The sequence below is a fragment of the Coffea arabica genome, chromosome 8c (assembly GCF_036785885.1).
Source record: "Coffea arabica cultivar ET-39 chromosome 8c, Coffea Arabica ET-39 HiFi, whole genome shotgun sequence".
Lineage (NCBI taxonomy): Eukaryota > Viridiplantae > Streptophyta > Magnoliopsida > Gentianales > Rubiaceae > Coffea > Coffea arabica.
Window position 1 is genome coordinate 21,089,508 of NC_092325.1, and position 72,089 is coordinate 21,161,596.

General features: G+C 35.1%; 1 long non-coding RNA gene and 1 pseudogene across 1 annotated transcript; one reads left to right on the forward strand and one right to left on the reverse strand.

Moving 5' to 3' along the window:
• The first annotated feature begins 13,484 nt into the window (after positions 1-13,484).
• On the forward strand, positions 13,485-25,868 carry LOC140013412 (U-box domain-containing protein 35-like; annotated as a pseudogene).
• Positions 25,869-35,260: 9,392 nt separating this feature from the next.
• Positions 35,261-37,748, reverse strand: LOC140013182 (uncharacterized). Its single transcript, XR_011820242.1, has 3 exons — positions 37,628-37,748; positions 36,206-36,266; positions 35,261-35,482 (listed from the first exon to the last, which is right to left on the reverse strand). It is a non-coding gene; the product is annotated as an uncharacterized lncRNA (long non-coding RNA).
• Between the last annotated feature and the right edge of the window lie 34,341 nt (positions 37,749-72,089).

Sequence of the window (72,089 nt, forward strand, 5' to 3'; positions counted from 1 at the left end):
CCAATAAGTAATAAAATACTTAACGCCTAACAACTACTAAACTAGACAGTCTTAAAACAACTACCAACTAAACTAACAAGTATGAGATCATTCCTTCACTTCAAACGTACAAGTGAACAAAGTAACGTCATGGTCCATCAAATCTTCAAACCTAGCTTGCTCCTTGCTTGTATGGTGAATGATCAAGGCTTGTAAAGCTTCCTTCACCTTCTTGGATCTTGATCTTGTCATCGGACCGTCAATGTTGTCCTTGACCCAAGGTTGAAGTGGTTGCGCACCCGTATCCGTATCAACAAATCTAGTGTATGCAAAGAATTTTGGGGATTGGACATACACTCATGAATTTTCGAACAAGAGGTCGAAAAATCTCAATTTAGTTTTATTTTTTAAAATTCATCATAAAATCTCCCAATGAGCAAATAAAGAATGAATATATACAAAACAATAGTTGTCTAAATAAAAACTTTATTATTCAAATGTTTGAAAATTTTTTCTCAAATATAATACATGTGAGAAAATAAAAATCTCTAAAGAATACACTTTCAAATATATACACTTTCTCTTTCTATCTTTTGAGACAAAATGTATTAGAAACAATGAATCAAGAGATTTTTGAGATGCTTTACACTAGCATTTTCAAATTGTAACAGCCCCACATTCCCCTAAGGCGAACCAAAGGGTTCGGCGGACCGCCTGCCCAGCTCTCGCCAAGTCTCAGTCGAACCGTTAAAAGAAATCGAAAACGTTCAAGAAGGTAATAGCGCGCTCAAACGATTCAAAGTCGCCAAACGGCAAAAGGAAAATCGAAACCACAATGAATAGTGATTGCCACGTCACCATCCAACCAGGAGCCCAACGAGTACAGATATGGCCATATGACTCGGAAAAACATTTCCAATCCAAATAGGATACATGAAAAGGGTGAATAGTTTTATACACATACGTTGGTAATTTACGGAACAAAAGAAGATAATTAGATCAAAATACATTTAGGGTTTTCCAACTATCGAGGAGTTTTACAAAATATAATAAAACTAGCTCGACTCGTGCGTCAAAACATCTTAGCTCCAAAAGTGGTTCCCTGTAAGGAAAACAAAGATAACGGGAAGGGGTGAGCTTACGCTCAATGAGGTATCAAGATAATAGCAAATAAGAAACATGGAACTTCATATTCAATTAATCACATAGGTGCATCAAATAAAGAAGTGAACAAACACCATGGACAGAAAGGATACGGGTGGCTCTCAGGAGCCAAATTCCCATTTGCTTCACCGAAACTTGATCGAAATAACAGTTGACACTCCGTCAACTTTACAGAAGTAACCAATACCGTAGACTCCACTTTCTTCGATTCCTTCCACCTCACATACCCCCACCGGGCCGGAAATCCAATCAGATCAGAATTGGTAATACTCGAGTATACCCGGAATCAAGGGTCTCAATACCCAAAGATCCCAAACCAGACTACCGTGGTTCGTTATCTAATCGACCAGGCCCTTGCCGGCCCGACTCGAGTAACTTGCCATAGGGGTTGAGCTCAGAGGTTACAGAAAGGTCGTTGGATACAAGTTTCCAAATGACGTCCGAACAGATACAGATACAGATACAGATTCAGATTCGCACCAAAATTGGCATATGAACAGACAAGAGAACGAGTGTGATAAAGTACACCCTCGCCTCCATTTTATCAAAACAGTATTTGGTTGCAACAGTCATAAATCAAGTATTTCCGATATTCAGATATTTCACATAACGGGTAGCAGGTAGTGGAACACTCACCGGTGTCAGTACAGATACCTCAAAAGTTTGGGCTTTAGTCACCAAGAAACTCTAAAATAGCCAAGGTGAAACAATTATGGTTCCCACTTTCACGAATCCAGTACACGAAATGTATAACTAAGACTTAACTATAAGTCGTGTGCCTAATCGCATTAGCTACCAGTGCAAAGAAATAATAATGAAATTGGAGAAAAGGTAGCGGTTGGTATCAAAAACATGAACAACCCTAAAACCCTTCGCTCAAGTCACAAGTAAATCCAACTAGCCTTCAAGTAAAATTTCGGCAGCAAGTCCCTTGTGTTTACCTATTTTTCAGCCATTAATGGCTTCATTATTCCCTCAAATCAGTCCCAATATCTCATATCAAAAATAATCTCATTTCCAAAAGCCGTTCACTAAACTTAAAGTCATTCAAGTACAAAATTTAGTTAGGAAAATGACCGGAAACAAAAGTCAAGCCCTAAAACTATTCAAATAAGCACAATAAGACTCAATTAAAATTCATAAACCAATTTCAAATACCACCAAAATAGGGCTCCATAAGCATACATAAGCATTAGATGAAACCAGAAAAATCTGGAAATGTAGTTAAGCGTTAACCCGAAAAAAACAGTTTTTGATGTCATTATGCGGTTTTGGTACCAATGGCACTACGATTATCAGATGAAGGTGCAAGACCCACCGTTTCGAAGCTAAGAAATAGGGTTACAATATTGCAGAAGGTCACTCAGCCCAGTTTGAGTGTAACCAGGTCAAAATTGCAAGATACTACACCGGAACCGGAAAAACAGATTTACAGAACGCATTCTGGTTCAAACATCATAAGTCAGCCTACCTAAGTCCAAATCCAGTAATTCCAAAGCCATCCGAAAGCTAAGAAACAGGGATACAATACATCAGAAGACCTCAACAACCAATTCCAAAGCATTCCCAACCAAAATAACCCATTACAGAAACAATTCCCAAATTCGGGTAAAACCAGGACAGCAAGGGTAATTTTGACTTTTCTCAAGCCACACTACTCTGATTGACCTGAAATTTTGTAGGCACCCCTAAAATGTCATTCCCTACAACTTTTATGTTTTAACCCAAAGCCAATTCGGCCTCTAACCATGAGCTACAAAACTGGGCAAAATGTATAACTTTGAAACCCTAGTTTTTCAATTTTCTTCCAAAACAGAAATTGCTTGCAATTAACCACTTTTCCCACCTCCTAGCTTCATTACATACCAATTCCAATTATCATACATGCCCACATAATCATATTCATATTAAATCAGAAAAATCACCAATAATTATAAAACTTCACCAATTTAACCAAAAATCAAGATTAATCCATAAACTTGCATCTCATACTATCACCAAGCATGAATTAAACATTATTAGAGGGAGGAAAGGAGTCATTCACCACTCACCTTGGTAAAACAAGAGAGAGAGCAATTAACCACCTTAGCTTTCCAAACAACTTCACCAAACACCTTACAAACACTAAGTGAAGAGGTTTTATAGAGTAATTGCAAGATTAAACGGTTGGATTGTTGAATTTGAGCAAGATTAGAGCTAGAAATTTGGAGAGATTTTCTTTCTTTCTTGCTTGAGAGAGCCGGCTTCAATAGCTTGGAAAATGAAGTGACTGTTGGTAATTTTTTGATTTATTTGGTCAATTGGTAAGACCATGAATAGTGTTCATAAAGTTCCACCAACCAAATGGTGACACTTGTCACCTCATTAAATGCATACATATCCTTTTGTTCCCTCTCACATCAATCCACATATCAACTTCTAATTATCTCTTAACACCCGGTCAATTAATTCCAGTATTCAAAACTTAACCTAATTGGCCGAATTTTTCTGAACTTTTCGCACTAGCGGGTCCCACATCCGATATACGCTCTTAATTTCTCAAAAACTATTCGATACTAGAAAAATCATTTTAAAACTATATTTACTCATAAAATTTATTTGCACAATTTTTTGAATAAAGAAAAGGTGGAAAAACGTGTAATTAAAAGAAATTAAAACCTAGAAATTAAGAAAATTACGGGTCCTCACACAAATGGATTTTTCATTCATGTTTTTTTCATTTTTTTTAACATTGTAGGATCTGCCCAAGAATCAAGTAACACTTGTAATTTTTCAAAATTTATTAGACCCAAAAATATTATTAGATATAAGAAAAATATTTTTACCTTGTTGAAATAACTTTTATAAATGCAGGGGAGGGGGAAAAATAAAAGAAAAATACTCAGAGTTAGTAAGCAAAACTGTAAAATCGATATGCATGTCCTATGGGGGACCCTTTTATGCCAAGGGTTGGCCTAGTATAAAAAATGCAATCCTCTGAGGTAGGTACCATACAATACCTGATGGATCCGATCGACTTATTGAGATTCGATTGAAGAGCATTTGAAAAAAAAAATGGACTAATTGAATTTTTTTTTCGAAAATGATAGATAACTAACAAAATGAGGACAAAGTCCGAATGGATTGATTGTTTTAATTGACACATAAAATGATATCAAAATCAATTTAGTGTAAAAAACTTATTTTTTAAGGATTGAAATGTCTCGACTAGTTTCTTCAGTGAAATGGATCGAATGAAATTGATGGTTTATTCAAAATTGACGTGATCACCCTAAAAAGGGGTAAACTGATCAAATGAATTGAATGAAATCGATGACTTATTCAGAATTGACTGGATTATCTTAAAATGGGTAAACTGGTCAAATGAATTGAATGAAATTGATGACTTATTCAAAAAATGAAATTAAAAATGAGCAAAATTGCATGGAGTGGATAGTCTATCCAAAAAATTGACTTAATCATCTTAGATGTAAAAATGAGGTGAATGGAATTGATGGTTTATTTGAAAGTTGACTAGATTGTCAACCCATTTGTAGTTTCAAAAAATTCATTGTGATGCATTAGTCTATGAGTTTTCTAAAATCAAGATTTGGCCTTGGCATACTTATCATCTCAACAATGAGAAATTTGTGAATTTCTTCAACTTAATGTCCTTTACGCAAGGAATTTTTACCAATTCTGATAAAATAACCAAAAAGTGATTATTAAAGGCTCATATTCTAATGCGTAAAAACTGTTCCAGCATTCTCAATGTCATCACACGGAAATGATCGAATCCTACCTTACCTTGTGCACTACCCCTTTGGATGGTACAAAAAATATAAACGTGCAAGTCTCATTGGATTACATATCCGAGACACAAGGAGGTTTATTCCTAATGCGGGATCCCCTATGCGGCATTCCCTCTAAAGTTGACGTATGATGCCAGTTTATTAAAGCGCATAAATATGCAATATGATAATTGAAACATGGTCTAAGGGGGCCCCATTTAGATGCCGGGGTAAGCCTAGAATGACATGAATATATATATATATATATACATAGTATTAATGCGATAAACTAAAATTTAAACGTGCTATTTACAAAGGGCGGTCTGCCTTAACAAATACCACGTCAGGACTCTTATTTCTAAGGTTTGTGAATGCAGTGGAGACAAAAATCAAGAAAAGTTAGTTCAATCAGATAAATTCACATAACACATTGTAGCAAAGTAATACACAGAGATAAAACAATAAAAGGAAAAGAGGGATTGGATCCCTCCCCTCGTGAATAGTGTCCCTAATAGGGTAAGACAGACTCTACCTTAGGTAAACTATCATGGATGCATGAGGTATCGGCTCACTAATGCATCTAGACTCGATAGGTTTTAGGTTCCTGAGACTTCAGACTTGGAAACCAAAGGTCATCAATCCCAAGATTTTTTGTCGGTGGCTCGAGCGATTCCCCAGACATTTCTACGTGCACGTCGTGCCACGGCCACATGTCCAAGTGAATCTATCAAAAATCCTCAATTTTCAACTAAAAACTAAAGGCTATCAATCCAAAGTTTAAAATGGAAGATTGAGTGACCCCTCGGATCATGCTATACACACGTCGTGTCGCGATCACACGTCCAAGTGGGTCACCTAATCCTAACAGGGAAGAGTGGCGTGACAAGGCACTAAAAGAAAAATAAATGAGGGATAAAAAATAAAACGTATGCACGCATGCCAGTACTCAGTTTGGAGGGGAAGGATTAACACTAAATGCACATGAAGGCTCTAAGGTAATATTCCCCACCCCAAATGCAAAGCGCAATACGAATAAGTAAATAAATAAGCCATTCATCACATACACGCAAGACGAGGAACGATTACGAGTGTGGAATGCAAAACATCCTAAAAAGAAAAATGCAACCTAAAACATCCAAATATGATAAATAAAAGGGCTATAAAGAGAAAATACAACTAAACCAAGTGTTTGGACTCTCTAGCGTCCCCAGTGGAGTCGCCAAGTTGTCGTGCCCCGTTTTTTCATGATGAAAAAGAAAAGGTTTATAAAAAGATGTGATTTTATTTTAAAATAAGTGGAAAAGAACCTAGAATGGGACTTTAAAAAATGCGACAATTTGGGTCCAAAAAATTTAGTATAAAAGGGCTTTTTAGAAAAAATAGGAGTCGCCACTTGGTATGGAGTTTTGGTGTACCAAGTCACCCAAAAAATATTTTTTGACAAAAAATAAAATAAATCAAAACCCTTTTTGACAACTCCAGGTCTTTGAAAATAAGAGAAAATGGATTCGGGAGTCACGGTTGAAGAAAGGGAAGACAAAGGTTCAATTGATTCAACCTAAGGCACCCTTTCAACCTAGTCTAAGCTAGTTGCGAGGTTTAGTCAAAATTTTCCTAATCTAACTCTTAATTTTATCATATTTGGATGTTTACTACATGGATGCAAATCTAAATTTATAAAATATCGAAAGGGTCAAAATATTCATTCAAGGGTTTAATTGAACCAATCGCATTAATTGCGAAGGCCAAAATGATTCCTTGAAAGTGTCACGAGCATGCAAATGATGAATTTAAAGTAAAGAAAAGAAATTAAATCATATACATAGATATAAGTGATCAAAGAAAAAGGGAATGCAACATAAAGGTTATGGGAGGCAAAAACTCGTGACGTAATTTTCTCATACAGGGATTAATGGGATATTTAAACTAAAAAGTTATAATCGCTCATTTCCCATGTTTGAAAAAATATTTATCCTAACATGAACAAGCAAATGAACTAACTTAAATGAAATGCAATTCTAAATGACATGATTAGCACCTATAGCGAGTAGGGGATAATATAGTAGGGAATATCATACAAATGCGAAAAGATCCTAAAAATGAAAATATGCATAAAAATGTAGTGAATAGCACACAAAGATGAATCTAGCGCAAGACAACCTAAAGGGTCTAGCGTTGGACTAGCCTATTTCTAAAAATCCTTACTAGCGTTGGACTAGCAAGTAAGTGGAGGGAGAAGCCACAACTAGCGTTGGACTAGTGTGGTGACGTCATGCATTAACAATTCATAGTGAAACAAATAAAGTATAAATTAAAACAAATAAACACATAAGAGCACGTAGCACATAACACGTAAACATAATATCTAGATCCCAAAATCCTAAGAAAAGCGAATAAAACACATAACACATAAGCCACATAAACAGCAACCTATCTATTACATCGAGAAATCTAACTACAATCTAAAATGGGAAAGATATGATAAAATAAAATTAGTTATCCTATCTATTACATTTTTGAGGTATTTAAATGCCTCTCGAATAATTATAAAAATTAACTAAACAAATATAATATAAGAAAATTTAAATGAACATTTAAATCCAATAAATAAAGCATATAAAAATATATAAACACATAGGAACACATAGGAGCACATAAGAGCACGTAATTGACATTGAAATAATAAAAATAGGAGTACCTCCCGTTTGAAGTGGTGACTAAATGGAGTCAAATTGTCCTATTTATACTCACAATGAACAAAAGAATCATGGCACCAATTTAATTGAAAAAAATAATAATAAAAGTACTAAATTCACACTAATATGTCAAACATAAAGAAATTTAAAACATCTAAAAATTACAAGTTGAATATGTTCAAAAGTAACATAATTAGCTATTAAAGAAAAGAAGCAATCATAATAAAGAGTGTCAAAATTCATCAGGGATTGAATTGCAAAATTGAAAAACTTGTGGGGACAAAAATTATATTTTTCCAAAGTTTAGAGGTCAAAATTAAATAAAAGATAAAATTCAGGGACCAAAATGCAATTAATTTAAAGACCTACATGAAAGAAATTTAAAATGTTCTGAGCCGCAGTAAAACTACTCTAAAGATCAACGGCTAAAGTGCAAATTTGCTAGCAGATCTTTTTAAGAAAACAGGCCACTGGGCCATTCTCTAATTCTTCTTTGGGCCACGGCTATCCAGCCCAATTGAAAGTCCAGGTGTCCAGCCCTTTTTTATCACTCAAACCCAACCAAAAGTAAAGCATGGGTTTGACCTTCTAGCCCAAACGAAACCCAAGAGAAATAAATCAAAACCCATTTCCAAAACCCAACCAAAACTAACTCTTGGCCCAACCGAAGATAAAACATTAGCCCAAACCATTTTTCTTTCTTTTCTTTCCTTTCTTTTTTTTCTTCTCTTCTTCTTCTACTTCCCATCCGTTTCTTTTTCTTCTTCTTCGGCCAGATGAAGCTTATTTCAGTTGGCGGCCATGGTGGCCGCCGGTGGCGCCACCGCCGCCATTGCCTCCGGCGGCGGTCGCCGGCGACTTCTCCGGTCGCCAAAATTTCTCAAAATGTACCTCCCCACTCCATTTTTCGTGTAGGTTCCATTTCCGGAGTTAATTTTTACAAAAGATGGCCCGAAGGTGGCCAAAAAGTCAAGAAATCAGCCCAATTTTTTATATTTTTAGACCCTCAAATCTTCACCAAAAATCATAAAAAATATGCCAAAACCCTCCTCATAGCTTTTACATTACAACTATAATCTTAGTTTGACAAATAAACAACAACAAAATGATGCATTAAGTCAAAACAGCCCCAAAAATAAAGAAAATTATTCTAGTGCTTTGAAGGCTCAAAACTCCAAAATTTTTTAGATAATGCAACCTTTTTGGACCTTGCTAACTAGGAGTCATCTAATCTTAGCAAAATTATGCACAAAGTTCACTAATTTGATTCATTTCCCGTTTTTGGCATTTCATCAAACATTTAACATGCATGCACAGGCCTATTTCTTTTCCCTTAATGTCATTCGTGAATTGCTCCAAAATTTCAACAAACACTAGCAGCAACAACAAGAAAACAGCAGGAACAACCAATAATACATGAATTCAACATGATAAAGAAAAAAAAAGGGAAATAGTTCAATGGAAGTCTTAATACCTCTTATGACCTTAGTTAAAATTTTGATGAAATTCCAATCCCCTCACGTCTGATTGCTTGCCTTCTTGTGTTTGATTCTGTGTGTGTATTTTGGGGGAAGGATGGGAGTCGAATGGAGCTTTTTTTTTGTATCTTATGAATTGAGAGAAAAGAAAGAGAGGGAGCCGAGAGAGTTTTTTTTTCTTGTTGTGGCCTGTCTTCTGTCAGAGGGAGAGCCGAGTGAAGAGTGAATTTGTAGCCAAAAGTAGAGCTTTTGTGTGTGTCTTTTCTCCTCTGGAAAATGTTGAGTGTTGAGAGAGCCAAAAACTCATGGCCGAGAGGGAGTCAAACGGGTTTGGTTTTCTTCCAAATGATGGCTTCTGCCAAATGAAAAGAAAAGTCCGTGGGAATTGAGTGTAGAATGGGTTAATAGAGGTTTTGGTAGAGAAAATGATTATGATGATTTTTTTTTTTAATTTTCTTTTTGTTGTTTGTTTGTTTTTGTTTTTGTGTGTTTGTTTTTGTTTTTTTGTTTGTTTTTCTTTATCTTTTTCTTTTTTTAAAGAAAACCTACAAAAATGAGAAAAATGCACATTAAAATGCTAGAAAATAAACAATTCATTAAATAGGAAAAACTTGAGAAAATATTAAAAATTGACAAAAATTTGGTGTCTACAGCATTTCTATTAATTTTAATGGTAAAAACTTCATTTTCTTGCAGGTTAATGATCCAATCACCAAAGGATGTCAAATGAGGTGAAAAGTAGATAATTGGTGATGAATTCAAGTGGTAAAAAAGAGAAATGAAGTGAAAAACGTTCAAAGTGAGGAAATGCAATTTAAGTCAGTTTTGACACTCTTCGGTATTTCGACTATATCTGGAGCTACACTTATCGGATTGAGGTGATCTTTATACATTTTAAAGCAAAGAAAGAGACCTACAATTGTTATGAAGACATTGTAATCCAATTCTGCTCTTTTCATGGACAAAAAGTTGGAATACAGAAGCTGCATTTTGTGGTCAAAAATCGAAACAGGGGTTTGACCAGGTGATAGTATTTTGACCATATCTCAAGCTAGAAAACTCCGATTTGGATGATTCTTGAAGCATTGTAAATCTAACTCAAAGGGATACAACTTTTGTGTTTTGCACAAAAGCTAGTTCGGCTTTCATCATAGAGAAAATCACAGTTGAAGTAAGGCCAAGTTGAAAACGCGACTCTAAGACGCGTTTTGTATCGAAATTTTGCAATTTGCTCAGCCATTTCTCTTGTGTTTAGACTACTTTCCAGCTATAAGTTGCAAGAGAATTCGGTGCACATACTTCAGAAGACAAAAGGGGAGACAATATGGCTTATTTTCAAGTCAAAAACCTTGGTTATTGACTATCTTAACAAATCTAAGATCTGGGAATCAAAAGGTGGAATTTGACTTGGAAAAATGGAGCTCTTGAGCAGTTTTTATGCAGAGACATTGGGAGATGTCTGGACATCCATACGTAGCCAGATTTTCTGATAGCAAATTCTCTCTAGCCAGCAAATATTGAAAATGGAATAGAGAGACATATGGGAGAAAGCTTGGACTGCAAAAATGTAACTCTGCCATTCTTCTTAGTGTAGGATAGTTTAGCTAGTAGTTTATCCATTTTTATATATTAGCTAGATTAGGATGAAAATGGAGATGAAGAAGGAGGAGTTGAAGCTCATGTGACAAGGGTTATCTCTTTTCCAACTCTTTATATTTTGTGTTGAATTCTAAGTTTAGTTAATATGCAAGTTTTGGATTTTGTGTTCAATATATGTCTCTAAAGTTTATGCCTTGGGTTTGGTTGAACTTTCTATAATTGTTAGTGTTTATTATTTGGTTATTTGATTGCTATGATTTAAGCAAGTTATTTAGCACTTTGGCTTCTTAAATCATGATTAATCTGGTACCATTGATTGTGATTATATAAGGTGTTGTTTCTGCAATGAAAATTGAGATTTAACACTAGTTCAAGAAGTGCTAAACATAGGGAGTACACTCATGAAAGTAGTGGTGCACCTATATGGTTTTTAGTGATTCATTTCATGTAATTTCACTGAAGAAATGAACTTGTAGCTAATTTCATAACCATGAGAATAGGTATGGATTAGTTATGAGTATAATTGATTCACTACGAAAGTAGGTTTCATATGCATGAGGAAATTACACCATAACTAGCCTAGATAGTAGTATTCAATGATCCAAATATAGCACTTGCATGAGTAGTTAGGGATACCACAACCTAAGGAGCTTTCATTTGTTATTTTCTTGCGTAAGTTCAGTAGGTTTTACTTGTTATAATTCATTGATAGTCTAAATAATAAAGAAGCTTTAGTAGTGCCGGTAATTGTAATCTTCCTTGTGGGATCGACCCTTAATACCCTATACTCGCTCACGATTCGTATACTTGCGATAAATCGCGTGTGGGGTATTTAGGAGTTTATAAATGTAAAACTTGATTATGATGAGCTTAATGTTATATGTATACCCTACGCCCATCAATTCTAATGTTGATTCAAAATGGGCAGCCACATGTGGAAAATAGATGTTACTCTTTGTGATATTACATCTTAAGTTGTTGGTAAATCTTTTCACATGTCATGACTTTAGAGTAATCAATTCTGTAGTAGATTCTTTAGCATCTAATGCTAACTCAATCCAATAATCTTTTGTATTTGACTCTTAACTTTACTAAATCTATAAAGGGTCTTCTTAGATTGGATAAAATATAAGTTTATATATTCAATTTCCATATATTTCTTAGGAGATCAGGTCTAATGTCCCATTTCTTGTATTTTTTTATTTTTCCTAGATTTAATTACTCTATAAGATTCTATATCCACTTACACCAATACAAGATGGTCTTCTATTACCTAAAAAGAATTCAAATACTAAATCACTTCAAATTTTTTGAAAGCTATTATGAATCAGATAGGAGTATATCAAATATACACCGACAGTTTATACACTATCATCATTAAATCCGTGACATATGTGCAAAAGTTGGATTTTAAATTTAAATTTTGCATAGTTATTATCCATCCAATACTAATAGTGTGTATACTGCCGGTGTAGGAAAGATTAATCCATTAGATAAGAGTAATCTACAAGAAAGAAAGTGCTATAGAGTTATTATATATTAGTTGAATATTCTTTAACATTTTATATTCTAAGTTTATAAGACTAGTTCTCTAATCCTACAAAAGTTCATAAGAGTAAATATTTTTTCTAAACTTATGAATAGTTTAGACTTAGTACTTTCAATGATTATCTATTTGAGTTTATTATGGTAATTTTTCTATAATGCCCAATTAGTGAGAAAATGTGTTAAATAAATGCCTGTTTGACCAAGTGTTATTCACTTTTCTTATTTTCTTCACTAATCATTAAGTAAACTTTTCATTTTAATATTGTTCTAATCAAATGGACGTGCTATCATGTCTATAAAACTAAACTTTCATGTGTTGATAATCCTAGTGTTATCCTAGTAAATGTTATCTTTTTTTATAAGATAATGTTATCTTTCTTACAACCATATGCATTTCAAATAATGATTTTCCAATCATACATGATATTGTGTGGGTAATTCTAGTAAATAAAATTTATTGTTGCTATTAATCGTATCTTAAAACATATTTTGTATCTTAATTTAGAATCAAATTCATTACTTTCACTCATTTCATAATTGCAATATTATATCAAATTTTTTTGGGGTTTATTGTCCCTATGTACCTTCTTTATCCTTTTTTTAGACTTGTTCCCGAGAAAACTTTTAGTATCCACATTAAAAGTGAAAAAGTTTAACATGATAAGAAATCGGGGATTCATTTTAGATTCCTAAGAGATGAACTTAAATATGGTTCCATGCTACAATCAGTATGACATTTTAATAAAATGGATGAATTTATTTTCATTTGTTTCTCTCTCATCCTAATAGCATAGCTATTGTTTTGTGGCCATGTTGTTCTTATTTGATTTATTTTATCCATTTTGGAAAGCAAAAGGCAAATTATCATTATAGCCAAATCCTACAAAAATATCCGTGTCTATCTGACCAATTCATTTGCATGACCATAGTCTCGATTTGGAATAACTGAAATGTCTTGAATCCGCTAAACATGGAACTCCCCAAACATCACGGAGTGGAGATATAGCCACAAAGACTCTACATTAAATAAATCTAAGAATAGAAATTTTTCCTTTTCATTTTTTTATTCTATTATTCCTAAAAAAAATGAAGCAAGATTATAAGTTTAGTTAAGAGAAAATAGAACAGAAATGGCAAAAATTTTGGTTGGAATTGAGTGACAAGAAAAATAACATGAACAAGAAGGATGGAAGAATGATGGGTATTGCATGTTCAGTTGATAGTTGACAAGAATTCGTCATATAGAGAAGATGCATCCTATGAATAAATTGATAGCTGTGGCAATAGACAAGGATAGAGGAAGCCAAAATGCTCTGAAATGGACTGTTGATAATCTTCTTGTGAGAGGCCAAACCATTCTTCTAGTTCATGTCAAAGCAAAGCTGCATGGGTCCTCCTTCTCTTCCTCATCTGTTGCTCTTCCAAGTAATTACTCTTTCTTCAGAATAATTGTAATATACTAATATCTCTTAGTTTTGTTTTTCTTGTTTGATATCAACTAGAACATTTTTTAGTTACATACACACCAATAAAATTATGATTTTTAATATAATCGATGCCAAAAAGGTGAATTTGAGTATTAGCGTAGCATTATGATAAAATCTTCTACATACATGTCACAAACTATTTACGAATCAAAATCAAGTTATTTTTAGGTACAAATTCATATAAAGATGTGGCTTTGTTTTGGTGAAAATCTTATGAAAATGATTCACAAAATTTTACAGGTTTCGAATTCTTTTACTTCGTATTAGAAATACTTGCTAATGAAGGTCACGTTTGGAGCCCTTCAACTTGAGAAGTATCTAACCAAAGTTATAATATTCTTAAACAAGGATGGAGTTTTCAAATTATGCTACTACCATTACACAAGTGAGAAAATATGAATTTTTTTCAAAGAGTGTGATTCGTACTAAACACTTTAGAAACTTTCTCACGCTGAATTGATTGCATTCACTTGAAACCAAATTGGGAGAGAAAAAGAAATATTGTAAGCAGATCCTATGCCACTTTAAAGCCAAATCTTGCACTAAGTAATGGTGACAATTCATCAAAAATTTGAAGCAATTTACAATATACACAAAAGTTTTCTTGAAAACACTTTGTCTAAAATTGAAGTATATATACTTGGACAAATTCAGCAAATGCTCCTATTGCATATGAATAATCATGTTTCAAAATATACTTTCCATCACCAATATCCTATCTAATGATTGCACAGCCTAATCTCTAGAATTAATCATTTTTCTTTCAAAATCATTACTTTTAATTAGTTACCAATTATTTTGCATACTAATGTTAGAGAAACAAATATTTTTTTTATTTTCATACATTTCATAAGAAGCACATTTTTTATATTTTAAAAATTTAGTCACTCATCCTAGGTAACAAAATATGTTTTTTAATCAATTGGACCATCAACCTACCATTTATAATTTTAAAAATACAAAGCGATCAAGTAGTTATGATGTCTTTAGAAATTGTGACAGGATTTCATATCTCATTCTTTCAGATTTTATTGTTAAATTTGCATTACTGTCAAGTATGGTTCTTTGTAGAGACAGCTAAAACACTTTTTTCCAAAATCATTTTATTGTTTTTTTGGTTAAAGGAGAGAATTTTTATTTTGCCAAATAATTAAAAAGAAAGAATAAAAAGATGAAAGGTAAGTTCATTGAAAATAGAAAGGAGTTGAGAGATAGAATCACACAACTTTTTTCACCAAAAACTCAATTAAGCAAAACTTAAGAACTAGATAAAGATAAATATAAACACATAACCTTTCTCTAATTTCAACTAAAGATTATTATCTGTATTAGGAGTTATTAAAATATTTTGAAGGAAACAAATTGTTTTTTCAATTTGTCGAAAGGTAGTGATGTCTATTGAGTATAATAAAAAAATTGCTCTTCATAATGTTACTATTTAATGTACTTTTAGAACATTTTAACCATCACAAATAACCAATGAAAATATATTTTTATCGCATAGTATTATAAATATTGGTTATGCAGTGCTTTAATATACTTTTTTTGTTTTTTCTGTAACTCAATCAAGAATTGTTGTTATCTTGTCGCTAATGTGATGCAGGACCAAACCAAGTTACTAATAGTAGCGATGAATACGGCATGTATGGTAGAGATTATGATGTAGAAACAAAAGATATTTTTCTTCCTTTTCGTGTTTTCTGTACACGCAAAGATGTAAGTCTTTCATCTCTTTTTTATAATAATTTTATTTATGCTTGATTTTTTTGAGCCACTATGTACTTTAAAAAAAAGAATGTTTCTACTTTTTTTGAAAATTTGAATACAATTTGAGTTTGTGAACAATTATTTTCTTTTGCAAAAGAAAGAAAAAGTACTAGTAACTATGGAAAACTCATACAGAAAACTTGATTTTGTACCTAAATTTCAAGCGGACTATAATTTTTGCTATAACTCATCTTTGTATTATTTATCATGTAATTTTATGTAAATTTAGGTTACACACTTAATGTTTATAGATTCATATCTAAGTATTGGACTAGAGAAGTCATAACTACAAAAACAATAAAAATTAAATAATTCTTCAAACTTGAATAGCTAAATTAAATAAGAAATAGGTCAACTTCCCTTAGCTTGAAGCACCAACAATTATTAAGTAACTCTTTATGCTTGGATCTTGTAGCAAACTTAGGTTTTGAAACTAAAGAGTTTAAGTACAATGCAGCTACAAAATAAACTTCAAATATTTTACATCAATGATCATACGGCTATAATGTTTATTTGTGAATAATTGCAATAAAGTTGTATGACTATTGTGTGTTTTTTTAATATAACTCTCAGATACATTGTCAAGATGTCATATTAGAAGATACAGATGTAGTTAGAGCACTACTCGAATATGTAAGCAGAATAGGGGTGGATGTTTTAGTACTTGGTGCAGCAGCAAAAGGATACCTTTTCAGGTACGAATATCATTGCCATAGTTGCTACAATTAACAATGAAACTGGTAATATTTACCATGAATAAGTAGGGGCATTAGTTGTTTAAAATTGTAGACTAAAGGAAAAGCAAGACATAAAAAAATAAATACATAAGTTTGAAATATCTCAAATATACTAATCCTAATTAAAGAAGTCCTAAACTTTGTAAAGATTTGACCCATCTTTAATTGTTGAAAATAAGTTTCTATAATAGTATTTGCCACGTTAAACTTAACATGGCTTTGTTGGTAGGAGCATCCTTAAAGTATGGAGCATTATATTGTAATCTAAACAATAATTGCCATTTTCAAACCAATACTATATTAGACATTTACCCTAAACTAGATTATTACTATGCCTTTGCGAACTTTCTCCATTTATTTATACTTTGGTAATAATCTATTTGTTATCCTAATTTTTAGAGTATCATTTAAGCAAACTCTTTAATTTCAGTTTATTTAGAATATAGTTTATAAGTGGATATTTCACTTTCAAATTTGATTTTATATTAATATGGCATCTACAATATTAAACAACTTAGGTAATTATAAAATATAGTATACAATAACTCAAAATATGATTATGTGGTACTAACAAGAGGTTCATTATAAGTAGTTTGATATATGGTGATACTTTTGACAAAAAAAAAAGAAGATATATGGTGATACTTTGTTATTAGTTGGTTGATTATGTATCTCTGTTTACTGCTAACTGGAGAATAAATGTTTTCATATTTAGTGTGGTTATATATGATGGTTGTAGATACTTTTTTTTCTAGGCAGTGCAATGATATTTTATTTTCAAAACTACTAAAAGTCCATCAATGTTTAGTGTTAACTATACAAAATTGTTGCTTAACATGGGTCTAACTATTTAAACATAATGTGTTTTATTTTTTCTCTAATATACATTCCTTCAGAAATGTATAACAACATTAATATCATTGTCTACAGGAATGTTAATAGAGATTAATCTATTTTAGAAAATTTAAAAGTGTAGTATAGCATTGCAATTTAGAAGTATAAATCATTAAAAAGAATTTTTGGAAATGAACTTGTTTACTTTGCATCCTAATTTGATTTCAATGGCAGTACTTTTATCACCTGTTTATTCCATTTTAGTAATGAAGAAAAATATGATTTTTGGTGAATTCTTGTGACTTTAAAATTTTTTTATTCAAGCTAGTCATGAAGGTAGCGAATCAAGTCCACCAAATTGACAATACGAATTCTTTTACTCTTTTTAAACAGTTTACTTGAAAATTGGGTAGATAATGGATAATTTTTACAAGAATATTTAACATATAAACTTCTCCTATAGCATATGAAGGTAAATTATGAACTTTCAGACTATCATATTAAATACATATACAATATTCTTGATGAAATCTTTTTAACTTTACATGAATCTAAACATTGATAATCTAGAAATGGTATAAAGAGATGCAAAATTTTATACTTTGACCAATTACTCTAATAACCAAATGGTACATGTTATTTAGAACATATGGCAAAATGACCTTTGTTGTTTTATTACATAAAGTGTATTTCTTGTTCCAACCTCTCTCAAAACAATGTCTAAATCTGGAGAGAAAATTAGTATATTAGAAATACGAAAATATTAAAGTAAATACTTTTGATTACATAAATGTACTCATCCAACACCGAGTATGGCTAGAGGTGCAGCCCACCACAAGGTCCAAAATCCTTAAACCATATAGATCTCCACCTTCATGTTCTTCAACGAGCACAATAATGTAATGATATTAGAACAAGGATAATGACCAAGAATGTACTTTTTGTGTTTTATTCTATACTGGCCAATTAACCTAGCATATTCTTGGGAATATTATATTAAGAATAAATCCAGATTTATTCTCGTATGACCTCTTCATAATTGGTCTCAGTTTAGATTGCCAAAATCGAAAAATTTGTTGCTTTGGAAACTTTTTTTTCTTGATGATGAAGCGGTTTAATGTGATAAATTTTTATAATCCAAAAAATGAAATGTCATTTCCAATTAGATTATAGAATATGAAACACTAATTTCGTATTTTAATATCATTATGACATAGAAGATTTAAAGCAAGAGATATTCCTGCAAGTGTGTTAAAAGGAGTTCCAGATTTTTGTAGCGTATATATCATCTCTAAAGGAAAGATTGCTGCTACTCGATCTGCTTCTTGTTCTGCTCCGGTCAACCACCCACTTCGCCAGCAAATGTTGGATCAAGCAAGTAGTAGGTCAAGCCCATTAGATGTACCATTACCAATCATTCACAGCTCAAGATGTCGGTTACTTTGAGACCTTTCTATTGCCTATTTGGTTTATTTTATTTGTATACTATTATTAAAATTTCCTTCTAATAATATTTTGGGATAGTTGAAACAGGTTCTCAACTCTCAAGCACAAGACAAGCGTCAGAACCATCTTCACGTAATATAAAAACTGATTCTACCACAATGAAGTAAGCTAATCACGTTAAGTCATTAAGTCATATTCATATATAGTATAGTGACACATGTAAGAGACTACTTGTGAACCTACATAAACTGTTAGAATAATTACATTTGAGCCAATGTGGCAACTTACTTGGTTTGATTGAAAACAGGTCACCCTTCACTCATAGGAAAGGGCCCAATGGAAAACCATATGAGCTCTCATCCCCTGACACAGACATATCATTTGTTAGTTCTGGTAGGCCTAGTATTGATAATACATTTCCCTCATTCGCTGATAGCATCGATAGTGGTCCAACCCCTCCTCGTATATCGGGCTTCTCTGAAATGGAGAATCGGAGTTTCGAATCCTTGCACTTTGGTCGTAGATCAGTGGATATCATTACTTCACCAGAATTTTCATCTGCCTTTGGTGACAGTGACGCATCTATGGCACAAGCAACGGTAATAGAATCTAAACTCGATATATATATATATATATATACACATACACACGTACATGTATGTGTGTGCACGTGCACATGTATATGTATATATAGTAATGATTCCTATATACATGTTATCATATTTTTGGGTTAGCTTCTAAAAACATCATTGAGATAATTGAATTGACAAGTATTTGTCATACTTTGCAATTGAAAGACTAATACATGGAGAAATTTACTAAGCTTTTCCATCAAATCAAACTCAATATATTAATGGCAATAATTGTGTTCTAATTTAAGCATTATAGAAGTTTTGATAAGTTGTGTTAAACATAACTAATTTTGAGAAGACATTTAAGCTCAAAGCTGGTATTTCTATACTTGTATTTGTTACTCATTTTAAATTAGAACTAACTTTTTCTACAATTTTTATGTCTAAAACAATGCCATACAGCCTCTCTCATTGTCTCTTTTTTTTTTTTAATTTGTTTTTCCTATGTTGGTGCACCTTATTGCTTGTTCAAAAGGATTCGATCAAATCCTATCAATGACAGTGGTAGAAATGTTGACCTTTTATGTAAATTAATTTTCTCCACTATTATTTGAAGAAACAGTCCACTGTATAAGGGCTTGAATTTTTATTATTTGGAGAATCAAAACATGTAAATAAAGTGCTTTCTGAAACAAAAGATATGGATAAGTCCTCAACCCAATTTCTTTAGAATTATTTTTTAGTTTTGAAGTTTATTGTAAATTTGTAAGTCAAACTACATAGAAAAGGGAATCATGAAAAAAATGAGTTATTTTCGTTTTGGTTCTCCTTTATAGGCCAAAATGGTAATTTGATAACCATAGACTAAAAAAAAAGCCTCAATTTGGTCCCTTAAAGATTCACCAAACCTTAAATTGGTCTCTCAAACTAGAGAACATTTCAGTTTAGTCCTCTGAAGGATTAGAAAATCTCAAATTGGTTCCCCAAACTGAGGGGATTCCAATTTGGTCCCCAAATTGAGAAACTATTTCAACTTAGTCCTCTAACCCTATTTTGTAGAAATCAATAATGATTAATAAATTATGGAAGGATTCAACTGTAAAAGAAGAAAATTAATAAGGGTTGTTTTCATTGTTCTACAAAATGCATTCGCAATTAGTTCTTTTGGTGATAAAGGTTCTCGTTTGTTGGTTTCTTATGATCACTTCGTAGGAATTTGGGATTTTATTATTACGTGTTCGTGCACTAAAAAGTTGGGATTAGCAGAAGAGGTATGGTGAAACCACTGGGATTAGAAAAGGTTTTTCTGGAATGGTGAAAGTAATCTTGCATAGTTTCCTTTTCTTGTGGTTTGATCTTTGCATAATTATTGAATAGCTATTAACTTTGTTTTTTTTAATAATTTGGAGAATCATAACAAGACTAATAAGGGTTGTTTTCATGTTCTACAAAATGCTTTTGCAATTAGTTCTTTTGGTGATAAAGGTTCTCGTTTGTTGGTTTCTTATGATATCACTTCGTAGGAATTTAGGATTTTATTATTACGTGTTCGTACACTAAAGTTGGGATTAGCAGGTGAGGTATAGTGAAACCACTGGGATTAGAAAAGGTTTTTCTGGAATGGTGAAAGTAATCTTGCATAGTTTCCTTTTCTTGTGGTTTGATCTTTGCATAATTATTGAATAGCTATTAACTTTGTTTTTTTTAATAATTTGGAGAATCATAGCAAGACTTTATTAATTTGATGGACCAAATTGAGATTTTTTTTTCTGCTTTAGATTACCAATGTAGACCTTTTCATTTTCATTACAGAATTGATATCTTATGTTACTTTTTTCACCAAATTGAGATTTTATTTAAGTTTGACAGAAGAATTAAGATTTTGGTCTATTTTGGAGGATTGAAACAAAATTAATATAAAAAATTTATATATGTAGTAAAAAGTTTGAAGTTAATGGGAGTGCTTGGATTAGAAATTATCTACAAAAAAATTATTTACCTGCGTCATTAATTCATTTCCCATACTTGTTTCCTTTTAAATTTAAAGTTAGTTTCTTTTAAAATTTGTTGCAACCACCATTGGGAGGGGTCTAAGGAGTTCTCTAGTTATCGAGACTTTCTTCTAGGTATCTACATTTTGAAATACAAATTATCATATTAAATGAACTTTTCTAAATTATTTACTTTCACAATGTTAAAGTTAGTAGCACAAAAAAAATAACTATATAAGAAAATTTTATGCAAATAAGTACAAAACATATACAGTACCTAGATGATCTACCTAGCTTAAAATGATTTTTGAAGTAATACTTACGTGAAGTGAAAATTGAAAATTTTTGAAAGGTATGAGAAACTTCTGAATTAACTATCCACATTATGCGTGTATTGTAGAAAATCATATGCCTTCTCCAAATTATGTTGCCTAAATGGATTCATATGATTTATTTTATATACTTGAGAAGAATGCTTAATTCTTAATCTTGTTTATACATAAGAGATGAAGCAAAAAACGCCTAAACTTTTGTAGTTCATTGCAAAAGGAAACAATCAAGAGTAATTGATCTAACATGAAATATCGGATTTTTTCCCAACTATCCTTTTAGGACTTTGTGGAAAACTCAAATGAGGAAATTTGGCCGATATTTTTTGCTATATTTTCTTATTAGTGTACTCATCTACTTTACATGTTGTGTATCCATCTACTAAATCTAAAACTCTCTCTCTCTCTTCCTCCTATTTATGTTTTGAGAGGAATAATTGGAAATCAAATGTGGCAATTATTTTGCCAGTATCAATCATGCCATTTAACTTGTACTTTATCTTCTAAAGAAATAAAATATTACATATGTGGCATTCCTGAAGCATAAAGGACTACGACTCAATGATGACATAAGATGCAGACAGTTGGTTTAATGTCTAAAAATTACTTTTCTAAACATTCGATCTATTATCCATGTTTAAATTGACAGGGAATAAGACAAATTAGTAAATCAATGTTCATGTAATTGTCTCTTGGATATTATTATCATTACCTTTTCTTTACCTTAAAAAGAACTAAAATGGCTAGTCATTTAGGTGATCCTATCTTAGCTCATATGACCTTAGGGTGAAAATGAAAAAAAGAATTAACATCTTTGCTTAGCGTTGGAATGAAAACAAAAAAAATCAAAATATTATTAAAAAAGGTAGCAAAAGTAATGAAAGAAACAAAACTATCTTTTAGATGTTGAGGGAAAATTCTTTTATTATTATAATCTCACCTTTTCTTTGTGTACACTTCTTGACAAATATTGACATTGAGTTTTCAAAACTTAGTTATTCTTTTCCATTTCTTTCTATTGCCTATCACCCTCCTTCTTGAAGAGTCTATTAAATTATCAACTAAATCCTAAAGGATTTAAAATAACTATATTCTTTGTTTTCTCCTTCCAATTACATTGAAAAAAAGGAAGCTTAGCTTAATTCTTGAAAGTCATCTAAATTTTGAAGTTATAGTGCTAAAAATTTTTAGGTCTTCTATATCATTCACCAATAGAATAGCTAAAAAAGAAAGGATATAAACATTTATTACGAGATATTGTGGTCAATGGTTTCCTTTTGTTCCATTGCATTTCTAATTTAGAAGAGAACAGAGCAGTACAACATCCATTCTGTAGATATTTCATATATTTAATTACTGTTGAAAGTTTACAAACCTGATCAGAAACTAGAGATTTAGGTTCTCATCTACTGCTCTTCTTGTAATTTTTATTAATATAACATTCTCATATTGGTAACAGGATGATATGGAAGTAGAAATGAGAAGGTTGAAGTTAGAGCTTAAGCAAACCATGGAAATGTATAGTACAGCCTGTAAAGAAGCACTCTCAGCAAAACAGAAGGCATGGAAAACTCACGGAAAAATTTTAAAACCAATAATTTTGTGCACAATCTAAAATGTTCCATATTTTTAGGCAATGGAGCTTCATCGTTGGAAAATGGAAGAACAGCAAAGACTAGAGGAGGCACGACTAGCTGAAGAAACTGCATTGGCACTTGCAGAAAAGGAAAAAACTAAGTCTGGTGTAGTTGCAGAGCATGCTGAGGCAGCCCAGAGGATTGCAGAACTTGAAACTCAAAAGAGAATCAATGCAGAAATGAAAACACTCAAAGAAATGGAGGAGAACAACAAACTATTCAATAGATTAGTACAATCAAATATTAGGTATAGAGTATATACAATAGACGAAATTGAAATTGCCACACAATATTTTGACAAGTCTCTTAAAATTGGAGAAGGAGGTTATGGACCAGTTTACAAGTGTTACTTGGACCATACTCCTGTTGCAGTCAAGGTCCTTCGCCCTGATGCTGCTCATGGAAGATCACAGTTTCAGCAAGAGGTATGTGACTCAAGTAAAAGATTATTTTTGATAAAGTCAATTTGTTGATAAATTTTCCTTTGCTATATCCCTTTGTTCTTTTCACAATCAATTTAAACTAGGATATTTTCCAAGTAAATCAATCCATTATAATCTTCATACTTTGCTTAATATATAACATGAAATTTTATGATGTTAAAATTTCCACTTTATTCATATTTCAAGCAAATAGATCGATTAAGATAGTTAAATAGTGACATGCTACACATAAATCAAAGTTATAATTTTAGCAATTGAAAAATAGTTCTTTATAGTTTGTAAATGGATAAGATTGTAGTATCATGACTGTTTAAATACTAACTATTTATTTATTATTCCCTTGATGTGACTTTTAAATATTAACATTAGAGTCAACTATTTGTACAATGTACACAAAAATTATTCAAATATTTTTGGAATCCATATTTAGAGTTAAACAATTCTGAAGTCTACATTCAAATGTAAATGATTGACCATGTTTGTTTTCACAAATCTCATAGGGAGATGGTGTTCTATTAAAATAACATATTAAACTTCCACTTTAGCTCCATATTTGAAAGGACTTATGCCATATTATTGGGACATTGTAAATCTTCAATATTGTTATTTGTTTGTTTGTTCTAGGTTGAAGTATTAAGTTGCATACGACATCCAAATATGGTGCTTCTTTTAGGAGCTTGTCCTGAATATGGTTGCTTAGTTTATGAGTACATGTCAAATGGAAGTTTAGAGGACCGATTGTTTCGAAGAGGGAACACCCCAGCACTTCCCTGGCAACATAGGTTCAGAATTGCAGCTGAAATTACTATTGGCCTTCTTTTCCTCCACCAGACCAAGCCAGAGCCATTAGTCCACCGTGATCTTAAGCCTGCCAATATCCTACTTGATCGCAACTATGTTAGTAAAATAAGTGATGTGGGTTTAGCGAGACTTGTGCCTCCATCTGTGGCAAATAGTGTCACTCAATATCGAATGACATCCACTGCCGGAACTTTCTGTTACATAGATCCTGAATATCAACAAACAGGCATGCTTGGTGTAAAATCTGATATATATTCCCTAGGGATCATATTTTTACAGATATTAACTGGAAAACCACCAATGGGTTTGACTCACCAAGTTGAGAGGGCGATTGAAAAGGGCACCTTTACTGAGATGGTAGATCCAGCTATTCCTGATTGGCCTATTGAGGAAGCTTTAAACTTGGCTAAGATAGCACTTAAGTGCTCTGAGTTAAGAAGGAAAGATAGACCAGATCTTGGCAAGGTTGTGATGCCAGAATTAGAGAGACTAAGAGCATTTGGTGAAGAAAAAATGTCCTTTTCACTTACATATAGTTCAGGTCAATCGCCCATGCAAAGCCAAGTTTCCCTATCTACGGTAAGTTTATATACACAATATTTTAATTATTTTCATGAATTCATTTATGAACTACTTATTAATGACCCAACCTGTAGAGAAAAATTTGCACGAAACACACTTGGAATTTAATGTAGTAGACAAGAATGGGATTTGATAAATGACTATCCCTATAGGAGCCAGAATTAAAAAAGCCCAATGATCATTTTGATGATAAATATATTAACTTAGTGTAAACAAAATATTAATAGTTAATTGTGTCTTTACTCTTTTTCTTCTTTGTTCCTTCTACTTCGATTTCATTTTAGGATTTCCTTCTAGCAAAAAAATTTTAACCACTTGAAGAAATAACAATAAATTAAAGCTCCGTATACATAAGAGACTTGAACATATTTGTTATCTATTTCAGTGATCGATTGCATTTCTTGACTGATCTTTTGGACAACAAATGGTAGACTAAAAATATATCTAATAACTATAGTTTGTAGCATAAAGCAAAGACTTCGGATGTAATGCCTCACATCCTACATTGATTGGATAATGTAGATTTTATTAGTGAATGATATATAAGTTAGTGAGTTACTAATCATTCCACTCAAGTATTTTTGCCAAATGGCTTAGATCAAACATTTATTTAATTACCCTTTAACCTTGGTATTACACTAGAAAATCCCGAATGAGTCTCTTATTACCTATATTCTTAGATACTCTATGGTTGTTATTTGTGATCACTATATGAGTTAGATAATTTAGGTTAAATCTTGTCTAATAGAATAAAAGGAAATTTGACTAACTCACTTCATGTAGTTTTGCTTCTACTTCAAGCATGCTTATGATTTATAACAATTAGTGTCATGTTATATATATATATATATAAAATTTTCTCTATCCATACTTTTTTGTTCTTTCACTTAAAGAACTTTGAAAATAAATTTAACTCTTCAATGATCTCTGCAGGATGAACTGAGTTATCCACCAACTGAACAATGTAGCTTTGAAAGCTCTAAAAACCAACCATTTCAAAGTGCCTAGTTGATTGGCTAATTCTGTAAATGTAGTTTTCTTTTCTCTTTTGGATATCAAGCATACCTATATTTATTAGATCCTCAAATGTAATTTTCTTTTCTCTTTTGGATATCAAGCATACCTATATTTATTAGATCCTCATATAAAAGATACACGGTAAAGAATATGTTATGAAAGGCAATCATATTAAGCCGATTCTCATCTATTCCTTCAAGCTTCTATTTCAATTTGATATTTAAATTTAACATATTTGTTAAATCCTTGTTATTGACTCTGTATAGGAATCTGAAACTAATTTGATGAAGGGATTTTTATAATAATTATTTGGACTACATTTCAATCTCCTCTACAGTTTGGTCGTGTCTTCTCCCACAAATTGAGTTCTAGCTAGAGTTTATTGATATAACCAAATATAGGTGGCTTTTTGGTTAGCTGTATACATATTAGGGACTTGTAAGTATCTCTATTTATAAGACTTCAACATGTTTGTTTTCCAAGAATGTATTGATCACCAAAAAATACAAAACGAATATCAAAACTTTTTTCACTAGTATGCAAGCAACTAATTCATCTTAAAGCTTTCAAGCCTTGAATCTAGATAAAAATTTGCAAGAATAAACCTTTCTAGTTGCAACATTAGGCCACTTTAAATAAATTAACCTTAAATTTTTTGTATAAACTCATATAAAAGTCCATTTTATTTAAAGAATAATTTCACTTTGTATCCCTAATTGATTCCCACATCCTCAATTTCAATTTTGAATCCATTATAGCCTATGCTTTTTGTGACGACCCCACCTCCCCCAGGGCGTACCCAGGATTTGGTGGATTGCCTACCCAACTCTCGTCGGGACTCACTATATTCGCTCCATTCAAGCCTCCAAAATAACATTTGAATTCTACAATTCAATCAAAATTCAAACTTAATTACAACCCAAAAGTAAAACGTAAGGTACACCACCAAATATCAATATACAATATGTTTGTCAAAAATACATGTGCAAGAGGATCATTACACGCTAGTTCAAGCTTATCTGCTCCGGATCTCAACTCCTATAAGGAAAACAAACTAATGGGATGAGTTAGAAGCCCAGTGAGGTTCCCAAACAAACATTCTAGTAGTTAAATCACATACATATTATAATTAACAACAACCATTCAAGGAAAACATTTGGAGCATTTAAGTAATAATAGCACACTCAGTAAAATGATACGTGCTCACTTGGAGCCATTCATTCAGTCATTCATTCAATCATTCTCTCTCCATCTCTTCCTTATAACTTCCAACATTTGAAAACAAAAAACTCCCACAATAATCATTTCATTTAGTCAGTCATTCATTTCAGTCATTGCATTGCATTCACTGGCCAGTACTCCACCTGACTTCATGGTCATACTCGAGTATACCAAAACAGTGGCCTAGAGTCACTAGCCTCCCGACCGAGTCCGCTTCTGGCTCGAGTCGACTGTCAACGAAAGGTAAGGGCTTAATTCAACCAATGCAATTCAGTACACATAGCTTACATTCATGCACAAGTAATATTTAATCATTTGATCAATGAAAAATCACATTCACTTAGGTCGAGTGAGATAAAGTACACACTCGCCCATTGAAAATCCATTTAATAATCGTTAGAAAGCATTTAACATTCAAAAACATTCAACATAGCCATTTATTGCACAAACATGCAAGGAACACTCACCAATGAATCACAATCGTTTCACTTCAAACCCCTAATTCATCCTCTTGGATATGCTCAATTCCTATGATCATATAATATATCAAGAATCTAACCACTTGAGGCACACATAAATGACAAAATGTAAGTTTCAAAACTTTTATTAGAAAACAAAATAATTTGCAGGGTTAACCCTCATATCGCTTATCAAAAGTGCCACGGTTTCTTGTTCAAATCAAGGCGGAAACCACATGATAGCTTAATGTTTCAAGTATAATAAGGGGCAAAAATATGTCACTTATAGTCAAGAATTTTAAGAAAAAACTAGTCAAAACCTGTAATGTTCAAATTTGGAAATTTTTGACTCTAATATAGTTTAGGAAAAACTCATTTCCTTTCACTTAAACCTCTTTCTTTAGCTCAAAATCGATATACAAGTAAAGAATAAGATTGGTGTCTCTAGTAAAATCATATGAAAAAGGAAAGCAAATATACCCTAAAGTTACACCTCAACTTTCACTCTCTCTCACTTGACCAACAAGGAGAAAAAATCCTGCAATATTTCCTCCATTTTTTCAAGTTAACCATTCAATATTCAACCCCAATTTCGTGGCAATTTGCAATCAATCAAGCTAACATGTTATTGAGCCTATGTGGTACATATTCCAGGCATCAAAAGCTATCAAAATTTGACATATAAAAAGCTCCAAGTAAACAATATCAAAGCTGGAATTTTAAACTCTAAAGTTGTAAATTTTAACCAAAGCTGGAAAATCGCATATCAAACCTAGAAAATTCATATCAAAGCCGGAAATTCATATACTAAAGTTTAAAAGTTCATATCAAAGCTAAAACATCTCATATCAAAGTTGAAAATTGCAAGTTACCTAGCAAAACCATGAAATCTATCATAATCAGGTCATATGTCACTTAAATTACAAGATAAGAAGGAATAGAGAGGTGTCTTAGTGATATACCTCAAAACCCTAAGATAAGATGCAAGGCAAGAGCTTTCTTCTTTCAAAAACTCCACTAAGAGCTTCTCTTGAAGCTTCACTCAAGATCTATTGGAGTAGATTAGAGTTTTCCTACGAATTCTCACAAATCAAGCAAAGATCAAGGTTGGAAGTTTGTGGTTTCTCTATCCTGTTTTCCTCTCCAATTTCGTCCACCATGAAAGGAAAAAATGAGGCATTTTGAGTGAAAAATGGAAGATAAAGACTAAACTAGTCTTGGTCAAAAAGAGCTAGATCGTCGACACTTGGCAGCTTATGGTTTCATTCCTATCTCTTTGTCTCTCGTGTTTCTAATAACCAATCCATCTTGTGTTCCTCTAATTCACTCTTAACAGTTCTAATCACTTAATCTCTCTAGCACCACATCCTTTCTTGTCCACAAAATATAATGCACACACCTCACTAATCGGTCACACTACCTTAATGTACTATGAAACTTAACATGCACTAAATTATAAAAGGAAAAAGATAAAAATCTTGACTCAACCATTTAAATCACAATGAAATTAAGGCAAGTAAAGTCAAATAAAAGAAAATATAATTTAACTTTTTTAAAAAAATAAGAGAAAATATAAAAGAATTTTCGGGTCCTCACACTCTCTCCTCCTTAAAAAAATTTCATCCTTGAAATTCTAATCTTCACAGGATTCTGGAACTAGTCATTGATCGATAGCATATACCCTCCCTGGTACCCTGGGTCGGTTCCCTGCTTCCTGGATTTGTCTCGGAGTAGTCCTATCCACTTGCTATACGTTCGACCCTCTTTACTATTTTCTCGGCCAGTTGTTAATTTGATGGTCAGCACTCTCACAAACCAAGCACCTTCGCCTCTTCACTGAACATTCATCCTTAGTTTGATTTGTCTTTCCATAGTATCCATAAGCCAGGCAAAGAGCTACTATTTAGCTTTCTCGAGGGATTCTCTCTTGTTGCCCTTTTCCTACTTGAACTCTTCTTGAAGAAACTCCTTCTAATTGCCCTAGTGTCCATGGTGGGTAACGCAGAAGGTTCACTCTTCTTACTTTGGGAGGCGATATGTTTTTTTAGATTTCTCAAGTTTACTACTAGGCGCACTCTTTTTTCGTACTTGGAAAGATCTTACTTATGCTTTCGCGTTCTCGATTCTTTAGGCTTTCTCAAGAACTTCCATAAAGGTATTAACTTGAGCCGCCACTAAAGTTTCTTGGATCTCCACATTCAGTCCCTATACAAACCGTCTCACTCTTCTTTACTCTATAACCACCAGTTCAGGAGTAAATTTGGGCAATTTAGTGAACTATGTTTCATATTCGGACACACTTAGGGTTACCTGATAAAATTATCCTCTCTCTTCTCTTGGACCAAAGGTGGGAGGTATTTTTGATTAAAATCCCTTACAAAGTTTATCCAAATCCATGCCGTCTGTTCTCTCTCCCACTTTGCCCTAATAACATTCCATCATGCTAAGGCCGGTTCTTCAAATTGAAAGATAGGAAAAGTCACCTGCCTTTCCTTCGTATAATTCAATACTGCAAAAATATTAACCGTCGTCTCCAACCAACTTTCAGCTATCTCTGGATCAGTCCTCCCAAGAACTTAGCAAGAGCAAACTTTTGAAAACGCTCTAGGGCCTTGTTCTCTCCTATCTCAGGGTTCCTAGGTTGATTCATTGGGGTTTGACTTTGTTGCTCTACCAATCGCGCTAAGATATTGGTCATTTATTGTATAGCCATCGCTACTTGATCCCTTGCTTCGACCCTCGATCCACGATCTTGCTCGACCGCTGCTTCTCTTTCATTCCTTGGTTCCTGTGGTTGCCTAGCCTCACGTCCACGACTTCATTTTTCCTCCATTCTCTCTCTTTTTTTGTAATAAAAATAGGCTATATATACATGAATAAAATTAAATCAGCTATAGCAACAAAACAAAGGCATTTTCAAATCATAAAGTGAGAGATAAGGAATATACTTTATATATATATATATATATAGCACACCAAGTTCGTATATCAAATCACAGCAATACTATACATACCACCATATTCAAAAAATATATATATAGCACACCAAGTTCATCTATCAAATCACAGCAATACTATACATACCACCATATTCAAAGTCAAGTACAAAAGGCAACAATAAGAACTATATACATCAGTCTTAACACGTCACTAACAAAAATGCATGCAGTGGCAAAACAAAAAAAATGACGTGTCATGCCAACTATCTAAACTCATGTCCTACAACCTCAAGTCTCTAACTTAGTTCATTACCGAACCAGTAGATTCTACTTCTCCCTCAGGCGCATGTTGCCCTTTCTCAGGCTCAAGATTAGATTCGTTAGGACTTGCATTCTCTTGACCTTCCTCTTCTACGTTCACTTGTACTACCTCATTCACAAGCATCCCACATTCCGTCAAAATGTTCTCCATTCGATCTCTCACTTCTCTCACTACCCGAACGAGAAGACCATTGACACCTGTACTTGCTCTTGTGAAGCATTAGTCCATTCTTGTTTCTTGCAAGTAAAGGTTTCAAGCTCTCGAATTCTATCCCCTTGCATCCTTAGCGTTGCCCTCAGGTGCTCTATCTCAGTCTGGGCCCTATTATTGGCATTAGCCAACCTTTGCCTCTCATCGTCTATCATTAGGACCACCCAATCAGGATACTAGTAAGTCCGCTAGCAATCACAGTATCTTGTTCTATGCCCTGGACCCCAACAACGAATAGGCCCTTTTGGAAATTCTTGGTAACTAAGGACTCGACAAGACCGTTTAGGATTTTTGTTTCCACTATCTCCATCCATTATTACATTACAACCAAGTATCAAGAACATAAGCAACATAGGAAAATGAAGCAATATTCGCCACCTAACACTTTAAGGTTAAATACTCGCACTTAAGCCTTCCTAACTACACTCACTCAATCCATCCAGACCAATTCAATTCTAGACTCTGATACCACCTGTGTAAATCTCAATCCATAACTTTTGATGATTACAAAACAATTGGATGTTACTAATAATTTTTGAAGAGATTGTTTCAAGATTTGGAACAAAAACAAGGTCATTGACTTGAAGCCAAAATAGGATCAAAGATTGACAAATTGCTGAAATAGCTGTCGAACGCATAAAAGGACCATATAGGACGGCTGACAACCATCGAGTAACTTCGGACGCATGAAGAACTCACACTCGGACATCCGAAAATAATAAGCCAAGTCTTCTATGATCACTGACCTCGATCGGACACACAATACCTCAGTACCGGACGTCCGAAAGAAATGAAGAAGGATTTACAAGTTTACACTCGGATGTAGATTGTGGTAGGACCGGACATCCTATGGATCTCAAGAAAATGTCTTGAACTTACTGTGTTCGTTTAGACGTAGAAAATCAGAGTACCGGACGTCCGACATCACCAATGGCTAGTTGACTGTTCAGCTACTTTCTATCATTTGAAAGCATTAATAAAACACTTTCTTGGTCTCCTATAAATAGAGCATGGTCAGAATCTTCAAATAACTTTGACACACTGAAGATACAAAAGATCTAGAGTGATTTTAGTGAGAAAATACTCTTCAAAAAAGATTTGTAGTCTTAGTAGTGTGAGGTTCATTGTAAGCTTTTCATTTGTGAGTGAATACTTCATGAGTGTAGCTCTGTGAGGGTTGTCCTGAGGGATAGTAAAACGTCTTAACTTGACCGAGTGGAGTTTAGGGCAAGGAGGAGGTGAACCTTCCTTTGTACACAAGAGTGATTGTAATTCATCAACTTGAAGTAGCTTGTCTGAATTAATCTACAAGCTCAAGAGGAGTTGGGTAGTTAAGTGGTTTGCAATTCTTTCCTTTTTATTTACTTATTGTTACATTTATGATCTTTACATTGTTTATCTCTTTCACTTGGTTGTCTTCGATCCTTACAATTGGTATCAGAGTTTGGTCTCCTAGAGATTAAGCTCAATCGGCTTGGGAGTAAAAATGACAATCAATAATGTCATATTTTTTTAAGGACATTCTGTGATTAGACCACCTATGTTTAATGGGTCAAATTATGTGAGTTGGAAAGAAAGAATGATTATCTTTTTGCAATCAATTGATATTGAATTGTGGTTTATTACTAGTGAAGGTCCATATGATGCCTCTCTTATAGATGAAAATACTCATAGATCTAGACCAAAAACTAGAAATGAACTGACTACTGTGGATAGAGCTCATCTCACCTTAAATGCGAAAGCCATGAATGTGTTATATTGTGCTTTAGATTCAAATGAATCCATTAGGGTCAAAGGGTGTAAGTCTGCTAAAGAAATCTGGGACAAACTTAGGGAAGTCTATGAAGGTAGTGAGAATGTTAGAGAACAAAAGAAGTCCATTCTAGTTACAAAGTACGAATCCTTCAAGATGGAATCTCGTGAAAATATTGATGAGATGTACTGTAGATTCAACGACCTTATTAAGGATTTAGAGGTGCTGGAAAATGAATACTTTCTAGGTGAGAAAAATAGAAAAATTCTGAATGCTTTATCCAAGGATTGGGAGAGTAAAGTTACTGCCATTGAAGAAGTTAGAGATCTAAATTCCTTACCCATTGAATCTCTTATTAATTCTCTAATCTCTTATGAGTTGAATCTTAAGTCCAAAATGCAAGAGGAAGAGGATGCGAAAGTAAGAAGGAGCATTGCTCTAAAGGCATCTCAAGATGAAGATGATTCTGCCTCCATAGATGAAGAAAATGCGGAAGTTGATGACAGTGATCTTGCTCTCATCACAAGAAGTTTCAAGAGGATTCTCAACAAAAAGAGATTTAGAAGAGGAGGACCTAGCAATTTAGATTCTAATAAATTCAACAGTACAAGAAACAAAGGAAGATATTAGGCCAACAAAAAGCAAAATGACAAATGCTATGAATGTGGCCAACTTGGACACTACATGAGTGAGTGTCCAATGAAGAAGAGAAAAGGTGAAAGAAAACCAAGATTCAACAACTTCCAGTTCACATGGAATGAATGTAACTCCGATAGTGAAATTGAAGAGGAAGAAAAATCTGCTCAATTGGCTTTCATGGCCATTGGAGATGATGAGGTAACATCTTCTAACTCTCAAATTGAAAGTGATGATGAAACTGATGATGATCTTGAATCTTTCATTATAAAATTGCATGATAGTTTGAAAGAATCTTATGCTAGAAACAAGGAATTAAAACATAAAATTAACTTTTTTTTCAGGACAATGCACGTCTTTTTCTAAAAAACAAAAAACTGAAAATTGAAAGTGATTTCTTAAAAAAGAGTGAGACTGTTTTACACCCTGAGCTTGATAGAAAAACAAGACTTTGTGAAATATTCAAAAGGGAACAAGGTGATTTGAAAAAAAGAATGGATAATTTAAATGAGTTGCTCCAACATAAAAAACAAGACTATTTTCAAAGTAATAAATCAAAACCTCATTTTGGCACTTATCAGAAAAAGATAAATTCTGCTGCAAATGAATTTGCTGTTTATAAGAGAAGACAAGTAAGATTTATTGAACCTGTTCATGTAAAAAACTCTTTGGTTATGTGAAATTTTTGTTGTAAAAAAGATCACATGAAAAGTGATTGTTATGTGAGAAAAAATATGAGAAGAGGCATGAAATGCATGTGGATAATTAGACATGATGCTAATTCTAACAAGTAGGAGATTTTGATAAGATTGATGAGATTCTTGTTCATAATGCTTTTTTGTAATTCTCTTTTGATGTTTCTGATACTTTGAACTGAGTTTTTCTTGATTTTTTGAATATTACTGAATCTGTATGATGTCTAAACAGGGAGAGAAAAGAACTATTTAGATCTAACGATGATTTGGTTTGTTAAATTCTCTGTGATATAATGGTAATTGCTGAATTCTAGTATCATTTCTCTGTTTTTATTTGAAATATTGTATTCTCTGTTATTGCTGCTGGATTTCGGTATGAGATTTTTTACTCTCGTTTTATGATGACAAAAAGGGGGAGAAAATGGATATAAAATCTATAAGTAAGGGGGGATCGGTTTGAGGGGGAGTTGCGTATACTCTCGCATTATGCAAAGGGGGAGCTGCAATCAAATTTCTTTTTGCTCCATCCAATGTTTTGTCATCATCAAAAAGGGGGAGATTGTATATCTCAATCCATAACTTTTGATGATTACAAAACAATTGGATGTTACTAATAATTTTTGAAGAGATTGTTTCAGAATTTGGAACAAAAACACGGTCATTGACTTGAAGCTAAAACAGGATCAAAGATTGATAAATTGCTGAAATAGCTATCGGACGCACAAAAGGACTATATCGGATGGCCAACAACCATCGAGTAACTTTGGACGCATGAAGAACTCACACTCGGACGTCCGAAAATAATAAGCCAAGTCTTCTATGATCACTGACCTCGATCGGACACACAATACCTCAATACCGGACGTCCGAAAGAAATGAAGAAAGATTTGCAAGTTTACACTCGGACATATATTGTGGTAGGACCAGACGTCCTATGGATCTCAAGAAAATGTCTTGAACTTACTGTCTTCGTTCGGACGCAGAAAATCAGAGTACCGGACGTCCGACATCACCAACGGCTATTTTCTATCCGTTAAAAACATTAATGAAGTACTTTTGTGACGACCCCACCTCCCCCTGAGGCGTACCAAAGGGTTTGGCGGACCGCCTGCCCAGCTCTCGCCAGGACTCACTCACTCAAATCACGTACACACATCCATGGACCATAAATAACATCCACAATTCAAGCTTATAATTTACATTGATAGAGATCAGGGTACAAAATCTCGATATACTTAAACTAGTTCAAAACATATATAATCCAAATACAAAATGTTCCATTCGAGGAATAGCGCGAGTACAAGTCAAAAGTTAAAAGTCAAACAACTAGACTACGCTAGTCTTTACATATCTCACGCCTCGCTCGTACCCCTGTAAGGAAAACAAATAACGTGGTATGAGCTAAAAGCCCAGTGAGGTTCCAAATAGCAAATTGACCATTATTTATAAGTACAAGTTTTCGATATAGCAAAGTAAGGAGCATGAAGAGTTCATAAATGTGAGCAATAACACGTCAAGTAGAAATCTCAAAATGAGCGAGTGTAAAAGTTTTTCAAAATCAACAATAATCCAATAAGCAATAATCAATCCAAAGCATAAGGATACGGATGGCCCTCAGGAGCCAACTTCCATTCATCATCAGGAGCTTGATCACGTAGTAGTTGACACTCCGTCAACTTTCAAGTAAAGGAACCAATCCAGTAGAGCACCACTTACACGACTCTCCGTCCACCATTCACACCCCCTACTGGGCCCAAAATCCTCAATAAACATGGGTGGTAATACTCGAGTATACCGATTAGCCGAGGAGGTATCACTCCACTCGACAAAATAAGAGACCCAGGGTTCGTTACCCAATCGACCAAGCCCTTGCCGGCTCGACTAGAGTAACTCGCCACAGGGTTTCTGGAATTCCAGGAAGTGCGCACATCAAGTATATCAAGTCAATTGCAATCAATAAACAAGTATATCACGTAAGGGCAAGTGCGATAAAGTACACTCTTGCCCTGTCAATTCACGTATATAACAAGTACTCATATTGGTCACGTATCCAGTTCAAGTATCTAGTGCAATTCAGTATTTGAAAGCACTCACCACAAGATATAGTGCCTTTACTGGTCACTTTCAGGTTATACTCCGAGTTCGGAGTCCAAATCTGCGATAAAACTCAATTTGAGAACTTTGAAACATGACTAGAGTTCGAAACTTAGACGTTTCGTTCAATAAGAATCAAGAAATTGAAATTCACTTGGACAGTAGTCGTGAAACACTTGCTCGCCTTTTTAAACAGTAAAACTTTGTAATATTTATACTTGAAATTGTCTTGCGAGTTGAAAGTACAAGGAAAACATACTTTGAGCAATCATTATTTCATTTCTCAAGGGTACAAGTTCGTCCAAGTCCTAACGTATAACACTCAAGAAACATAGTGGCCAAGGTTCTCGCTAGTTCAAGTAATAAGTACTTAACCTTCACTCAAGTCGCTAATATAGTTTTCTAGTCCTCGAGTAAAAATTCGGGCAGCATGCCCTTTGTGTTTACCTAATTTTCCAGCCTTTTAGGCTTCATTGTTTTCCTCAAACACAACCCAACATTATACATATCAGCAATTCATGTCAAGAGCCGTTCCATAGGCTCACAATATCATAATAACAAGAATCGTATTAAGTACAAGTGCAGAAATTCAATTTAGTTCAAAACAGATTTGATGTACAAATGCGGAAATAACATATCCGAGGTTACGCTTATCGGATTAAAACGAAACCTACGCCGTTTCGAATCTAAGACACAGAGCTACAACATTCATGAAGGTCACTTAGTCCAGTTCCTAATGTAACTCAGTCAAATTCTCGAATTACTAAACCAGAAACCAATTCATCGGCTGTTTAAACGCAGAACACTGTAATGGTCATAACTCAGTGTACAAAAGTCCAATTCAGGTGTTCTTTGAGGCATTTTAAAGCTACTTCAGAACACTACAACTTTTATGTTTTGACCCAGAGGTAAATCAGTACGACTCCCAGTCAAAAAACGTGATAAACTGGACTTAACTGATGAAACGGACTGCTGGGAAATATTTAAAACAGTAAGGGTATTTTGGACTTTTCACATCCTACATTGCTCTGATTGAGCTGAAATTTTGTAGGCACCTATAAAATGTCATTCTCTACAACTTTTATTCTTTGACCTAAGGCCAAAACAGCCTCTAACACACAGATACAAATTCGGACAGAATGTAAGCAAGAATTTCCAGAAATCTGAAATCTTTAGTTTTTAGTGGAACTTTCCTAAATTTCTTGGTCTAATCACTACCACAACACCTTATGAAACCTCAATTGCAACATATAAGCATCTTACAACAATTTGGGCAGAATTTCCATAAGCCCTAGTTCATCAAATAAATTGGGGAAAAACCTCTAAAACATGCTAATCATCCATGATTCCACCACTATAATCAACTACTAAACTTAATTTAACAAAATTGAAAGAAAAACTTAGAGAGATAAGCTCTCTTACCTTGAATAGAGGACACAAAGAGTAGCCCAAGCTTTCTCTTTCCAAAATTTTACCACAAATCACTAACTAAACACTCAAAGGTGAGTTTAATCGGTTTATTTCCTTAGTTTTCTCACTTTGTAGCTAGAAATCAAGAAGAAATGAAGAAGTTTTTCTCTTGGTCTTTCCCTCTCTCTCTTATTTCGGTTATGGAGCAGAAAAATGAAGGAAATGGAGCTTAACTTGTCTTATAAGGAAGTAAGAAGATTAAGGCTAATTGTGTCCACAATTTTTGGCCAACACTTGGACTAATCTTGTCCACAAATTTTTCTCTTTCTTCCCTTACATTTCTAGCCTTATAATTTCGGTCAAACCAGCTGCAAATTAGGAAGATATTTTGTGCAAAAGTCAATAAGCTTGTTTGGTAAGAAAAATGGTGGTCAAGCGGTGCGTTCAATCGGTAGTGCGCGGGACCCGCCGGTTCGCGCCGTTTTTCTTAAAAACTCACGTACTAGGTTTTTTTTTCTTCCCATTCACTATCCTTATATCATTGCTACTACTCACACATTATTTTTCACTTAAAAGTCACTTTTAATCCCCAAATTGATCCCTGGCCAGTACCGAAAATTTATCCGGCGGAAATCGCGAAAACCCTAATTTTGCTCAAATCTTGAAACCGAAGTGTAAAACCCTATTTTCCAGGTTCATCTGCACTTATTGTTGAAAAATTGGGTAGTAGGGCTTTAATAAATAATAATTTTCAAATAAAAGGAAATTTTTAAGAAAACGTGAGGAATTTTCCAATTCCAATGATTAAATTTAGGGTTTCAATCAAAATGTGAGAGATTTAAGAGAACCGGTTAGTCACAAGTAAACTAGGGTTTTTGACTAAAATATTAGGGTTTCTAGTCTTTTAAAACAAAATAAGGTTTTAAATCAAACCCGAAGAAATATACTTTAATATTTTCTTCACAAACAACCTCCTAATATTCGGGATGTTACAACTTTCTTGGTCTCCTATAAATAGAGCATGGTCAGAATCTTCAAATAACTTTGAAACACTGAAGATACAAAAGATCTAGAGTGATTTTAGTGAGAAAATACTCTTCAAAGAAGATTTGTAGTCTTAGTGGTGTGAGATTCATTGTAAGCTTTTCATTTGTAAGTGAATACTTCATAAGTATAACTCTGTGAAGGTTGTCCTGAGGGATAGCAAAACGTCCTAAATTGACCGAGTGGAGTTCGGGGCAAGGAGGAGGTGAACCTTCCTTTGTACACAAGAGTGATTGTAATTCATCAACTTGAAGTAGCTTGTCTGAATTAATCTACAAGCTCAAGAGGAGCTGGGTAGTTAAGTGGTTTGCAATTCTTTCCATTTTATTTACTTATTGTTACGTTTATGATCTTTACATTGTTTATCTCTTTCACTTGGTTGTCTTCGATCCTTACAACCTGTGACGACCCCACCTCCTCCTAAGGCGTACCCAAGGGTTTGGCGGACCGCCTGCCCAACTCTTGCTAGGACTCACTAAGTTTGCTCCAATAAATTTTCAAAATATCCATTCAAGCCTCCAAAAGAACGTTTGAGTTCTACAATTCAATCAACATTCAAACTTAATTACAATCCAAAAGTGAAACGTAAGATACACTACCAAATATCAATATACAATATGTCTATTAAAAATACATATGTAAAGGATCATTACACGCTAGTTCAAGCTTATCTGCTCCGGATCTCAACTCCTGTAAGGAAAACAAACTAATGGGATGAGCTAGAAACCCAGTGAAGTTCCAAAACAAGCATTCAAGCAGTTAAATCATGGGCATATTACATTTAACAACAACCATTCGAGAAGAACATTTGGAGCATTTAAGTAACAATAGCACACTCAGTAAAAAGATACGTGTTTACTTAGAGCCATTCAGTCATTCTACGTCCATCTCTTCCTTATAACTTCCAACATTTGAAAACATTTGAAAACAAAAACTGCAATAGTGATCATTTCATTTAGTCAGTCATTGCATTGCATTCACTGGGCAGCACTCCATCCGACTGTGAGGTTATACTCGAGTATATTAAAACAGTGGCCCAGAGTCACCAGCCTCCCGACTAAGTCCGCTTCTACCTCGAGTCGACTAGCAAAGAAGGGCAAAGGCCCAATTTAGCCAATGTGATACAGTACACATGACTTACATTCATGCACAAGTAATATTCAATCATTTGATCATTAAAAATTTACATTCACTTAGGTCGAGTGCGATAAAGTACACACTCACCTATTGAAAACCCATTTAACAATCATTGGAAAGCATTTAACATTCAACATAGTCATTTATTGCACAAACATGTAAGGAACACTCGCTAATGAATCACAACCGTTTCACTTCAAACCCCTAATTCGTCCTCTTGGATATGCTCAATTCCTGTGATCATATAATATATCAAGAATCAAACCACTTGAAGCACACATAAATGACAAAATGTAAGTTTCAAAACTTCACTTAAAAAACAAAGTGATTTGCAGGGTTAACCCTCATATCGTTTATCAAAAGTGCCACGGTTTCTTGTTTAAATCAAGGTCAAATCAAGGCGAAACCACATGTATGATAGCTTAATGTTTCAAGTATAATATGGGGCAAACATACGTCACTTATAGTCAAGAATTTTGAGAAAAAACTAGTCAAGACTTGTAATGTTCAAAGCTGGAAATTTCCAACTCTAAAATAGTTTGGAAAAAACTCATTTTCTTTTACTTAAACCTCTTTCTTTGGCTCAAAATCGATATACAAGTAAAGAATAAGATTGATGTCTCGAGTAAAATCATATGAAAAAGGAAAGCAAAAATACTCTAAAGTTACACTTCAACTCTCACTCTCTTTCACATGACCAACAAGGAGAAAACATCCAGCAATATGTCCTCCAATTCTTCAAGTCAACCATTCAATATTCAACCCCAGTTTCATGGCAATTTGCAATCAAACAAGCTAACACGTTACAAGGCCTATTGTCGCGCCCCATTTTTTAATGCAAAAATAACGTGTTTATGAATTTGTTGATTAATTTTGAGAAAAATGAAATTTTAATTAGAAAATGAATAAAGAAATGAATTTGGATTTAATTTTGATTGAAAAATGATTTTTGATTTTTAGAAAAATGAATAAAGAAAATGAAATAGGTCTAAAATAGGACTTAAAGTGCGACGATTTGTCCCAAAATAATAGTTCAAAAAGAATTTTTAATAAAAAATAGGAGTCGCCACTTGGTATTGCGTTAAGGTGTACCAGATCACCTAAAATAAATTAAAATTAAAAATGTAAAGAAAACCCTTTTTAAATGACTTCAAGTCTGCGAAAATCAAGAGAAAAGGGGTTGGGAGTCACATTTGAAGAAAGAGAATGCAAGGATAAAATCCAAGGCACCCTTTCAACCTAACCAAGGCTAATTGTGTGATTTAGTCAAAAGTTTTCTTAATTTAATCTAAAAATTTATCACATTTGGATGTCACTATATGAATGCAAATCTAGACCTAATGTATATCGGAAGGGTCGAAATTTCTTTTCAAAACTTAATTAGTGCAAATCGCATTAATTGCGACGCCCACAAGTGACTATTTAAAGAGGTAATGAAGTTTGCAACAAATGAGCCTCAAAAAAAGAAAGAAATTATAATTTACACATATACGTGACCTAAGGGAATGCATCATAATGGGTGCAGGGGACTAGGTTCGTGACTTTAATTTTCCGTTTAATAGAGGGAATACAAGTGTGCTAAGGCTAGAGAGTCATACTCGTCCATATCCCATATTCAAGGGGTAATTTTCCTAATTTAATCAAGCAAATGTACTATTTTACTCCTAATTTTCCTTAAATGAGACACAAATCTAAATGTTATGTTTCACACATGGGGATAAGGAATATATATATAGGAAAAATATGGGACAAGAGATATACATATAGAGGAAATATCATGCAAAAATGGAAAAAACCCTAAAAAGTATTAAAAAAATGCATGAAAATGTAGTGATTATCACACAAACATGATCTAGCGCGTGGATGGTCCCTAAGGGTCTAGCGTTGGACTAACCCATGTCTATAAGTTCTCACTAACATTGGACTAGTGAGAAATTAAAAAAGAGGGCCACAACTAGCGCTGGACTAGTGTGGAATCGGAAAAAGGGGACCACAACTAGCGTTGGACTAGTGTGGTAATGTCATGCAATTATTACAATCAAATAAATCATGTAAAACATAATAAAACAAATAAACACATAAATCATATATAGCACATAGCACATAAGCATGATATCTAGATGCAAGAGCCTAAGAAAATGAGTAACACGTAAATACACAAGCATGCAAAACACACAAAGCAAATAAAGCAAATAAAGCCCTAACTATTACATTTGGGGGTTTAACTACAATCTAAAGGGGTAAAGAATGAAATGAAATAAATAATAACCTAACTATTACAATTTACATTTAAATGCCTCTCAAATAACCCAAAATCAAATTAGAATAAATATACAAAATTAAAACAAATGAAGTGAATAAATAAATAAATGAAATAAAATAAAATAAAATAAATAAAAAACATTCAAAAAAAGGCATTCAATTACACACATAAAATCATATAGTAGCACATAGGATCAAATAAAATCAACATAAAGGAGTAGAGTGTACCTCCCTTGAATTGGTGACCTAAAAAAATGAAATTTTTCTTATTTATCCTCCAAAACAAAGAAAAGGGTCAAGGCATCACTTTAATTAACAAATAATCACATGAAATGAAAAATAAACACGAAATTGAATCAATTAAAATATTTGCATAAGAATAACAACCCATATTCAAGGAATTTAAAACAAGTAAGGGCATAATTGAAATAATTAACAAGCTTTAGGGGTCAAAGAGAAAACTAAAATAAAAGGACCAAATTGCAATTAAAATAAGAACCTAATCGAAAGAAAACTAAAGTTTTTAGGGTCCTCATATAATTAAGAAAAAATTGAGGGGTTAAACTGCAAAAGTTTTGAAAACTTTCATATGGAGCTTAGATAGACAACTGGAACAGGGACCTAATTGAAAGAATTATAACAGCTTTTGGGGGTAAATTATGAAGTTTCGAAACTCTAGGGCTGAATCACAAACAAAAGAAAATAGAGGGACTGAAATTATGAATTTAAACAAATGGTCGTCTTCTCCAAACAGATTAGACATCAATCCGCCATTTCCGTCCTCTTTGCAATCAGAGCAATACCAAGAATCAGTTTCAACTCTAGCCATTCCCATCAGACAACAAAAATCACAAAAAAAACTCCCTCTCCTAACATTAATTCGGATTCATACAAAGGGAAGCATAAGGGAACGAAAAACAAAAAAAAGTGCAAGACACCAATTAGAGGTGGCAAATCAACCCACTTAACTAAATTTACCCATACCCGCCCATGAATAGTTGGGTATGTGTATCTTAAATTTTTATATATGGGTATAAATGAATTATCCAATAATACCCATTTAATGTTTATTGGATAACCCATCAAATCCAATTAACCCATTTAGAATTCTCTTCCCCCCAAGTCTCTTCTTTTCCCCCACTTTTTTTTCAAATTTTTCATTTTGTCATGATGTTAACTACTTTTGTTTCATTATTATTATTATTATTATTATTATTATTATTATTATTATTATTATTATTTGTTTGTTTTATCTTATTATTTTATTTTCTCTTAGTTTGTTAACTTGCTCATTTTTTAATATTACCAATTTATGATAAATTTTAGCCTATTTTCTTATCTTTATAAAATAAAATTTTAAATTTATATATGAAAAAATGTTAGGGGTTCAAAATTTTTGGATTAAGTTTTTATATTAATTTTTATAGTACTTAGTTCAAATTTTTATATTCTTATTATTCAATTATTAAATAATAGGTAATTTTGTGACATAGAGTATAAATGAAAAACAATTGGGAATTGGATACTCTCTGTACGCTAGCCTGAATCATTTCTCGATGCGTCTATTTCAAATCATATGCTTCCAGATATATAGGAGGATAGATTGTTACATTTTCAAAAATTGAATGTTTTCACGGTAAGAAAAATTCTAGTCGTGCGCCGCATAAATTGACGGAAAAAACCCTACGACTTAAAAACCCTACGGACTTAGCATGGCGGCCGCCAAGCCGCCGGATATCCATGGCAGCGGTGCTGGAAGAAGCTTTGCTGCAGTTGTTGCCAATGGGTCGCCAGATGCAGTGTGTGATGAAGGGATCGGTGAGGTTTCGCTTTATCGAGGGGAGCCTTCACTACGTCTCTCCAGGCAAGATATGCGTGATCTGGCGGCACCATACCGGAACGCACTGGTAGGGAGATTTGCTGCAGCCAGACCTTCAATGGAGGTTGTGCGGAAATTTTTTGTGTCACTGGGACTCAAGGGAGAATGCGAAGTGGGGCTGCTGGATCAGCGGCACATTCTGATTCGGCCTGCTCTTGAGGAGGACTACACCAGGCTCTTCTTGCGTAGGGTCTGGTTCGTCAATAACGCTCCAATGGTGATCTCGAAGTGGACCATGGATTTCAAGACCAATCAGGAGCCTTCCATAGTTCCGATATGGGTAGCTTTTCCGGGCTTGCCGATCTTTTTCTTTGCAAAGAATCTGGTTACCAAACTTGCGGCCACGCTGGGAAGAGTTCTCAAAATCGATTCTGCAACATCCACGCTGCGCAGACCATCTGTAGCCAGGGTGTTGGTGGAGATGGATGTTTCTAAGGAGCCGGCGAAAAGAGTCTGGATAGGTGATGATGACTATGGCTTTTGGCAGCCGGTGGAAGTGGAAAACTGGCCTTTGTTTTGTCACTTCTGTGACCGGGTTGGCCACAAGGAGGAGGAGTGCTTTAAGAAAAACCCAGCTCTGAAACCTGCTGGTGAGAAGAGGACCAATCTGCAGCAGCATGGGATGAGGGATTCACGACAGGCTTATCGGGTTAAGGAGCGAGATATCACCAAGGAGCATACAGCGGAGTTACCAGGCAATACCAGCACGAATAATGCAGCGGAACCACCAAATGGGAATAACTTGACAGAGACTAAGGATACGGCGGAGGCCTTAACTAGCAGCAATGATGTGCGGGTGGTGGGTTCGGCCGCACTTGTGCAGCGCACGGATGAGAATGGGTTGGTCACAGCAGGAAGGTCGGAGCCACCAAGTGGAAATAAGTTGATAGAGCTCAAGGATACGGCCGAGGACTCAACGAGCGATAGTGGAGTGCAAATGGTGGACGCATTTGTGCAGTTCGCGGCTGGACAGGGCCTGGTTGCAGAAGGAAGGCCGGAGCTTGTCTGCCTTCCGGGTGGCAGGTCTGCTGGTGGGCAGCAAACTGCCCAGGAGGAGGGAGCAGATGGCGGTGGTAGCAAGGCCAAGCGGTGTGGCCAGCATGTGCAGACTGCTACGCGCGCTCTGCTGGCTGTGGATGATGGACAGATTTTATCTAGCAAGGATGAGGAGGTGGCAGAGGCAATGCAAGCAGTGGGGGAGATTACGGTGCATCTGCCTTTGTCAGTAGTTGAGCAGAGGGATACTGGTGCCCTCATAGCGGTGGTTGAAGGGACGTATGGCAAGTCGAATCAGCCCTCTGCTGCCTTGTGTGGGAGTAGAGGCTCAGTGAGTGAGGGGGAGGATGAGGAGGTAACGGAGCAAGAGGAAGCGAGAGGTGTTGGTGATGGCTCGAGTAGGGAGGACACTTTACTCCGGTTACATATTGATCAATCCAAGGTGATGGACAACGGTGGCAAGCGTGCGAGAAAGAAAGGTCTGGCCCCATCAGATAGACAACTTCGATCGACGGTAACACACTCTCACAATGCTCTACAAAGTTTATCGCATGATTAATGGTCTGTTTTGGAACATACGAGGGGTTGCCAAACCCCCTAACTTGCGCAGATTGAAAAGATTGATTCGTTTGCATGATTTTAAGTTTGTTGCTATATGTGAGCCAAAAATGGATGTTTCTCAAATTGACTCGATTAAGATAAGATTACCCTTTGATTCGGTCGTAGTTAATTCATCGACTGATATATGGGTATTTTATAATACCCCCATAGTGTGTGCTGTACTTGGTAATTCTTCACAGCACATAACGATATCTGTCCAGCATCCTTGGCTGGCCCGGCCCTTGTGTTTTTCCTTTGTGCACGCTAAATGCACCTTGAAGGATCGGAGGACTATGTGGCAGGACTTATTGGTGGACAAACCTGATTCAATGGCATGGTGTGTGTGTGGGGATTTTAACGTCATTGGGGATCCTATTGAGAAGCGTGGAGGTCGGCCTTTCACTAGTTCTGAAGGATTGGAATTACTATCCTTTATGGAGGAGGCCGAAGTATTTGATGCAGGTTTCTCTGGGGCTAGTTTCACTTGGTGCAATAATCGGCAAGGACGGGCTAGAATCTGGAAGCGATTGGACAGGGTACTCATCAATGGTGGGTTTGCTGAGGGGGCACCAACTTTAGCGGTGGTTCACCTGGCACGTCACCCATCGGATCATGCGCCGCTCAAGATTTCACTCTCTTCACGCATGGGTAATAAACCCAGGGCCTTCCGATTCTTAAACGTTTGGACTACGAATCCTGGGTTACTGAATGTAATTCGTCAAGCCTGGCAGGAGGAGACTCCTGGATCACCTTTGCGGGCTCTTTGCTCCAGGCTCCTGCGCACTAGGAAGGCCGTTCAAGATTGGAATATGGGGGTCTTCGGGAATGTATTTGAGAATGTTCGGAGAGCAGAGGAGAAGGTTTTAGCTGCGGAGAACCGCACGCAGGAGGATGCCTCTACGGAGGCTCAAGTCGAGCTGAATCAAGCCCAGGCTGAGCTACGGAATGCACTTTTGAATGAGGAGAAGTTTTGGGGACAGAAGGCTAGAGTCAAGTGGCTTCGTTACGGAGATAGGAACTCTAGATTTTTCCATGCAACTGTTCAGCAACGTAGAGCTCAGGGGGCGATCCACAGAGTGAAGAACGAGGATGGTGCATGGGTAGAGGATGATGAGGGGATAGCCGATGTGGCTGTAAAATATTTTACGGATATGTTCTCGGTTGCTGCTGAGGGGGCATCGAGCGAGTGGGCCCATCTAATTCCAAATGTTGTTAACCAAGCAGATAGGATGGCTCTTGAAGCTTGTCCAACGATTGAAGAGGTGAAGCGGGTGGTGTTTGAGATGGACGGGGATAGTGCAGCAGGCCCAGATGGCTTCACCGGTCAGTTTTTTACATTTGCATGGGACATTATTGCGCAAGATGTTTATACTGCTGTTTTAAGCTTCTTTTGTGGGGCAGAGTTGCCTCGCTTTGTGACCTCTACATCCATTGTCCTAATTCCCAAAGTGCCTAACCCTCAGGATTTTTCTAAATTTCGTCCGATTAGTTTGTGCAATTTTTTCAATAAGGTGTTGTCTAGGATTTTGGCTGATAGGTTGGCAGTCATACTGCCCAAGGTTATATCTTCTCAGCAGACAGGGTTCGTCAAGGGCAGAAACATCACAAAAAATTATCTCCTAGCTCAGGAGCTTCTGTCGGGGATCAAACACAAGTCTAGGGGGGGTAATGTAGCGGTAAAGCTTGACATGGCAAAGGCGTATGATCGTGTGTCTTGGACTTTCACTGTAAACGTTATGCGTAAGTTTGGATTTGGTGAAAGGTTTATTGACATGGTGTGGCGATTGTTGTCTAACGTTTGGTTTTCAGTCATTATCAATGGGGCATCGTATGGATTTTTCAAATCGAGTCGGGGCGTTCGCCAGGGCGATCCGCTATCGCCAGCGTTGTTTGTCATTGGAGCTGAGGTCTTATCCCGAGGGCTTAATAGCCTAGCTTTGCAGTCGGGATTCTTGGGGTTCACTGTTCCCAGGGGATGTCCTACGGTTACTCATCTAGCCTTTGCGGATGATGTACTTATTTTTGCGAATGGCTCTGCCAGATCTTTAAAAGCAATTATGCAGGTATTGGAGATGTATCAAAGGGCATCTGGTCAATTGGTAAATTCCCAGAAAAGTGGATATTTAGTGCACCCATCAGTGAGTCTCTCTCGCCGAAGGGTAATAGAGCGTATTACAGGTTTTTCAAGGCAACAGTTCCCGGTTCGGTATCTGGGATTTCCGCTTTATGTTGGTAGATGTAAATCCGCGTATTTTGGGGAGGTGTGTCATTCCATCTCAGCAAGAATCCTTTCTTGGCGGTCAAAGCTTTTGTCACCTGGGGGGAGGTTAGTGCTAATAAAGCATGTGCTCTCGGCAATTCCGACGCATCTTCTATCCGCTGCGATCATTCCGATGGCTATTTTAAGGATATTGAGCGGTTATGCGCTACTTTCCTGTGGGGATCGTCTGGCGAGCCGAATAAGCATCATTGGATAAAGTGGTCCCAGCTGTGTTATCCGGAGGAGGAGGGAGGCGCGGGATTTCGGCGGGTCCGACACGTATATAAGGCTTTCTCATGTAAGTTATGGTGGATTTTGCGCACAGGATCGTCTTTGTGGGTATCCTTCATGAGGGCAAAGTATTGCAAAGGGGTTCACCCATGTCAGGTGGGCTGGGCTCAATCTGCTTCAGCAACATGGAGGCGCATGCTTGATGTGAGCCGCCAGATGGAACTATCAATGTTATGGTTGTTAAATGATGGGGGCTGTGACTTTTGGTATGACAACTGGGTGGGGAGTGGAGGTCTTTTCCTTAGAGCCCCAGTGGTGCCAGCCAGTTCATTTGCAGATGTTATGACTAATGGTGCCTGGGACAGGGGTCGTTTGCTGCAGATTCTCCCATCAGGCACTATGGATTTGGTGATGAAAACTCCGGTTCCTAGTGGGAGGGGGACAGATCAAGTGGTATGGATGCCTACGAAGTCGGGGGCATTCACTTTGGCATCTGCGTATCAGGAGGTAAGGCAGGGACGCACTAGCTCGCTGGTATTGTCCCGTATATGGCAGGCTAGGATACCGTTGAGGGTATCTTTTTTCATGCTTCGCTTGCTTATGCGGCGCTTACCGTTAGATGATGTCCTAGGTGAGATGGGTTTCAAGTTGGTGTCAAAATGTTTTTGTTGTGTGGATGCAACGGGTGAGACGTTGGAACATATATTCTCCACGGGACAACTGGCACTGGAGGTCTGGAATTACTTTCAGAGTATATGTGGTATAGCTAGTGATAGCTCTAGCATTAGGTCACATTTGTTTGCCTGGTGGATGTCATTGGCTCCGTCGGGCGAGCAGAGATTCGTCTGTTCTGTTACCCCGATATTTATTTGTTGGAACATTTGGAAGGCTAGGTGTCGAGTGGTGTTCGATGGGGCAAGGGTTCGGGCGAAGGAGATATGTGGTGCAGTATTCCAGGATGTGAAGGCGGCATTTGAGATCCACTTCAAGGTGGCCGTTCAAGGGAGTAATTTCCAGGTTTTCTATACGGGAGTGTCTCAAGCGCCGTATTTGTATGAGTGCAGGATAGTCCACTGGGAGGCAGGGGGATATGGATGCACGACGCTTAATACGGATGGGTGTGCTAAGGGTAACCCTGGAGTGAGCGGTGGAGGTGGAGTGCTTAGGGATTCCGGTGGCCATTTATTAGTGGCTTTTTCGGCTTACCTAGGCGAGGGTTCTAGTCTTCGCGCTGAAACGCTGGCCGCCTTATTGGGGATTCAGCTGTGTCTTGAAAAGGGAGTTGCCCCCAGGGTGATTCAGTCTGATTCGTTGTTGCTAACGGAAATCCTCCAACGACGCTATCACTGCCCCTGGCACATTAGGAGAGAAGTGGAGCAAATTTGGCACTTGGTGGGGGAGGCTAGGTTCGTGCACTGCTACAGAGAGGCGAATAAGGTTGCTGATATTTTGTCCAATGTGGGTGTCTCTCATTCGCAACAGTTGATTAGAGTTTATGATAGTGAGTTGGATCTTCCCGTGCTGGCTCGGGGGGAGGTTAGGTTAAACAGATTGGGTTTGCCATCAATTAGACGTGTTAGGCTGAGAAAGGTATAGGATGGCCCATTTTGGGTACTGCCCGATGTGGTTGTAATTTCGTTTTTATTAATAAAGAGCATATTTTATTGGAAAAAAAAAAGAAAAACAATTGGTAATTAAGTTTATTGAACATTATAAGTAAATATTTAAAACTAATGATGGGTACAAAGAGTGGTATAAATTGATAACTTAGTTTGCAAAAATTAATTTAAATGAGTTTACAAAAAATTAAAATAAATGGGTTATAAATGGGTAATTGGGTTAGCCAATTCATTTTTTTGACTTATCCATTTATACCCATCTAATTAAATGGGTATAAATGAGTTGACTCACTTATACCCATTACCCATTTTACCCAACTCAAACCCGCCCAAGTCACCCATTTTGACACCTCTAACACCAATACATCAAAATTTCTCAAACACAAGGAAATGAGCTCGCTGACTTATCCAGTTTCTTCATACGCAAAAATGCAGACAAATCATCTTTCAATTAGAACTTTCAGTCAGGCATTTTATCGAACAGCAAATGGGCATTAAAATTACACCGAATTTTTGCTCAATTGAGGTTATAATCTGCCCCAAAATTGTTCAGAAAGCAAAGGACTTCGGTCCAATTGACACGGAAGGCATGTACAATCCAAAATCATGAACAACCAACAGGAAAATTGTAATAAATAAAGGCACGGCACACATGCTCTGAAATCCAAAGCCTGTGCTTGAAGGAAGACTGAAATGCAAAGGAAAGGGATAACTTACGGTTATCACGGTGAAAATTTGCAGGCGGCAGTAGGAGATTCCGACGAGGTGGTGGCAGCTCCAGTTCTTCCTCCGCTCCTTGTCTTTCAGATTTTTCCCCCTTTGTTCAACCCTTCTCCCGAAGCTCTCCCAATTTTTTTCGCAAGCTCTCCCCGAAGCTCTCTTGCTCCCTTGGCCGAACCCTTTTTTCTCCCTAGACTCCTCAGCCGTTAGCTTCTTCTCTCCATCCCTCTCTCCCTTTCCTTTTTCTGATTTTTTCGTAGCTCCCTACAACCCCATTCTTCCCTCAGCCCCTTTGCCTTTTCCCCTTTTTTCCCTTAGTTTTCCCGTAGCTAGTTTTTTTTCCTCTTTTTTGTTTTTCCTCCTGAAAATCCCCTCAATCAACAAGTGTCATCCTACTCATCAAATAATAGGGATATTTGTCTAAAGCCTATCCATCACACCTAGCCCTCTTGCATGGCCTCCACTTGGCTACCATTCCCCTAATAAACTTGTCTAATAATCCCCTATTACACTTATCTTCTTATTTTATTTATTTATTATATATTTTTCAAAAACAATTTAGGTAAACAAAAAAACAAAATGTTAATTCCTAATTGCAAATGTGTTGCACAATTTTCATTTATCTTAAAAAAAATTGAATCTAAAAGGATTAAAGACAAATTTTGAACTTTTGTGAGAAATTTTCCTTTTTTAGAAATTTAATTCAAAATACCTTAAAAATGAAAATGATAAACCTAATTTACAAAAATAAACACTAACTGTCATTTAATCAATTAAATTAAAATTAAATTAAATTAAAATAAAAGAATAAAAAATAAAAAATAAAGCTAAAATTGAATTAGCTAAAAATTGAAATTTTTGTGTCTGTAGCTTGCCCCTTTTTGTCTGAGTTTCGAAGAGACTCCCGATTTGACTTTGAAGAACTTTCTATTGAAGATATTGAAATTTGTTGACAAATTTTCTCAGTGAAGCATGGATCCAAACCCCAACCGATCAAATGGCTGGATGCAATGGATGATTTTCTCAAAATCGACTAGGTTTCCCAATTTAAAATTTGACATTGAAACCCTAATTGGTCAAATGGGTTGAATGAAATTGATGATTTGCTAAAAATAGACTGGCTCACCTAATCGATAAAAACCCTAATTTGACACTTTTGTTGTCAACGCATTAGTCTATAAACCTTCTACAATCAAGATTTTGGCTTTGATTCATTTATTGTCTCAACAATGAGGAGTCATTCATGAATTTATTCAATTTAAGGTCCTTTATGCAAAGGATTTTACCAATCTGATAAAATGGACCAAAAAATGAGTATTAAAGGCTCATATTCTAATGTACAAAAAATCGCTCTATGAAAATGATCAGATTCTATCTTATCTTGTGCACTACCCCTTTGGATGATACAAAAAATATGAACGTGCAAGTCTAATTGGATCACATATTCGAGACACAAGGTGGTTTATTCCTAACATGGGATTCCCCAAGTGGCATTCCTTCTAAAGTTTATGCATGATGCCAATTTATCAAAACAATTAAATATGCAATTTTGAAATGAAAAACATGACCTAAAGGATCTTTCGAATGCTAGGGTGAGCCTAGAATGATGTGGTGTTTTCTGGTTTATGCTTTTTTGCAGCCATAATTATTAACTTATGAATGCAATATATCGAAATTTAAATGTGCAATGAACTATCTAATAGGGTAGGTTCTAAAAGAGTATCATGCCAGATCTCTTATTTTCTAGCATTTGTGAATGCGAAAGACGAGAAAACAAGGAAATGTTAGTTCAATTGATATATGACACACAACACATTGAGCAAATAGATGATACAAAAGCAAAAAGGAAAATAAGGAAAGAGGGGTGGAATCCCTCCTTTCGTGCCTAGTGTTCCTAGTTGGGTACGGTTGACTCTGTAAGGATCGAAGACAACCAAGTGGAAGCGATAAACAATTTAAAGATCATAAACGTAACAATAAATAAATAAAAAGGAAAGAATAGCAAACCAATTAACTACCCAACTCCTCTTGAGCTTGTAGGTTAATTCAAACAAGCTACTTCAAGTTGATGAATTACAATCACTCTTGTGTACAAAGGAAGGTTCACCTCCTCCTTGCCCCGAACTCCACTTGGTCAAATCAGGACGTTTTACTATCCCTCAGGACAACCCTCACAGAATTACACTCATGAAGTATTCACTCACAAATGAACAGCTTACAAAGAATCTCACACCACTAAGACTACAAATCTTCCTTGAAGAGTATTTTCTCACTAAAATCTCTCTAGATCTTTTGTATCTTCAGTGTGCAAAAGTTGTTTGAAGTATCTGACCAATCACTATTTATATAGGATCAAGAAAGTGTCTCATTAAAGCTTCCAACGGATAGAAAGTAGCTGAAGAGTCAACTAGCCGTTGGAGTGTCGGACGTCCGATAGCCCTGTTTTATGCGTCCAACAGCAGGTAGCGAGTTTAAGAGATTTTCTTCAATTCTTTCGGACATCCGGTGCAAGCTTTTTGTGCGTCCGACCGCAAACAAAGAGATTTGAGAAATTATCTTGTTTCTATCGGACGTCCGGTAGAGACATATTCAACGTCCGATAGTTTTGTCGACTTCGAAGAATCCTATCGGACGTCCGAAGCATGCGTCCGAAGTTGTGCAATGATTATCGGACGTCCGATCCTGTCTTCTTGAGCGTCCGACAGGTTTAGTATACTCTGTCTTTTTCAACTGTGCTTAATCTTTGAATCTGATTTGTTTCATTTCTGAAAAAGCCTTTGAGGAGATGTTAGCAACATCCATTTGTTTTGTAATCATCAAAAGCTAGGGACCAAGGTCAACATTCTCCCCCTTTTTGATGATGACAAAATAATGGATGGAAGAAAGAAAAAATTAAGCATATAAGCATAAGCTTCCCCTCACACAATGCATCTAAACTTATAATTCAGAATAACACCCCCTTACACATAACATCCATTACTCCCCCTTTTTGTCATCATAAGATGAGAGTAAAAACCAACTATCAAAAACCAACAACAATAACAAAGAATCCAATAATCCAAATAAAAACAGAGAAATGACAGCAATCACAACAAATCATCATGAGATCAGCATTATTCTTTTTTCTCTCTTTTTGACATCATACAAATTCAGTAAAAAATCAATAAAAACCCAGTTCAAAACATCAGAAACATCAAAAGAGAATTACAAAAAAAACATTATGAACAATAATCTAATCAATCTTACCAATATCTCCTACTTGTTAGAGTTAGTATCATGTCTAACTATCCACATGCATTTCATGCCTTTTTTATATTCTTTCTCACATAACAATCACCTTTCATGTGACCTTTTTGACAACAGAAATTACACATAATCAAGAAATTATTTATATGAACAGTTTTAATAAATCTTACTTGTCTTCTCTTATAAATAGCAAATTCGTTGGAATTAAAATTCAATCTATTCTTTTGAAAACAGACTTGTTTCTTGTGTTTAAGCAACTCATTTAAATTATCTATGCTTCTTTTCAAATCACTTTGTTTCTTTTTGAACATTTCACAAAATCTTTTTTTTTTATTAAGTTTAAAGTGTAAAACAGTCCCACTCTTCTTTGAGAAATCACTTTCAGTTTTCAGCCTTTTTGTTTTCTTGAAAAAGACGTGCATTGTCCTGAAGAAGAAAGCCAATTTTATATTTTAATTCCTTATTTTTAGCATAAGATTCTTTCAAACTATTATGCAATTTTATAATGAAAGATTCAAGATCATCATCAGTTTCATCATCACTTTCAAATTGAAAGTTAGAAAATGTTACCTCATCATCTCCAATGGCCAAAAACGTTAATTGAGCAGATTCTTCTTCCTCTTCAATTTCACCATCGGAGTTGCACTCATTCCATGTGATTTGAAATTTGTTGAATCGTGGTTTTCTTCTTTCTTTCTTCTTCATCACTGGACACTCACTTGCATAGTGTCCAGGTTGGCCTCATTCACAGCACTTATCAGTTTATTTTTTGTTGAACTCTAGTTTCCCTTTATTTCTCGAGTTGTTGAACTGATTTGGGAATGAATTGCTAGGTCCACCTTTTCTGAATCTCCTCTTGTTGAGTATTCGTTTGAAATTCCTTGTGATAAGTGCAATATCACTGTCATCACTTTCTATGTCATCTCCATCTAAGGAGGCTGTATCATCTTCATCTTGTGAGGCTTTTAGAGCAATATTCTTTCATACTTTTGCATCCTCTTCCTTTTGCATCTTAGTCTTAAGTTTCAGCTCATAAGAGATTAAAGAATTAATAAGAAATTCAATAGGCATAGTATTCAAATCTTTAGCCTCCTCAATAGCAGTCACTTTATTTTTCCAATCATTGGACAAGACATTCAGGATTTTTCTATTTTTCTCACCTAGAGAATATTATTTTTTCAGCACCTCTACGTCCTTAATGAGATCGTTGAATCTACAATACATCTCATCAATATTTTCATAAGGTTCTATCTTAAGCGATTCATACTTGGTAACCAGAATGGACTTCTTTTGTTCTCTAACATTCTCACTACCTTCATGAATTTCTCTCTGTTTATCCCAAATTTCCTTGGCTGACTTGCAGCCTCTGACTCCAACAGATTCATTTGAGTCTAAAGCACAATATAATACATTCATGGCTTTTGCATTTATGGTGAGATGAGTTCTATCTATAGCAGTCAGTTCACTTCTTGTTTTTGGTGTAGATCTATGAGTATTTTCATCTATAAGAGAGGCATCATATGGACATTCACTAATAATAAACCACAATTCAATATCAATAGATTGTAAAAAGATAATCATTCTTTTTTTCCAACTCACATAATTTGACCCATTAAACATAGGTGGTATAATGATAGAATGTCCTTCAAAAAACATGGCCTTATCGGTTCTCATAAAACTCCTAAGCCGATTGAGCTTAATCTCTTAGAGACCAAGCTCTGATACCAATTGTAAGGATCGAAGACAACCAAGTGGAAGAGATAAACAATTTAAAGATCATAAACGTAACAATAAGTAAATAAAAAGGAAAGAATAGCAAACCAATTAACTACCTATCTCCTCTTGAACTTGTAGGTTAATTCAAACAAGCTATTTCAAGTTGATGAATTACAATCACTCTTGTGTACAAAGGAAGGTTCACCTCCTCCTTGCTCCAAACTCCACTCGGTCAAACCAGAACGTTTTACTATCCCTCAGGATAACCCTCACAGAGTTACACTTATGAAGTATTCACTCACAAATGAAAAGTTTACAAAGAACCTCACACCACTAAGACTACAAATCTCCCTTGAAGAGTATTTTCTCACTAAAATCTCTCCAGATCTTTTGTATCTTCAGTGTGCAAATGTTGTTTGGAGTATCTGACTAAAAACTCTTCATATAGGATCAAGAAAGTGCCTCATTAAAGCTTCCAACGGAAAGAAAGTAGCTGAAGAGTCAACTAGCCGTTGGAGTGTCGGACGTCTGATAGCCCTATTTTATGCGTCCAACAGCAGGCAGCGAGTTTAAGAGATTTTCTTCAATTCTTTCAGACATTCGGTACAAGCTTTTTGTGCGTCCGATAGCAAACAAAGAGATTTGAAAAATTATCTTGTTTCTATCGGACGTCCGGTAGAGACATATTCAGCGTCCGATAGTTTTGTCGACTTCAAAGAATCCTATCGGACGTCCGAAGCATGCGTCCGAAGTGGTGCAATGATTATCGGACATCCGATCCTGTCTTCTTGAGCGTCCGACAGGTTTAGCATACTCTGTCTTTTTCAACTGTGCTTAATCTTTGAATCTGATTTGTTTCATTTCTGAAAAAGCCTTTGAGGAGATGTTAGCAACATCCATTTGTTTTGTAATCATCAAAAGCTTGGGACCAAGGTCAACATTCTCCCCCTTTTTGATGATGACAAAATAATGGATGGAAGAAAGAAAAAAAATTAAGCATATAAGCATAAGCTCCCCCTCACACAATGCATCTAAACTTATAATTCAGAATAACACCCCCTTACACATAACATCCATTACTCCCCCTTTTTGTCATCATAAGATGAGAGTAAAAACCAACTATCAAAAACCAGCAACAATAACAAAGAATCCAATAATCCAAATAAAAACAGAGAAATGACAGCAATCACAGCAAATCATCATGAGATCAGCATTATTCTTTTTTCTCTCTTTTTGACATCATACAAATTCAGTAAAAAATCAATAAAAACCCAGTTCAAAACATCAGAAACATCAAAAGAGAATTACAAAAAAAACATTATGAACAATAATCTCATCAATCTTACCAATATCTCCTACTTGTTAGAGCTAGTATCTTGTCTAACTATCCACATGCATTTCATGCCTTTTTTTATATTCTTTCTCACATAACAATCACCTTTCATGTGACCTTTTTGACAACAAAAATTACACATAATCAAGGAATTATTTATATAAACAGTTTTAATAAATCTTACTTGTCTTCTCTTATAAATAGCAAATTCGTTGGAATTAAAATTCAATCTATTCTTTTGAAAACAGACTTGTTTCTTGTGTTTAAGCAGCTCATTTAAATTATCAATGCTTCTTTTCAAATCACTTTGTTTCTTTTTGAACATTTCACAAAATCTTTTTTTTTATTAAGTTCAAAGTGTAAAACAGTCTCACTCTTTTTTGAGAAATCACTTTCAGTTTTCAGCCTTTTTGTTTTCTTGAAAAAGACGTGCATTGTCCTGAAGAGGAAAGCCAATTTTATATTTTAATTCCTTATTTTTAGCATAAGATTCTTTCAAACTATTATGCAATTTTATAATGAAAGATTCAAGATCATCATCAGTTTCATCATCACTTTCAAATCGAAAGTTAGAAAATGTTAACTCATCATCTCTAATGGCTAAAAACGTTAATTGAGCAGATTCTTCTTCCTCTTCAATTTCACCATCGGAGTTGCACTCATTCCATGTGATTTGAAATTTGTTGAATCGTGATTTTCTTCTTTCTTTCTTCTTCATCACTGGACACTCACTTGCATAGTGTCCAGGTTGGCCTCATTCACAGCACTTATCAGTTTATTTTTTGTCGAACTCTAGTTTCCCTTTATTTCTCGAGTTGTTGAACTGATTTGGGAATGAATTGCTAGGTCCACCTTTTCTGAATCTCCTCTTGTTGAGTATTCGTTTGAAGTTTCTTGTGATGAGTGCAATATCACTGTCATCACTTTCTATGTCATCTCCATCTAAGGAGGCTGTATCATCTTCATCTTTTGAGGCTTTTAGAGCAATATTCTTTCATACTTTTGCATCCTCTCCCTTTTGCATCTTAGTCTTAAGATTCAGCTCATAAGAGATTAAAGAATTAATAAGAAATTCAATAGGCATAGTATTCAAATCTTTAGCCTCCTCAATAGCAGTCACTTTATTTTTCCAATCATTGGACAAGACATTCAGGATTTTTCTATTTTTCTCACCTGGAGAATATTCTTTTTCCAGCACCTCTACGTCCTTAATGAGGTCGTTGAATCTACAATACATCTCATCAATATTTTCATAAGGTTCCATCTTAAACGATTCATACTTGGTAACCAGAATGGACTTCTTTTGTTCTCTAACATTCTCACTACCTTCATGAATTTCTCTTAGTTTATCCCAAATTTCCTTGGCTGACTTTCAGCCTCTGACTCTAACAGATTCATTTGAGTCTAAAGCACAATATAATACATTCATGGTTTTTGCATTTATGGTGAGATGAGTTCTATCTATAGCAGTCAGTTCATTTCTTATTTTTGGTGTGGATCTACGAGTATTTTCATCTATAAGAGAGGCATCATATGGACATTCACTAATAATAAACCGCAATTCAATATCAATAGATTGTAAAAAGATAATCATTCTTTTTTTCCAACTCACATAATTTGACCCATTAAACATAGGTGGTATAATGACAGAATGTCCTTAAAAAAATATAGTCTTATCGGTTCTCATAAAACTCGTAAGCCGATTGAGCTTAATCTCTTGTAGACCAATCTCTGATACCAATTGTAAGGATCGAAGACAACCAAGTGGAAGAGATAAACAATTTAAAGATCATAAACGTAACAATAAGTAAATAAAAAGGAAAGAATAGCAAACCAATTAACTACCTATCTCCTCTTGAGCTTGTAGGATAATTCAAACAAGCAATTTCAAGTTGATGAATTACAATCACTCTTGTGTACAAAGGAAGGTTCACCTCCTCCTTGCTCCAAACTCCACTCGGTCAAGCCAGGGAATTTTACTATCCCTCAGGATAACCCTCACAGAGTTACACTTATGAAGTATTCACTCACAAATGAAAAGTTTACAAAGAACCTCACACCACTAAGACTACAAATCTTCCTTGAAGAGTATTTTCTCACTAAAATCTCTCTAGATCTTTTGTATCTTCAGTGTGCAAAAGTTATTTGAAGTATCTGACTAAAAACTATTCATATAGGATCAAGAAAGTGCCTCATTAAAGCTTCCAATGGAAAGAAAGTAGCTGAAGAGTCAACTAGCCGTTGGAGTGTCGGACGTCTGATAGCCCTATTTTATGCGTCCAACAGCAGGCAGCGAGTTTAAGAGATTTTCTTCAATTCTTTCGGACATCCGGTGCAAGCTTTTTGTGCGTCCGATAGCAAACAAAGAGATTTGAAAAATTATCTTGTTTCTATCGGACGTCCGGTAGAGACATATTCAGCGTCCGATAGTTTTGTCGACTTCAAAGAATCCTATCGGACGTCCGAAGCATGCGTCCGAAGTTGTGCAATGATTATCGGACGTCCGATCCTGTTTTCTTGAGCGTCCGACAGGTTTAGCATACTCTGTCTTTTTCAACTGTGCTTAATCTTTGAATTTGATTTGTTTCATTTCTGAAAAAGCTTTTGAGGAGATGTTAGCAACATCCATTTGTTTTGTAATCATCAAAAGCTAGGGACCAAGGTCAACATTCTCCCCCTTTTTGATGATCACAAAATAATGGATGGAAGAAAGAAAAAAAATTAAGCATATAAGCATAAGATCCCCCTCACACAATGCATCTAAACTTATAATTCAGAATAACACCCCCTTACACATAACATCCATTACTCCCCCTTTTTGTCATCATAAGATGAGAGTAAAAACCAACTATCAAAAACCAGCAACAATAACAAAGAATCCAATAATCCAAATAAAAACAGAGAAATGACAGCAATCACAGCAAATCATCATGAGATCAGCATTATTTAAATTATCATGAGATCAGCTCATTTAAATTATCTATGCTTCTTTTCAAATCACTTTGTTTCTTTTTGAACATTTCACAAAATCTTGTTTTTTTATTAAGTTGAAAGTGTAAAACAGTCTCACTCTTTTTTGAGAAATCACTTTCAGTTTTCAGCCTTTTGTTTTCGTGAAAAAGAGGTGCATTGTCCTGAAGAAAAAAGCCAATTTTATATTTTAATTCCTTATTTTTAGCATAAGATTCTTTCAAACTATTATGCAATTTTATAATGAAAGATTCAAGATCATCATCAGTTTCATCATCACTTTCAAATTGAAAGTTAGAAAATGTTACCTCAACATCTCCAATGGCCAAAAACGTTAATTGAGCAGATTCTTCTTCCTCTTCAATTTCACCATCGGAGTTGCACTCATTCCATGTGATTTGAAATTTGTTGAATCGTGGTTTTCTTCTTTCTTTCTTCTTCATCACTGGACACTCACTTGCATAGTGTCCAGGTTGGCCTCATTCAAAGCACTTATCAGTTTGTTTTTTGTTGAACTCTAGTTTCCCTTTATTTCTCGAGTTGTTGAACTGATTTGGAAATGAATTGCTAGGTCCACCTTTTCTGAATCTCCTCTTGTTGACTATTCGTTTGAAGTTTCTTGTGATGAGTGCAATATCACTGTCATCACTTTCTATGTCATCTCCATCTAAGGAGGCTGTATCATTTTCATCTTGTGAGGCTTTTAGAGCAATATTCTTTCGTACTTTTGCATCCTCTTCTTTTTGCATCTTAGTCTTAAGTTTCAGCTCATAAGAGATTAAAGAATTAATAAGAAATTCAATAGGTATAGTATTCAAATCTTTAGCCTCCTCAATAGCAGTCACTTTATTTTTCCAATCATTGGACAAGACATTCAGGATTTTCTATTTTTCTCACCGAGAGAATATTCTTTTTCCAGCACCTCTACGTCCTTAATGAGGTCATTGAATCTACAATACATCTCATCAATATTTTCATAAGGTTCCATCTTAAGCGATTCATACTTGGTAATCAGAATGGACTTCTTTTTTTCTCTAACATTCTCACTACCTTCATGAATTTCTCTCAGTTTATCCCAAATTTCCTTGGCTGACTTTCAGCCTCTGACTCTAACAGATTCATTTGAGTTTAAAGCACAATATAATACATTCATGATTTTTGCATTTATGGTGAGATGAGTTCTATCTATAGCAGTCAGTTCACTTCTTTTTTTTTGGTGTGGATCTATGAGTATTTTCATCTGTAAGAGAGGCATCATATGAACATTCACTAATAATAAACCGCAATTCAATATCAATAGATTGTAAAAATATAATCATTCTTTCTTTCCAACTCACATAATTTGATCCATTAAACATAGGCGGTATAATGACAGAATGTCCTTAAAAAAACATGGCCTTATCGGTTCTCATAAAACTCCTAAGCCGATTGAGATTAATCTCTTGGAGACCAAGCTCTGATACCAATTGTAAGGATCGAAGACAACCAAGTGGAAGAGATAAACAATTTAAAGATCATAAACGTAACAATAAGTAAATAAAAAGGAAAGAATAGCAAACCAATTAACTACCTATCTCCTCTTGAGCTTGTATGTTAATTCAAACAAGCTATTTCAAGTTGATGAATTACAATCACTCTTGTGTACAAAGAAAGGTTCACCTCCTCCTTGCTCCAAACACCACTCGGTCAAGCCAGGACGTTTTACTATCCCTCAGGATAACCCTCACAGAGTTACACTTATGAAGTATTCAATCACAAATGAAAAGCTTACAAAGAACCTCAACCACTAAGACTACAAATCTTTCTTGAAGAGTATTTTCTCACTAAAATCTCTCTAGATCTTTTGTATCTTCAGTGTGCAAAAGTTGTTTGAAATATCTGACTAAAAACTATTCATATAGGATCAAGAAAGTGCCTCATTAAAGCTTCCAACGGATAGAAAGTAGCTGAAGAGTCAACTAGCCGTTGGAGTGTCGGACGTCTGATAGCCCTGTTTTATGCGTCCAACAGCAGGCGGCGAGTTGAAGAGATTTTCTTCAATTCTTTCAGACATCCGGTGCAAGCTTTTTGTGCGTCCGATAGCAAACAAAGAGATTTGAAAAATTATCTTGTTTCTATCGGACGTCCGATAGAGACATATTCAGCGTCCGATAGTTTTGTCGACTTCGAAGAATCCTATCGGACGTCCGAAGTATGCGTCCAAAGTTGTGCAATGATTATCGGACGTCCGATCCTGTCTTCTGGTGCGTCCGACAGGTTTAGCATACTCTGTCTTTTTCAACTGTGCATAATCTTTGAATCTGATTTGTTTCATTTCTGAAAAGCCTTTTAGGAGATGTTAGCAACATCCATTTATTTTGTATCATCAAAACCTAGGGACCAAGGTCAACATTCTCCCCCTTTTTGATGATGACAAAATAATGGATGTAAGAAAGAAAAAAAATTAAGCGTATAAGCATAAGCTCCCCCTCACACAATGCATCTAAACTTATAATTCAGAATAACTCTCCCTTACACATAACATCCATTACTCCCCCTTTTTGTCATCATAAGATGAGAGTAAAACCAACTATCAAAAACCAGCAACAATAACAAAGAATCCAATAATCCAAATAAAAACAGAGAAATGACAGCAATCACAGCAAATCATCATGAGATCAGCATTATTCTTTTTTCTCTCTTTTTGACATCATACAAATTCAGTAAAAAATCAATAAAAACCCAGTTCAAAACATCAGAAACATCAAAAGAGAATTACAAAAAAAACATTATGAACAATAATCTAATCAATCTTACCAATATCTCCTACTTGTTAGAGTTAGTATCATGTCTAACTATCCACATGCATTTCATGCCTTTTTTATATTCTTTCTCACATAACAATCACCTTTCATGTGACCTTTTTGACAACAGAAATTACACATAATCAAGAAATTATTTATATGAACAGTTTTAATAAATCTTACTTGTCTTCTCTTATAAATAGCAAATTCGTTGGAATTAAAATTCAATCTATTCTTTTGAAAACAGACTTGTTTCTTGTGTTTAAGCAACTCATTTAAATTATCTATGCTTCTTTTCAAATCACTTTGTTTCTTTTTGAACATTTCACAAAATCTTGTTTTTTTATTAAGTTCAAAGTGTAAAACAGTCTCACTCTTGTTTGAGAAATCACTTTCAGTTTTCAGCCTTTTGTTTTCTTGAAAAAGACGTGCATTGTCCTGAAGAAGAAAGCCAATTTTATATTTTAATTCCTTATTTTTAGCATAAGATTCTTTCAAACTATTATGCAATTTTATAATGAAAGATTCAAGATCATCATCAGTTTCATCATCACTTTCAAATTGAAAGTTAGAAAATGTTACCTCATCATCTCCAATGGCCAAAAACTTTAATTGAGCAGATTCTTCTTCCTCTTCAATTTCACCATCGGAGTTGCACTCATTCCATGTGATTTGAAATTTGTTGAATCGTGGTTTTCTTCTTTCTTTCTTCTTCATCACTGGACACTCACTTGCATAGTGTCCAGGTTGGCCTCATTCAAAGCACTTATCAGTTTGTTTTTTGTTGAACTCTAGTTTCCCTTTATTTCTCGAGTTGTTGAACTGATTTGGGAATGAATTGCTAGGTCCACCTTTTCTGAATCTCCTCTTGTTGAGTATTCGTTTGAAGTTTCTTGTGATGAGTGCAATATCACTGTCATCACTTTCTATGTCATCTCCATCTAAGGAGGCTGTATCATTTTCATCTTGTGAAGCTTTTAGAGCAATATTCTTTCGTACTTTTGCATCCTCTTCTTTTTGCATCTTAGTCTTAAGTTTCAGCTCATAAGAGATTAAAGAATTAATAAGAAATTCAATAGGTATAGTATTCAAATCTTTAGCCTCCTCAATAGCAGTCACTTTATTTTTCCAATCATTGGACAAGACATTCAGGATTTTCTATTTTTCTCACCGAGAGATTATTCTTTTTCCAGCACCTCTACGTCCTTAATGAGGTCATTGAATCTACAATACATCTCATCAATATTTTCATAAGGTTCCATCTTAAGCGATTCATACTTGGTAATCAGAATGGACTTCTTTTTTTCTCTAACATTCTCACTACCTTCATGAATTTCTCTCAGTTTATCCCAAATTTCCTTGGCTGACTTTCAGCCTCTGACTCTAACAGATTCATTTGAGTCTAAAGCACAATATAATACATTCATGGCTTTTGCATTTATGGTGAGATGAGTTCTATCTATAGCAGTCAGTTCACTTCTTGTTTTTGGTGTGGATCTATGAGTATTTTCATCTATAAGAGAGGCATCATATGGACATTCACTAATAATGAACCACAATTCAATATCAATAGATTGTAAAAAGATAATCATTCTTTCTTTTCAACTCACATAATTTGACCCATTAAACATAAGTGGTATAATGACAGAATGTCCTTAAAAAAACATGGTCTTATCGGTTCTCATAAAACTCCTAAGCCGATTGAGTTTAATCTCTTGGAGACCAAGCTCTGACACCAATTGTAAGGATCGAAGACAACCAAGTGGAAGAGATAAACAATTTAAAGATCATAAACGTAACAATAAGTAAATAAAAAGGAAAGAATAGCAAACCAATTAACTACCTATCTCCTCTTGAGCTTGTAGGTTAATTCAAACAAGCTATTTCAAGTTGATGAATTACAATCTCTCTTGTGTACAAAGGAAGGTTCACCTCCTCCTTGCTCCAAACTCCACTCGGTCAAGCCAGAACGTTTTACTATCCCTCAGGATAACCCTCACAGAGTTACACTTATGAAGTATTCACTCACAAATGAAAAACTTACAAAGAATCTCACACCACTAAGACTACAAATCTTCCTCGAAGAGTATTTTCTCACTAAAATCTCTCTAGATCTTTTGTATCTTCAGTGTACAAAAGTTGTTTGAAGTATCTGACTAAAAACATTCATATAGGATCAAGAAAGTGCCTCATTAAAACTTCCAACGGATAGAAAGTAGCAGAAGAGTCAACTAACCGTTGGAGTGTCGGACGTCTGAAAGCCCTGTTTTATGCGTCCAACAGCAGGCAGAGTTTAAGAGATTTTCTTCAATTCTTTCGGACATCCGGTGCAAGCTTTTTGTGCGTCCGATAGCAAACAAAGAGATTTGAAAAATTATCTTGTTTCTATCGGACGTCCGATAGAGACATATTCAGCGTCCGATAGTTTTGTCGACTTCGAAGAATCCTATTGGACGTCCGAAGCATGCGTCCGAAGTTGTGCAATGATTATCGGACGTCCGATCCGGTCTTCTTGAGCGTCCGACAGGTTTAGCATATTCTGTCTTTTTCAACTGTGCATAATCTTTGAATCTGATTTGTTTCATTTTTGAAAAGCCTTTTAGGAGATGTTAGCAACATCCATTTGTTTTGTAATCATCAAAAGTTAGGGACCAAGGTCAACATTCTCCCCCTTTTTGATGATGACAAAATAATGGATGGAAGAAAGAAAAAAAATTAAGCATATAAGCATAAGCTCCCCCTCACACAATGCATCTAAACTTATAATTCAGAATAACTCTCCCTTACACATAACATCCATTACTCCCCCTTTTTGTCATCATAAGATGAGAGTAAAAACCAACTATAAAAAACCAGCAACAATAACAAAGAATCCAATAATCCAAATAAAAACAGAGAAATGACAGCAATCACAATAAATCATCATGAGATCAGCATTATTCTTTTTTCTCTCTTTTTGACATTATACAAATTCAGTAAAAAATCAATAAAAACCCAGTTCAAAACATCAGAAACATCAAAAGAGAATTACAAAAAAAATATTATGAACAATAATCTCATCAATCTTACCAATATCTCCTACTTGTTAGAGTTAGTATCATGTCTAACTATCCATATGCATTTCATGCCTTTTTTTTATATTTTTTCTCACATAACAATCACTTTTCATGTGACCTTTTTGACAACAGAAATTACACATAATTAAGGAATTATTTATATGAACAGTTTTAATAAATCTTACTTGTCTTCTCTTATAAATAACAAATTCGTTGGAATTAAAATTCAATCTATTCTTTTGAAAACAGACTTGTTTCTTGTGTTTAAGCAACTCATTTAAATTATCTATGCTTCTTTTCAAATCACTTTGTTTCTTTTTGAACATTTCACAAAATCTTGTTTTTTTATTAAGTTCAAAGTGTAAAACAGTCTCACTCTTGTTTGAGAAATCACTTTCAGTTTTCAGCCTTTTGTTTTCTTGAAAAAGACGTGCATTGTCCTGAAGAAGAAAGCCAATTTTATATTTTAATTCCTTATTTTTAGCATAAGATTCTTTCAAACTATTATGCAATTTTATAATGAAAGATTCAAGATCATCATCAGTTTCATCATCACTTTCAAATTGAAAGTTAGAAAATGTTACCTCATCATCTCCAATGGCCAAAAACTTTAATTGAGCAGATTCTTCTTCCTCTTCAATTTCACCATCGGAGTTGCACTCATTCCATGTGATTTGAAATTTGTTGAATCGTGGTTTTCTTCTTTCTTTCTTCTTCATCACTGGACACTCACTTGCATAGTGTCCAGGTTGGCCTCATTCAAAGCACTTATCAGTTTGTTTTTTGTTGAACTCTAGTTTCCCTTTATTTCTCGAGTTGTTGAACTGATTTGGGAATGAATTGCTAGGTCCACCTTTTCTGAATCTCCTCTTGTTGAGTATTCGTTTGAAGTTTCTTGTGATGAGTGCAATATCACTGTCATCACTTTTTATGTCATCTCCATCTAAGGAGGCTGTATCATCTTCATCTTGGGAGGCTTTTAGAGCAATATTCTTTCGTACTTTTGCATCCTCTTCTTTATGCATCTTAGTCTTAAGTTTGAGCTCATAAGAGATTAAAGAATTAATAAGAAATTCAATAGGTATAGTATTCAAATCTTTAGCCTCCTCAATAGCAGTCACTTTATTTTTCCAATCATTGGACAAGACATTCAGGATTTTTCTATTTTTCTCACCTAAAGAATATTCTTTTTCCAGCACCTCTACGTCCTTAATGAGGTCGTTGAATCTACAATACATCTCATCAATATTTTCATAAGGTTCCATCTTGAGCGATTCATACTTGGTAACCAGAATGGACTTCTTTTGTTCTCTAACATTCTCACTACATTCATGAATTTCTCTCAGTTTATCCCAAATTTTCTTGGCTGACTTGCAGCCTCTGACTCTAACAGATTCATTTGAGTCTAAAGCACAATATAATACATTCATGGCTTTTGCATTTATGGTGAGATGAGTTCTATCTATAGCAGTCAGTTCACTTCTTGTTTTTGGTGTAGATTTGTGAGTATTTTTATCTATAAGAGAGGCATCATATGGACATTCACTAATAATAAACCACAATTCAATATCAATAGATTGTAAAAAGATAATCATTCTTTCTTTCCAACTCACATAATTTGACCCATTAAACATAGGTGGTATAATGACAGAATGTCCATCAAAAAATATAGCCTTATCGGTTCTCATAAAATTCCTAAGCCGATTGAGTTTATTCTCTTGGAGACCAAGCTCTGATACCAATTGTAAGGATCGAAGACAACCAAGTGGAAGAGATAAACAATTTAAAGATCATAAACGTAACAATAAGTAAATAAAAAGGAAAGAATAGCAAACCAATTAACTACCTATCTCCTCTTGAACTTTGTCGCGCCCCACTTTTTGAATAGGTGTGAAAAAGTAGTGTATGTGAACGTGTGCGAAAAATGAAAATAAAAGGCCGTGGGATTGTGAAATACGACGGTTTGGCCAAACAAAATTCAATAAGGGTTTTTGAATGGAAAATGGAGTCGCCACTTGGTATAGAGTTAGGGTGTACCAAGTCACCCAAAAATGATTTCTTGGAAAGAAAAAGTAAACAAACCCTTTTTAAACAATTTTAGGTCTACGTAACCAAAAAAAGGGATCGGGGGTCACATTTGATAAGGGAGAAGGCAAAGGCAAAGCCTAAGGCACTCCCTTACCCTAGCCAAAACTAGTTGCGTGACTTAGCCCCACTTTTCCTAATTATTCTACCCAAAATATGCGTTGCATGTTGGATGTGACTAATGGATATGAAAAAGAAAGAAAAATGCAATCATAAATCTAAAATGTCTCTTACGAGGCTTCTTGGTCCCAACCACATGAATTGTGGTGGCCAATAAGGAAAGTCCTCATAGAGGTCGCGAATGATGCAAATGAAGACTCAAGTATGAGTGCAAGTGTGAAAATGTAAGAAAAAGTACATGTGTGCAAATGTAAGAAGAGTGCATGTGTGTCAATTGAGAAAAATAAAGGTGTTTGTGTGCAAATGGATGAAAATATGATAGTAGATACATATAAGTGCAATTGGGTGCAATTTCTGAGGTAAAAAAAAACAAGTGATAAGAAGAAAAATGTGTGAACATGGCATTTGTATTGAGAAAAATATGAGTAGTGAGAAAATGTGGATAAAAGGGTGAGGGAGTGATATGATAGGAATGAGAGTGCATGAACTTAGAGGAATGCATCAAGTCGGGTACGGGAGTGACTCCTAACTTTACGATTTTGATTTTTCCTTTGATTAGAAGGGAGAACTAGCGTGCTAAGGCTATTTTTGTAGCCACACTCGCTCGTTTCCCTTATCGAAAGGGGACTCTCAAGCAAATGTACCCTATAACTAGCATGAAGATGCAAAAACCTAAAATGAAAGGAAAAAGGTTGGAGGGGCATGCCAAATGCTAAAAAACTAAGAAAATGCATGAAATGTAGTGAAACATGCAAATATGTACCAACGAGAGGGGACGGCCTATTGGGTCTAGCGTTGGACTAGCCCATATCTATGAATTCCTACTAGCGTTGGACTAGTGGAAAACGGGACAATGAGCCACAACTAGCGTTGGACTAGTGTGGTGACGTGCATTCATCCATCATATTCATCTACGACTATAGAAAGCAAGTAGACATGCCAATCACCTATGAACACGTAGCACATAACACTTAGCATGCTCGACTAAATGCAAGAGCCTAATAAAGCAAATTAACACATAGCAACAAAAGCAAGCAATGAACCTATTACATTTGCTAACTAAAACAAAAGGGGAAGGGGAAAAATGGACAAGAATGCTCGCCAAGCCCTATCTATTACAAGCCAAGAGGTGTACACATACCCCATTAAAAGAATAACTTAATAAAAACAAGAGTAAATGAAATAAAGGACTTAAAGAAAGGCAAGAAAAGCAAATTAGACATGTAATTCTCACTTAGCACGTTGGATCACATAGGAGAGACAAAAAAGGATAAAAGAAATTATACCTCCCTTAAAATGGAGCTCTAATGGGGTGAAGTCACTTATTTATCCTCAAAAATAAAAGAAATGGTCAAGGTACCAATTTAATTAAGAAAAATTAAAAGAAATGTGCAAAACAAAGCTCACTTGATCATAAAGCCCCTAAAGTCATGACTTAAGTGCAATTGAAACAAAGCATAGTAATTAATTGAAACAAACAAGCAATGAAGTTGTAAAATTAAAGCCGCCAAGGACCAAAATGAAGAGATTATTCAATTGGTTGGGTCCTAGTGAAACAAAGGGGAATTAGAGGGGTTAAAGGGTAATTTTTGAAAGCCATTTGCATGCAAGCTTCATGCAACTATGTGAGAAAACTTCTGCAATCAAAACAAATAAATGAATTGCTGCAACTTTGTAACTTGCGAGTCTAACAATCAAAACCATCCAAGTCCTCTAACATAATTTGCCAAGACATCAACCAAATTACCTAGTGTTTGTAAACAGAAATTCTGGAGCAAAATATGCAGAAAAATCAACTAGGGGATGGAGGGAAACATTTTTACAACGGTGAACAAGCCATGTTTGCTGCAGTTTTTTGTTTCAATCCAAACGCATTGATATGGAACAAATCCAACCAAAACAAACACACATGCAATGGCCTTAAAACCATGTTATTAACATCATCCAAATGTCATTATTTAACTCCGGGAATCAAACAGGGAATTGGGTACGAAATCAGCAAAAGAAGATGAACTTGGAGCATTGAAGGTTTCGGTCAATCAAAGTTTTCTTGTTTTCACCATTTTGCAGCTTGTTAACAACCCAGAAAAATGGCCAAAGTTGTAACTAAACCCAAGCCTCATCAATCTCTCTACAACTATTATGGACATAAGATTAACCATGCAAAACAAGTTGAGGAAAATCAACTTTAGGAGTTGTTACGGGACCAGGGAAAAGCAGCAAAACATGAGAATGAAAATGCAGCTTTCTTATTGGTATGAAATTGCAGCAACCTTTGGCTATTTGCCTAGATGTGAAGTGTGAAACAACTCAAACGAAATTTACCAATTTAACAACCAAAACCGAATGTGAAAACTCCAAACCATCCTTGTTAACATCACCTAAGCACCATTATCTATTCCAGAAAATCCAATCAAAGCAACAGGACAAAAATGCAGCAAAGGAAACCGTAGAGCATAAGGACGAATGCAGCTTATCAAGAAACCAGGAAACTTGCAACCCCAACATCAATTGTTCAATTTTTCTTTCTAATACACGATTAAATAGCAAACCAGGTGATAAAAACCCACTTGGTGGGCTATTCTAAGAAGAAAAACGGCAAGGTATGACAAAATAAACAAAAGTGCAGCAAGACCCTTGGCATGTTTAAGGAAAATTTGGACTTGTGTGAGAAGGAGAGGAGGAAAGGATTTACCTTTGCCACTTATGAGATTGAAACAACCACAAAAATTCCCCAGGCAAGGCGCACGGATTTAAACTGCCGAGAAGAACTCTGCCATAGTGATATGCAGCGTTGGAAGATCTGTAACTTGGAGCTCAGATTTGGCCGCGTTGGAGGTGCCTTTAATGGATGATCCTTGAACAAAAATTGCTGCTTGATGCCTAGGAAAGATGCAGAAACAGAAATAACATCCTTCTATCCGAAGATTTGGTCGAAATTCTGCCCTGAACCTGGCTCCCCGTCAGCCCGATGATGGGTTTCTTTGCCCAGAAAATTCTCTCTCTCTCTCGTTTCTATTTCACTCCACCTGTAGCCCTCTCATTGTTCCCTTCAATCCTTCTGGTTTCTGCTTCCTTAGTCGTCACTAGCCTCACTCCCGAAACCCCAGCTCCTCCCTTTCCTTCCTCTATTTTTTTTTCTTTTTAGTTTTCAGCCGTCACTCTCTCTTCTGATTTTTCTTTTGCCGTTCCTCCACACTTCCCCCGAAAGCTGCGCTTCTTCTTTTCTATTTATATAGGACCTCAACCCTAAACTCCCAGCCATCTTTCCCAAAATTGCAACTAAAGGAGCTGCCCAGTCCTTCCTTGCAAGCTGCGACAATACGCAGCTTGCAAGTCGCGTATTTTTTTTTTTTGAGATTAATTAAAACAAAATTGATAATAAAAATAAATAACAAAAATAACTTAATTAACATTGGATAAAAATAAATAAACTAAAAACAACAAAGTGCAAATTCCATTTTCCTTTTTATTTTATTTTCCATCATCATTTTTCCTCTTTCTCTTTTTTTTTTTTCAAGAAAACATTGAAATTAAATCACAAACAACTAAATCATATTTTTGAATGCTTTTCTTTCTTCTTTTTTCCTTTTTCGAGAAATTTTATGCTAGAAAGTTTAAAATAAAAATAATAAAATAAAAACTAAAAACTAAAAAGTGAATAAAACTTAACACGACAAATAAAAACTAAGAATTAAATAGTAAATGAAATTACGCTAAAAATTTGGTGTCTACAAGCTTGTAAGTTAATTCAAACAAGCTATTTCAAGTTGATGAATTACAATCACTCTTGTGTACAAAGGAAGGTTCACCTCCTCCTTGCTCCAAACTCCACTCGGTCAAGCCAGGACGTTTTACTATCCCTCAGGATAACCCTCACAGAGTTACACTTATGAAGTATTCACTCACAAATGAAAAGCTTACAAAGAACCTCATACCACTAAGACTACAAATCTTCCTTGAAGAGTATTTTCTCACTAAAATCTCTCTAGATCTTTTGTATCTTCAGTGTGCAAAAGTTGTTTGAAGTATCTGACTAAAAACTATTCATATAGGATCAAGAAAGTGCCTCATTAAAGTTTCCAATGGATAGAAAGTAGCTGAAGAGTCAACTAGCCGTTGGAGTGTCGGACGTTTGATAGCCCTGTTTTATGCGTCCAACAGCAGGCAGTGAGTTTAAGAGATTTTCTTCAATTCTTTCGGACGTCCGGTGCAAGCTTTTTGTGCGTCCGACAGCAAACAAAGAGATTTGAGAAATTATCTTGTTTCTATCGGACATCCGGTAGAGACATATTCAGCGTCCGATATTTTTGTCGACTTCGAAGAATCCTATCGGACGTCCGAAGCATGCGTCCGAAGTTGTGCAATGATTATCGGACGTCCGGTACTGTCTTCTTGAGCGTCCGACAGGTTCAGC